General features: G+C 41.0%; 3 protein-coding genes across 5 annotated transcripts; 1 reads left to right on the plus strand and 2 right to left on the minus strand.

Annotated features, from left to right (window-relative positions):
- The first annotated feature begins 767 nt into the window (after positions 1 to 767).
- Positions 768 to 10,685, plus strand: LOC133965260 (cytochrome b5 reductase 4). The gene is made up of 16 exons (XM_062399721.1): positions 768 to 891; positions 1,944 to 2,068; positions 2,360 to 2,513; positions 2,891 to 2,991; positions 3,606 to 3,684; positions 4,521 to 4,602; positions 4,703 to 4,760; positions 5,141 to 5,234; positions 5,892 to 5,924; positions 6,013 to 6,135; positions 6,257 to 6,397; positions 7,317 to 7,463; positions 8,499 to 8,646; positions 8,908 to 8,994; positions 9,283 to 9,444; positions 10,215 to 10,685. Exons 1-16 carry the CDS (start codon positions 780 to 782, stop codon positions 10,267 to 10,269), a joined length of 1,701 nt encoding a protein of 566 aa, XP_062255705.1. The 5' UTR covers positions 768 to 779; the 3' UTR covers positions 10,270 to 10,685.
- Positions 10,686 to 13,478: 2,793 nt separating this feature from the next.
- On the minus strand, positions 13,479 to 34,690 carry cep162 (centrosomal protein 162). Of its 3 annotated transcripts, none has more exons than XM_062399841.1 (29): positions 34,599 to 34,690; positions 33,091 to 33,186; positions 32,734 to 32,869; positions 29,607 to 29,732; positions 29,228 to 29,411; positions 28,796 to 28,869; positions 28,657 to 28,718; positions 27,583 to 27,613; positions 27,163 to 27,237; positions 26,091 to 26,303; positions 25,694 to 25,775; positions 23,904 to 24,162; positions 23,376 to 23,589; positions 22,963 to 23,090; positions 22,155 to 22,289; positions 21,426 to 21,557; positions 20,929 to 21,041; positions 20,596 to 20,698; positions 20,374 to 20,500; positions 19,650 to 19,813; positions 18,720 to 18,824; positions 18,402 to 18,635; positions 17,275 to 17,472; positions 16,700 to 17,018; positions 15,832 to 15,964; positions 15,615 to 15,756; positions 15,437 to 15,535; positions 14,476 to 14,610; positions 13,479 to 14,002 (listed from the first exon to the last, which is right to left on the minus strand). In XM_062399841.1, the coding sequence occupies exons 2-29, from the start codon at positions 33,142 to 33,144 to the stop codon at positions 13,826 to 13,828; spliced, it is 3,954 nt and encodes a 1,317-aa protein (XP_062255825.1). In that variant the 5' UTR covers positions 33,145 to 33,186; positions 34,599 to 34,690; the 3' UTR covers positions 13,479 to 13,825. The 3 variants fall into 3 exon arrangements, with proteins under 3 accessions (XP_062255825.1, XP_062255824.1, XP_062255826.1); XM_062399840.1 differs by having other exon boundaries at positions 22,963 to 23,093; XM_062399842.1 differs by lacking the exon at positions 29,607 to 29,732 and having other exon boundaries at positions 22,963 to 23,093.
- A 17,709-nt stretch (positions 34,691 to 52,399) lies between these two features.
- Positions 52,400 to 53,433, minus strand: si:ch211-198c19.1 (uncharacterized protein LOC100151013 homolog). Its single transcript, XM_062398386.1, has 2 exons — positions 53,261 to 53,433; positions 52,400 to 53,159 (listed from the first exon to the last, which is right to left on the minus strand). The coding sequence occupies exon 2, from the start codon at positions 53,129 to 53,131 to the stop codon at positions 52,583 to 52,585; it is 549 nt and encodes a 182-aa protein (XP_062254370.1). The 5' UTR covers positions 53,132 to 53,159; positions 53,261 to 53,433; the 3' UTR covers positions 52,400 to 52,582.
- Positions 53,434 to 72,089: the final 18,656 nt, after the last annotated feature.

Here is a 72,089-nt window from a genome sequence, read left to right on the forward strand (position 1 = left end):
ATCTTCCATTGGTGCAACATCTCAAAAATGACATGCATCACATCCTGTGGAGTTTGTTGGATTAGGTCCCAGGCGGAGACATCCACTCGTCCGCCTCTTCTGCTCCAGAATCAGTACTGAGGAACACGTTCAAGACATTTGTGCTCCTTTTGTTTACGTAAGGAAACCGTCCGGTGTGCTTCTCTAGAGTTCCTCAAACGTACTACATTTCCTCACAGGTGCATTCACACTGTCTACACTCACTCAAGGCAAAACTAGCTCCTTCTTTTGCTGTGGTACAGTTGACACCAGTTGAAACTGGTGTGAAGGCTATTTCAGTTGACAGTCTTCATACATTATTTTAAGATGACCTGACTTGTTTGAACCTCATTATGATACTCCATCAGTATTGAGCAATTCACACTTTTATAAGTGATTTATTTGTTTGTAAAATTGTGCATGTCACCCTAACCCTAACCCATCTGTATGTGGATACTCACACCTGTGCTTTATACTAGCAGGCCAAACATATCTGCGGTGAATAGGATCAAATACTAGACCTGTTTGATTCTGTCTGTAACATGTTTCACTTCACCAGCATTAAAACATCAACGCTGCCAAATCCTGACTCAGTGCACACGTGGCTTTATTGTGAAGTCAGAGCTTGTCCTTGAATCCTCTTAGCAGATTAGCCTCTCAGAGGCAAACCCTTCAGTTGCCACGATGGAAGTGAGACAAACACTGTTTCACACTGTGACTAAACACAACATCCAGGCTGAGTGAGATGCCTTGTTTTCACAATGTCAGAGGAAACCCGAAGAGATTCAGAGGAGGAGGACGATTCTGACAGTGACAGTGAGTCAAGTGGAAACGGTTCATCTTTCACTGCTTCTCTCAGCAGCTTCATCTCAGGTGGGTCACTAACATCTCTCTGGTTTGTTTGAATTCAATTCTCAAGGGAAAGAACCACTATTAATGATGGCTTGGCTCACTTTAAGGAACTCAATAGATCCTCTTCATCGCAGCAGCCAGTGGTACCTTGGCATGATCACGAGAACCAATGAGGATCAGAAAAGGTTCCCTCGCTCTTTATAGCAGAAGTTTCTAATGCATTGAAAGTCAAATATCTGGGTGACAACAGGGGGGAGGATTTATGCGATGATGCCGATGTGCAGGGTCAAGCCAACATGTCAGCACTCAAATCCTCTATTTGTACAGATGGTGTTATAATAGCACTGTTTGGAACCCTCTGTTCTCCACTTTACACAGCACACTTACTGTATGGAGCAGCTACAGTCATGCAAAACTGATAAGCATCAGGTGGCATTCAGAATTTTGCACTTGAACTACTATGATCTGAGTATATTATAGAGGAGCATATAGGGACAGGTCGAGTTGAATGTAATGCAGCTATTATTACCGTTATCATGACGAATGTGCTTCTTTTAAATTGTTGAAATATCCAATTTATATTGAGGCTGCACGATGAGGTCATATTCATTTACCAAATGTTTTAAATGTAATTGTTTCTAATGCGTCAGTGGAGGATGACGGACAGGAAACGGTGCGGCGTCGCAGCTTGATGACATCGTGTGTTGACGATGAGGTCAGAATGTGCGACGGTTGTTGTAGTCCTCACAGAGGCGTAAAATCTAACGCTGGATTAAGCTCTTAATTCATCTCTGGGCGCTAAGGGACGAGCGGAGTTTGCGTTCATATGATGGCACTAACGCTTTAAATATGAACTTTTATCAAAATGTAATATGGCGATGTATAATTAGCTGTTATTCGTGAGGTCGCTCGTTAGCCTAGCTTAGATTAGCCTCCTAGCTAAGCAGCATTGCCCAACACAGTTTTGAAAGTTATGTATGACAACACAGAGGAAGTCTGTAGCGGTAACACCCAGCATTCACTGTGACTACAGGCTATCGTTCATGTGTTACTGTGGTGAACTGGTTAAATAGGGTTTCTCCGGCACTGGGACTGTCTCCGAAGCGTTTCCAACATGTTGAACATCCCGACCCAGGCGTTCCCTGCGCCGAGCTCCCAGCAGCGGGTGTCAGCCGCCGGTCAGTCCGGGAGGAGCAAGGTACCAACACCACCACAGCACACTGACATGTTCGTTATACACTGAGTTCACCTGCTTCACAGAACCTGACCGAGACAGATGTACTTCGATATGAAATGCACAATTCGAGGATAAATCTCGTTATTTTTCTGTGCTGGTATCATGACGTATTCTTGTGTAAATTTAAAATGAAAGTGGCATGCAAGCATTATTCTGTAGGATGAAGATGATGCTTTACAGTTGGTCTTAATGTCCCTTCACACATCTCCAGATGAGAATCAAACTAACATGACTCTGCCCTTACCTGACCAGGTGGCCTTGAAGCCCGGTCACAGTCTCATGGACTGGGTCCGGTTCGCCAAGAGTGGTAAAGATCTGACAGGGCTCAGAGGACGTCTGATCGAAGTGACCCAGGAGGAGCTTCAGAAACACAACACGAAGAATGACTGCTGGACATGCATTCGAGGTGAGCCCGCATGTTTGACCTGGATCAGTGCTGGTTCCCACTCTGGAGGACACTTAATGGCAGTCAAATGATCCTCGATTCCACTTTGACCTGAAGTAGTGTTTTAGAGTGGTGTGTTCCAGACAAGACGGCCCATTGGGAATGACAGCTAGACCAAACCACTGACTGCCCCCTCACAGACCTGCATCTCCCTCAGTGTGCAACTGGACTCTAAGATGAACTGATTTAAAGTGTTTTTTGGTTTCAATGTCATAGGATTTACAATTAAAAAGGTTTTATTGAATTCCTGAAAATTCCTCTCAGACATGTATGTTAATCATTATGATGTTGTTGTCAGAGGTATTAAACCCTGGGGTGGGGATTCCCTATGTCTTCAGGTATGGTGTACAACATCACCCCCTACATGGATTACCACCCTGGTGGAGAAGAGGAGCTTATGAAGGCAGCTGGGATCGATGGCACAGACCTCTTTGATCAGGTATGTAAGGGCAATCGATCAAATTTTCTTTGTATAGCCCATATTCTCAAATCACAATTTTCCTCTTAAGGCTTCACAAGGTGGGACATCACCTGCCCTTAACAAGAGTGAGGAGAATCTACCAAAACCTCAGAGAGTCAGTGATTGATCCCTCCTCCGGAAGGGACAGAAGTGTAGTAGATGACAAATGTAATAAAGAAAATTAATCACAAATTTTACTTTTCCAAGTTCAAGGTGCAGTCCTAAATTTCCAGGTACTGCAGTCACAATTAAAAATGACTTTAACCTTGATGATTGAAATAGTCCGAGAGTTTATTCAGCGCTGTAATTAATTGGTATTTTTTAAAAGTATTTGGAAATTATTTTCAACTGGTAAAAGATAGTATCATTAACTTACAGATGTTAGCCACATGCTTGGTCTTTATTGGTCACTGTGGCCAATGGATGTCTGCCAAAGCAGGAACTATAACATGTTCCTCAAACAGAGTGTAAACAAGACTCGACACATTTGGAGGACTGAGACATATTTAGTTTTGATGGCCTTGTGAGTGCTGCCAAGTTTGATGTATTTCTGAACCTTGTTTAATGTTGGTGTGGGCATGCTTGCTACACAGGTTCATCGTTGGGTGAACTATGAGTCCATGCTGAAAGAGTGCCTGGTGGGCAGGATGGCCACTAAAACTGCAATTAAAGGTACACACACACACACACACACTTTTTGACCTCATTTAAATTTGTTTAGGGTTAATATACTGTTAGCTCAGAAGCCATTTTCAGTCATGTCCTGCAGAGGAATGTAATATGTAGTGTGACAGTGAGTCTCAAGGCCGAATTATAGTACTGCAGCTGGCCACGCAGTTGCATCGATTGACTCGTTTTGATTGCGCGTGTTTCAAAGCAATTCCCTGCCAGAACACTAGGCGGTGTAACGTGTTTTGTCAAAGACGACCTTAGAGACTCCTTCTCTGTGGGTGTGGCAGTCTGTCATTGAATGTTTATTTACCTTCTCCAAGTCGTGCTCTCCACACACCGTGAACGATGGCAGCCTTGAGTCAAAAGTGAGTTGGTGGAGCTGGAGCTGATTAACATTGAACAGCAACTGATAATATTGCGAATGAGGAGACGAGAAGAACAACCACAAAATAGGAGACGGAGGTGGCATGTGGCAAGGGTTACAGGCAATTGCATAACATCTACAATAAGGCTCTTTACCACCATTTGTCCCATTTGCAATATGATGAAGCATACTCCAACCATGTGAACTCTCCCACTCTGATTACACTGCTAGCGTACTAGCTCGAACACACAGCGGCTTGTCGTAGTTGGACGACGTCGCCCAGTGTTTGATGTGTGGTCCATGCGTGGCTGCGTGAGGCTTGCGTAGCTTTGTCGTATAGTTAGAAAAATTGGCGGACGCATGCAAGCTGCAAGGGGCTCTTGCGTGTCTTGCCTGCCTGCGTAAAATCTGACTATAAATAGGCCTTAAGTTAAATCTTTGCTATAGTGTTGTTTTCTGTTTTTCTTCTCAGCCATCATCCCTCCTCCACCACTGACTGGCCTCGCCCCACCTACATCACTGGCCCCTCCCTCCGACAAAGACTCCCGACCTCGGTATAAAACATGGGAAATATGATTCACACATGTATGCAAAAAGACATGAGCACATTCATACTTAACCTTCATTATTGTCTCCTGTCTGTTGTTGATGTAGGTACGACTGGTTCCAAACTGACGCGACTGCTCATCTAGTCATTTATGCCAAAAGAAAGGTAACCCCTCCTACACACAACCATGAGGCATCAAGCTAGTAACTGATCCTATCAACTGCTTTCAGACCAGAACTCTGAATAATCTCCTGAAATTCTCCTGGAATGGCTGCATGTGAGTCAGTCAGTTGCACTTGAAATTCTCCAGAATATTTGCAGCCCAACCCTGCTGGTAAGCTCTGGATAATGTCCATGTGAGAACACATCAGGGGATCATCCCGACAGTTCACTGAAAGCAACTGAGTGTTTTGATACCAAAATAAAATAATACAAATATCTCTGGCTGAGAAGACATGCCTTACACGTAGAAGACACCAACAAAGATGGCAAATGAGAGACTTTTATAGGTGACATATTTATGCTTATTGTTTCTGTTCTGTCAGATCCCAAGCTCAGGCTGCACCACTGTTGACCTCAAAGCGGGTGTTCTACGACTGGAAGCACTGCTGGGCAAAATGTCCTACATGATACATTTACGTGAGTACAGATGTGGCTTTCTACATTTACTTTTGTTATCCTCAGTAAGAATTTAACTAAAACACTGAGGCTCAGCACATGTAGTTTGCTCCCTGGGTCTCTTCTATCTCTGCTGAAGCCCTTTGTAACAACTGATTGTGAAAAAATGGCTAAAGCGTTTGTTTGTTACTGCTAGTATAAGCTGCTGTTTTAGAAGGTGTTCATCCCGTAGAGTGGTTTATAACAAACAACTACATTTGTGTATTCCTATTATATAATTCCTGTCTATTAACAAAAGAACCAGTACTGTAAATGTGTACAATGAAGTAAATCACATTGAATACATCATGTCCAAGCTTTATCACGACCTATAGTTGGGACAAACATGATGTGCTATATTGAGGCACATGTGTTTAACAAACATGGATAACTGCTGCTCCATCAAGATACTAAACAAAACAGACTGACCGGAAAATGTAAAACTCCTGAGGACTGTAATGTAACTCATAGTTTTCAGTTGTTGTTTACCCTGTGTCACTGAGGTGTTGTTGCCTGTTGTGTTTTTGTTGATAGTATGCCATCGGACAAGGTACTGAGACCAGAGTGATTAAACATGGACACAGACATGATATTCCGATTTTGTTTTTAAAGTTACTGTTTGTTTTCCTCCTCGTTCAGGTCTCACTGATGAAGTTGAGGAAAATGTTTCTGGTAAGAAAACAGCTTGACTCTGGTTGATGAAAAGGTTTTTTTAAATCTTTGCTTAAGTACATTTTTCATGTATCATTTGTTTCAACAGTCCACAGTGCTTTCTCCGTGGGAAAGATCCAGGTCACGTTACGGAAACGGTCTCAAGGCAAATGGACAAGTCTCGGTCAACCACTTGAATTCCACAACTCCTTTCTATACAAAAAAGACAGAGGTGAGATTCCAAGTCAGAGAAATCAGAAGAATAAATATATTTTCTAAAGCTTTCATCAGATGGCAGCTGACATCAGGAACCCAATAAAAAAGTAAATTCTACATCACTGATCTTTTCTCAGCTCCCTTTTACCGGGATTGTGTGTTGGTGTCTAAGACTGAGGTGAACCACAACACCCATGTGTTCAGACTGCAACTCCCACGTGGGACTGTCATGCACGTGCCTGTTGGAAAACATGTCTACCTCAAAGGCCTCATTCAAGGTAAGAACTCAAGCAACAGGCTACAGACACTGAACAGGATACAATGATGGGACATCTGCATGTTAATCCAACTTTTCACTGAACCACCTGAAAAGACGACCGAACTGCATCATACAGAGGTTTTTCTGCTATGTAGTCAACCATCTTTTTGAGATATTGATCCACACATTCATCAGTCGATCAGTTCACTTGAATAATATAATACGTTTTTTCAGTGTTGTATAATGTATATTAGAGGTTCATGAAAACCTACAGTTGGTTTATGCACATTTTTCCCATTATAACAGGATTTTATTAAGTATTAAATAGGTTTTGAAACATGGTAACATATACAATGTCCTTTAGGTGGCACCAAACCTTTCTTAAGCAAGTCTTCACTGTCATAGAGAGCACTATAGATCATCATTACATAATATAGTATTGTATCAGTTTAAACTTGTCTCAAAACATGGTCCAATCTTCATCTATGCTACACCCATGAACAGATTTCAATGAACACACAACTCATTGTGTGGTTCTTGTCCTTCCTGAATACATAATACATAATTCAAACATTCAAAGTGTATGTTGGAAAAAGTACCTGAGCTCTGCGGCTAATGTCATCAACAAACGTTGGAGTTGATTTGGAGTCAAAAGTTCCCAAACTAAAGTCTGATCAGTGATTACATGTGTGTGAATTACTTTCACCGATAAACTTATCGTTTGAGTTTGATTGGCAAGATGCATTTGCAGATCTCAGAAATCCTCTGCTCGTGAGTTGTCAATTTGCATAAAGCTAGAAGGAGTTACAGAGTCTTCTCATAAAGTGTAGTTCGCGCACACACACACACTGTCTATACTCAGACTAGACAGGGCCAAATATATTTTATACAGTTGTATTTGATATAAAGTTTTATTTTCTCCTGTTGTCCATATCCAGAAAGCGAGGTGGTGAGGCCGTACACTCCAGTAGATGAGAACCTGGCAGCAGCCTCCCAGCGCTCCTCACAGGACTCAGATCTCTACCTCATGATCAAAGTTTACCCCGATGGAGTGTTCACTCAACACCTCAACAACATGCACACTGGTGAGTCACCAGCTCTCACATGACTTTTAGTAGCACTTTATTAGGAACACCTTTAGTTGCACTAAAAGCTATTGACCATTTGTATTTTTGGTATTAATGCAATAGAGGGTTTTAAATTAACTCCAGTAGTAAGAATTTAAATGACGTAAAAAACAATCAAAATATAGCCTCAAAAGAAACATTGAAAGTTTTACATGGTGTTGTTTAGGACTCACTGAAATAATATGATATATGCAATCAGACAATAATAATGTTACAAAAACATTACATTTACTCATTTGCTGTAGAACGATCTGAAAGTAAATATTATATAATGACATTCTATGTTACATGTATAATATCAAAACTGATTCCACATCCATTCTTTGTAGGTGTGATTATTAATGTTCCCTTACTGGTTATGAATGTGTAAGTTATAGTTTTGGATTCATACGTTTAATTGGACTGAGTTTTTGAGTTGCTCTTTGTTTTTGGCCACTGACAGTTCTTTAGTGTAAAGGTGGATTCAGAGTTTGCCATCACATCCTTTTTAATTAGTTTTGTTACAACTTTTTACAGCGGCTCTCTGTAGCAAAGTATTGTCTCTTACTACATGGTAAATTCAATTAGCAGGGCTAACCAGGTTAGCTTTTAAAGGAGATGATTCAGCTTAAACGTACAACCCTTTTGAATCATGCGTCTGGTGCAGTGACCTTTCTGTATCTCTTAAACTTTCTAAAGGGGATCTGGACTCCCCTTTGGAAAGTTTAACAGACTGTCTTCTGATATTATTCACAAAAAAAGGGAACTGATGCTCCCCAGAGGGTAACTCCCTGCTGGGTTTGTTTTAGATGTCATGAGGAAATGAACTTGTGGTTATGATGTCATATCTAAAGTGTAAGTTCTGTAACTCACAATGATTGTATCTTCATAGGCTTATGAAAAGAACTCCCTTATTCTCAAAGTAGACACAACATGTCTCCAGGTTTTTGACTTTGTGGGATCTACTGGATTATTTCTGGGTTTGTTACTCACCTGTGTGTTGTTACTCTGCAGGAGACCATGTATCCACTAGTGGTCCAGAGGGGACCTTCACTGCCCGCCCCCTCCGTGATGTCACACACCTCTACCTACTAGCAGCAGGCACAGGATTCACCCCGATGGCTCGACTCATCCAACTGGCCCAGGACGTCGACACCATCAGGTGGGAACTGCCAGGAGACTCTGGAGGCAAAACACACATTCATAATAACTGTGTTGGCTATATTATTATTACCATCTTAAATATTATTTCTTTGTTTTACAGTGGTAAAGCTACTTCTCATGTCTTGATTAAAAAAAGTATTTTACTAGTCATCCTACTATCGAATCCACAACACAGTGTAGAGAGAACGGCCGTCGTGTGTTCTGCTCAGCTGATCCAAGCGCTGCCTGATCAATTCATGAAATGTTTGTGTGTTCTCAGAAAAACCAAGCTTCTCTTTTTTAACCGGCGGGAGGAGGACATATTTTGGCGCAGTGACCTGGATGACCTGGCTGCTAACAATGAGAGGTACTGCAGTGTGATTGTGTTAAAAGTCTTCCAATGTTTTTCCCTGTTCCCACCTGACCTTGCAAATATCATTAATTAACATTCAAATTAATGAGGTGGTGGAGTGTGTAAGATAGTGGATGTGTGAGAAGCTCTGAGTTTTGAAAAATAAAATCACTTTCAATTCTGAGAGGAAAGCTGAAGAGAACTTGCAGAGTTGTGTAAAATGATCAATGTGACTCACTGAGGGACTTGGATGAGCTGCAGTGTGAATGGTTCACACGTGTCTATGTGTGTGTTGTGTGTTAGGTTTCAGGTGGAGTACGTCCTCTCTGATCCCTGTGAGAGCTGGTCTGGCAGGACAGGTCGAGTTGATGAGTCCATGCTTCAGGATTTCCTCAACAGGCCTGATGGATCCAAAAGCTACGTGTGTGTGTGTGGCCCCTCTGCCTTCACAGAACTCACCATGGGGTGCGTATGATAACGTTTACCACAGCTATATTAACTTTACTGCACTAAACAAGTGCTCTGACTAACTTCATCTCCAGGGATAGTCACGAGAGTCTAAATGGAGATCTGGGGTTTAATCCACATCAGGCAGACGGGTTCAGAAGCATCAGGCTGGAACCTAAAGAAAACATTACATTACATGTCATTTAGCTGACGCTTTTATCCAAAGCGACTTCCATTTTTAGAACACTCATCATTTTATGAGGGGCCATCTAGGGGTTCAGTATCTTGCCAAGGACACTTAGGCATGCAGATGGGATAGAGTGGGATTCGAACCGGCGACCTTCTAGTTGCAGAGCACCCGCTCTATCCCCTAGGCCACGCTCTCCCCATAACAAACTTGATGTTGTAACAACGTTAGCCAAACCTGATCGAGGAAACCTGCGTATTTCATTCAGCCACTCAAATTCGGTTTTAAGTAACTGTGATGCCAGCAAATGATCTGCTCTTCCAAGGTTTGTCGGTGTGGGTGTCATCTCCTCATGACTCTTGTTATAGGTGTTTCTTCTGAAGGAGATCAGGTTAAATGAGCATAGTTTGTATGGTATGTAAATCGTACCATACAAACTGATGTCCCTCCAGATATACAGAGAGGGATGAGAGATTTTCTTTGTGTTTCTCTCGCTGTCCCTGTGTCATTAGACATTAATGTCTCTGCTTGATGAACTCTACCTGTCTCAGGAGTTTGATAGCAGTTTGACCTCCGGTCCTCTTTGTTCTTCTTCTTCCAGGTTGTTGAAGCAGCAGGGCTTCAGTGAAGCGGAGCTCCACGCATTCTGCGGCTGATGCGCTCGACCCTGAAAAGACTGCGTGTGCCTGTGAGGGAGAACGAGAGCGATTTACTTTTAACTTATAAACCAGTGTTTGTGATAAATCTATGCACCAAGGATGCGATGATGATGACTGAAGTCAAACAGCACAGCCTGTAAAGAAAACCTGTGTGGAGCAGTTAGTAGATTTCATCACATCTGAGCTGAAACATTGTAAATATCAGAGTAGAAATAAAAGCTGAAAAGAGGAGGAATGAATGGGATCATGTAAATTGATGATGTACTGTATATGCAAAGACAATGAACATGAGCCTGTATGAGTTGCAGAGGATCTTCTGCACACACGGTTTACGTACATGCAGTTACAGTTACACCACTGCAGTGCAATAAACATGTGGGGACATTCTCACCACTCCCCCAAGTTTTGTTTCCAATTTGTAAAAACGTTTTTTATTGAGTCACATTTTGAACCATCTCAAATTCAGGTTAATCCAACTTTTAAAAATAGTTGATTTGTTACATTTTTTTCTAACGGTGCTACCCGGACGTTTATCTAATGTTACGAGATGGTCATCGACATCTCAGCTTATTAAGCAGTGAAAAGAAATATCAACACTTATTTTAGCATTCTATCCAGCGAGCCTCCTCCTGGCCATCGACTAAGCTGCAGTAAACTTTAGGGAATGTCCACACATTTTCGGGGGGGGGGGAGCGCAGATGTCTGAGTATCCAGTCTTTTCTCTGGCCAGCCCCCTGGTAAGAAGTCCAGATAATGTGATCCAGCTGCAGGAGATCCTCCACAGGATTCCCCGCAAGCTAGTGGGTGTGTTGATGACGTTTCTAAGGATTGACACAAAAAAATCAACACTGCATTAGTGGGAAGGGGCATCATGAGGATTCTATTACCTCACAACCTGCTGCTGGAGCTGAGCAGGTGGAATTCGTGCACCGAAAACATCCTATGATCTGGAGTGTGAATGAAGACAGGTTCTGAATACTTTTGTAAAAGAGAGGTTAGTTTCTTTTTAAAATAAATTACATTTGTAAATGTTTTCAATTTGTCCTAATGGGTTATTGTGTGTCGATGTACACTTTTATCCATTTAAAATGAAAATGTATAATAAAATGCAAAAATGAAAGGGGCGTGAATTTATTTGTCAGGCTGCTGCACATTGAAGTGCACCAGGTCACAATGTCAGTGACAGGTTGAGAGGTTTCTGATGTGACTAACGCTGACCTGTGTCCCTGCAGCAAACTGAAGACTCCTTCAGATCAGACACGTTGTCTCTTCCCTCTGAAACGCTCAGAGTGAGGAGCCATGAACACCTCAACAGCTTACCTCTGCAGATGGAAAGCCAGGGCGACATCCTGTCTTTTTATCTTAGTCAACTCTATGATGATGATCTCCTGCCACTGGGCTCCGGATATTAGGACCATATCTTTTTTTTTGTATCATCGGTTTAGGAAGCTTTAGTTTCTTACAGATGTTCATGCAGCTGTCAGTCAATCGCCTGTGTTGTCAGGGCATGAAACAAATATTGGGCCTGTTCACCAGCGCTCATGAATATAATGTGCTCTGATAATGTGCTTCAGTGGCTGGTCATGGCGCCAACAATTGCAGCCGTCTCCCAGCTGCTCATTGTCCAACCTTGGACAAAGGGACATCAGCTTTCTTGCTGTGTTCAGGTCAAAATATGTCCCACAGCCTGCATTAGGAATTTGTTGCACTGCTGAAAGTCAGAAAGCACAAGTTACCAGTGAGCACTTCATACTCTGCCGTGACAACACTGTCTGCACTCCGGTCTCCCTCGTGGTTTCTTTCTGTGTCCACTACTTTGTTGAGTAGCGGCTTTATTGTCCAGTCATCATCAGCATAGGATGATCAGAAGATCTGCCACAACTCTTCCATGTACTGCAGAATCAAACCTTCAGTGTCCTGTTGGCAGAAATGTGACTGTGCTACAAAATGTGCCTGTTAAGACAATTGTTTTCCTTCATATAACAATGTTACACAAAGGTTGTGTAACATAGGTATGGGAGTCTGTAAGCATTTAATCCCATCTAAGCATTTACTCCCCTTTTCCGCAGCAGGTTTCTGCTGTTATAGTCCAAACAGAATATATACAGATGTCATCAGTGGCAATTTTGTATGACGTCATGTCACCGTCACAAAAAATAGAGGGAGCTGATTATTATAAGCAGTAGGCCTATAAAGACCAGTAAGATATACTATGGGCTGCATTTTGAGTGCCAGCAGGGAGCAGAAATCCTATTTCAAATACATTTCACATGCTTTAGAGCTCAGCGCGACACAAAGATGTCTATAATACAGCATTAAAGTCAAATAATTTCAACAAAGTAAAACGATTAGACAGACACATAGCTTCACATCAACGTCAACATCAATACTCTGAATTAAGAGCTTTAGGAGACATAATGATCCTTTAGACAGCTGCTCTTAAAATGCAGATGTGACTTTAAATACTCATGTTTCAGTTGATTACAGTAAATCTCATCCTCATCAACTCTAATACTTTTCCCAGCGGGCTGAACCGGATCGTGTCGGGTCAATAACGCCTTACGGTCCCGTTAGCATCGCCTGCAGGCTAGCGGAGCTAAACTAACACACGAATCAAAGGATTTCAAAACAAGACTATAATGCTTGTGAGTTAGGTTTATTCACACACACACATTCATGCTACTCAGCATATAAAATGAAATAAAATATATTTTGCCACAAAGTACAGATGTATTGAGCTTTTTGCACCATAGTGCCATTTGGTGGGTCAGTGCCCCACCTGCCCCTAATGTAGAAACGCCACTGGATGTCATACATTGGTGATAAAGTTTGAACTTTTATTTTACACTGAAGGCTGTCATGTCATCTCGGGAAGTTTGAATGAGTCGTACTCTGTGTTTGTCATGTGTTTTTTATAATCTATGTATTCTGTATTAAAATGTAAGTGAAACGGATCCTTTGTTATAAATTGAATATTTGAAAACATTTGAGGTTTTCACTGGTGTTTTTCATCTAAATTCTACAAATTGTTGTTTTCTTTACCTTAGAATGGGCCCTTTATATTTACATCAGGAGCGGGTCCTCTAGATGGAGGCTGCCATGTTTTTTAAAGTAGCCTAGACTGGACTAGTTACAAAATATATCTATCCTTCTACACTGTGGGGACAGTGTTTCCTGTGTGGAGTGGGTGGCAGGACAAAGTGAATACAATTTAGTTAGACAAAGGTTTAAAAGAGCATTTATTTTTCACTACACCTTAAATAAATTATATTAACATACATCAAAAATACAATGTAGCTACAAACTATGAAGAGATAGAACAAGGGTGTATTAATATTCTTTACGTAACAACTTTAAAACATTGTGGGTATATTTCAGATTTTCATGTCATCATGAAATATTACTAATATTTAATCAGTTACTGATCTGGAGAAGAAAACACTGTTCACACTGAACAATATCAAATTGTTATTAAGTGATATTATGAGATGCTGGTTGTTGCTTTTGTTGTCCATCTTTGGCTTACGCAAGTCTGTGGGTTGCAATGGGGGGGTCAGGAGGGAGGGAACACCACTCCCTGTCTCTGGAGATGTTTCAGGAAGTCCAGGATGGAGTCCAGCTCCAGGCGGAAAGCCTTCAGCTCTCTGCTCTTGTCCTGGGCCAGATTCTTCCAGCGCTCCACCTCTGCCTGCTGCTGAGGCTCCAGTATCTGCCACAAGCCTCCGGTATCCTGCAGGTACATGGAGTGACCGTTAGAGATTAGCCAGTATCCGTTCAGTAAACCCATCAAACTCTTCAAATGAGTCTGCTAGCAGGGGAACAAAGCATTAACAACTCAGTGTATATGAAACATCTGATGCTGAACTAATTTCAAGGGATGTCTGTGTGTCACCAAGTACTCTGGGGGGAGAATGTTGTTAGAAGTAGGTTGAGAGTTTGGGTCGCCAGTTTAACTTCCAGTCTGGAGCGGTTTAATCCACAGAGCAGCATCAACACACGGTGCATCACTAGATTTCTCTTTTGATGACAGAACTAGATATAACACACTGAAGTGGTTGCCTCCAACAACCAGTACAGGTTCAGTCTTTGCCACTTAACCGACAACATGATTTTCTTTTTGTTGGAGCTACAAGAGTAAAAGTGGAAAGATCAGTGTTCCAGATGCTAATGTAGGTGAAGAGTGATGTCTTCCATCACGGGTACCTGCTGCAGCTCCGTCTCTCTCTGTTGGTGTCTGAGCTCCATGTTGAGGATCTTCTTCTCCAGGCCACAGAGCAGTTTCACCTCAGAGCTCTGAGCTTCTTTAGCTTCCTTCAGCTCCTGCAGCAGTTTGGTCAGCTGGACACATGGTGGACAAGAAGACTAACTGTTAAAGGGTTCAAAGAAAAAACTACTGAGGTACATTTATCTTGGTTACACTGACTCATGGTAATCTGGCACTGGAGCAGAGACAACTTATGATTAAACGATTAAAACTTAAAAAATACCAATGGAACACCTGAAGAGCAAAGATGGTCTTTAGAAGTTTGTACAAATCAAATAGTGGCAACTCACCACTTTAATGACATTTTATAATTTTCTTATATTTCAGCAGGTTCAGCAAAACATTATATACGACTGATATGATAATAGAATATTAATAATTACCCATTCAAAGAGCAATGAACTTCTGACATTAGAATTAAAATAAATAAATAAATAAAACAAAACAATAAATAACTCTCTGGCTCTGTTATCAAAAATGCACTTGAATAAATATTAAACATGACCAAAGCACAGTATTTTGAATTTAGTGCGTAATGATTGCTGAGGAGTGTTTATGCATTGGCTGGCTTTGTGTGTTATCTGATGGCAGTGCTTTTGGGCAGTGGTTTTGGTTCAAGATAACATTTTTTGAATCAATTGTTTGATTTTGCAAGACAAGTCAAAGGTTTTGTGAGAGTTGCTTGAATTTTGTGTGGTTGTTTAAAGTTTTGAGAAAAGGAGCGGGAGTTTCAGGAAATAGATTTTAGCATTTCAGAAAAACTGTAATAATTACCTAACCCTAACACCAGGATTAACCTAGCCTCACATAAACTGCCTCGGGGGCTTGATTCCTGTTATGTGACTGTGTAAACAGATGTAAGTCCCAACAACATGAGGAACACCTGGAGCACCCACTCACCTGCCTCTGCAGAGCGTTCTCTCTGGTCCTGGACACTGCCAGTGCATCTTTATTTCCCTGCAGCTCCTTCAGTTGTTCTTGAAGATGTTTCAGTTTTATCTGTAGGTAGATGTTAAAATCTTCAGAAACATTCAGGACCATCTGTTGTCATTAAACTGGTGTGTCAGTGGCCCTGTACCTCCTGAGCGTTGATTGTATTGGCCTGTTCAGCCACCTTGGAGGAGGAGTACTCCAGGGCATGGGCGGCCCGCAGCTTGTCTAGCACCTGGAGGTGTTCTACCTTCAGAGAGGACAGCTGCTCAGCACAGTGCTCCCGGAGCCTGGAAAGTCACATAACATCCTTTAGTTCAATCTGCAGGAGACGACTGTTGAAGGCTTCACACAAATACACTTACCTGCGCAGCTCCTCCTTGGCTTGAACAGCATCTGCCTTTAATTCCTTCTTCTCCTTTTCCGCCTGAAGCTCCAGCAGCTCCACACGCTGAGTCAGAGCCTGGTTCTCCTGCAGAACCTCTGAGATATGGCTTCCTGTCAAAAGGACCGGCAGTTCATTTTAAACATCCCCAATACTCTGGCGTATAAGAACATTGAAGGCTTTGGTCATTGTAATTATTCTTCTCGTTCAAACTTTCAGTAAAAGGATCCTCTGTGGACTCTGACCCCCACCTGTTCTATTGGGATCATTTCCGCAAGAGGGATCTCAGTATAGGTATAAGACAGACTTGAAAAGTGTGAGCTTGTACATGTAAGGCTGCTCTGAGCAGAGGCAGAGGTCCTAATGTCTGGGCCACAGTGGCTGCATGTGCAGCACCTTACGGTTGCTTGGCTGATCTGCTGCGTCTCACTGTTGTTCACACATATAAATATATATATACATTCAATATAGTTCGTTACATAATAATAAGTTATAGACATTGAAACTATGAGCACCAGTCACTCTTTTTAATTAATTATACATTTTTTGCAAACTGCAGAGGAGACTGCAGTTTGTTCTCTGAAGTTAAAATAATTATTTTATGTAGACTGATCTTAAACATGTCGAATTAAACTTCCATCAGTGTAAATAATGATGCACCAAAGATCGCAGTATACGTACATCTTCATTACTTATTAGGTGTGGGTCTGTCCTAAGCAGAGTAATGTTTCAGATTAAGTCAAAGAAAGAATTGCTTCATTCAGCCAATTTTGTTATTTGAATATCATTTCATACGTGACTTATTTTAGAATTCATGTAAGCATGCAGATGAAAGTCATCAATCACACCTGCAAAGGCTGTGGGCTGGTAGGTCTTCTCATTGTGAGCAGCTGGAAACGTTTCCTCTCCTCCACATGTGTCTTTTGCATTAACAGAGCTGAGGGCCTTGGTCGGGCCTGGCTGTCGTCTGTTCTCTGTGGAGCGGGTTCCTGCTCGTGGGCTCGGGACAGACAGCATGCTCCTCCTCTCCTTCTGCAGTCTCTCCACAGTGCGGGTAAGATCCTGAATGGTTTGTGTTTTGGTGGCAAGCTCGTGGCTCAACCGCTCTATCCGCACTCCAGCCGCTGCCTCGGCTTGGCGCTGGTATCGGCCTGGACTCGGCTGGGCCTGCAAGGTGGTGGGAGGGGGGTGTATACATCAGTTTGTGGAGGCAAGTAAGATTTAACTTTTTTCTCTTTTTTGTATATTTGACTATATGTTACTAAAGGAGGCATTTAATTCATGGTTAAGTAGATAATTTGAATATGGGTAATTACTTGTCCAGAAAAAAGAAAGCCAAAGTTTCAGGTTTAGATTAGATTATCACATTTCTCCATAAAGGTTTCTATTGCATTTCAGTGAACAGGGCAACCTCTGTGCTGACCCTGATTTTGAGCTGCTGCTGGAGAGACTGAATCTGGTCGTGGAGGGATTTCTCTTTCTCCTGGTGGCTTTCCTTCTCCTGCTGCAGCGCTTTCTCCAGACTTTGAACCTGTGACATCCACGGCTGGTTCACTTCTTCAACCTGCTGTTTCGTTTCCAGCTGCTGCTCCAGCTCGGAGATCTGCTGCTCGTAGCGGAGCTGAAAGGAGCAAACAAACTGATTTCATATTTTCTTGTCATCTATTTTAAGAGAAAGATTGTGTCTGTTTTTAGATCTTATCACTCAAACTACAAACGGTTCTGCGAGCTGCACTGTGATCCGGCCTCATTTTATCACCAAAAGAAATTCATGCGTCAATGATCCCATTTAGAATTACGAGGGCAGGTTTAAACTGCAGATTTATAATACACAATGGCAATCAGTTGAACCTCTCTTTACTGTGACAGACTGTCTGCCAATGTGAGAAATCAAAGCATCCGTCCATGGAAGATAGCTGAGTTTATTTTGTCCATGTTTTAAATTGATAAAATTGCCATTTTTCACCCTTCAGTCCACGCCAAATAATAAAGGATGCCAGATGTATTTGTTTAAGAATCAAAAACTAAATCATCGGACTAATAACAATATTTAGAAGCTTAATTCAGAGCTTTGTATAAATCTCTTTAGCAGCAGTTACATCGTTCAGTCATCTTGGGTAAGCATATACAAGCTTTGCACACTGGGATTTGTAGAGTTTATACTATTCACCCTTGGATACTCTCAGGCTCAGACAGACTTGATGACAAGTGTCTGTGACCAGACGTCTCCAGGGTTTTAACTCTGTGCCACTCAATGACGGTCAGAGACCTTTACTGGAATCATCCTGCCTCAGTCATGGCCAGTGTCTCTGTCCCTGCTGCTGACAAAACCTCCCATAACATCAGGCTGCTTTCACAAAGTAGTGATGGTATACGCCACGTGATGTGCAAACATAGTGCTCCTAGGTCTGAGCTTGATCAGACCAGATGCTATTTATGCTCACGCTCTTAGAGTTCATTTTGATTGTTGAATAAATGCTGATAAGTTATTACATCAGAGATCAGTTATCAGCATATGAACAGTGAAGTGTAGCATTGAGTCAGTTGTACCTTGACACTGTGGAACCGTTGTTCCATGGCCCTCAGGCCTCGTTTGGCCTCCTCATCATGACTCTCCAGCTGTGCTTCCAGACGCTGAATCCTGGCCTCCAGCAGAGCGACGATCCTGTTGGGCGACTGCTCAGCGTCCACATCCTCCTCAGCACCAGCTCTGGCTGCAGCGTATATGAGAGCAGGCAGGGAGTTTGGGTTCCTGTTTCTGAGTATCTGTTCCAGATCCTTCACCTGGTGAATTGAGACAGACTCTTGAGTAACGGAGAGAGACAGAGCGTAATACGTCTGATTAGTTGGTTTGCTTGTGGGAGGAACCTGTCGCTGCAGGTCCTGCATCTTCTTTGTCTCCACAGTTTTCTCTTTTGCCTTTCTCTGCTGCTCGCCGCTTCTTTTGCCCACATCTATCTTCAGCTTCTCCACCTGAAATGAAGACAACCTGTTATTTCACCATAAGCAATGTCCAGATGATTAACTGTTTCTGACTCTGTGCTCCACATCAGAACTGATACAAGGTTTCTGTCCCTTTTGCAGCTGCAGCATCACACAGTTGGTAATGCCCATACAATACATCTCAGACACACGAATCATATGTGTTCAGTGAGGACATGATCCTTAGTTTGCAACCAAGATTCAGTTACAGACATGAAGTTTGAAGACGAGATAAAATCATTCAAAATTAAGATTTGACAGGAAAGGGATCTAAAATTCCAGAGTACCACTTTAAGTGAATGTGTACTAGAAGCTGTAGTTGATGCATTAGTCAGAATCTTTTCTAGACAATTGATTCATATGTTTGCGTCGGGCTTGGTTGGCAGATCTATGCTCTTTGATTCATATCTAATCAATGTCCTAGTAATAGTCGTAGAAATAAAGGGAGGCTGTTCATTTTGTGATCAAACCGAGGTACATAAATAAATAGGTATGTATGTGTTAAAGGAACATAAGACTATATAGACTATAGTAAATGTGAGTAGTATACTAACATGGTAAATGGACTTTATATACAGAGGGTTTTTATACTCTTATTGACCTTGCAAAGCTCTTAATACTACAAGTCACGTTCACCCATTCCCACACACAATCACACAGGGCTTCTATACGAAGCACAGTCGTTCAGCAGCTTGTCCAAGGACAACTCGGAATGCAGACTTTCGGTGCCAGGGATCAACCCACGGCCTTCTATACGGTGGATCACCCTCCTCCTGTCACTATACACATAGCATATAACATATGACATCATGTAACCTGATCTGTGAGTTGTTGGATCTGAGCTGTAGCAGCCTTCAGTCTGTCAGCATCTCTGTCCAGAAGCTCCTGGTTCTCAGCAAGCCACTGCAGCTTCTTCTTCAGGCCAGACACTTCCTCTTTGTGCTTCTCCTCCAGTACACGCATCTCAAACGTCTTATCACCTGTACAACATATAGAATGGATATGTTGTCCAAAGATCACTTGTACATATACAGAATAAAGGTCTCCTGGTAGCTGTCTCAAATAATTCTGTCTCTAACCTTTGAGTGGTCTTTGGATTTTACGTGCATAGATGTTTTTTCCTTTAGTGTGCATGTAAACGTTCTGCTAAGTAACAAAGGCCAAAGTGAGTCTGTCTTCCACAGAAAGTTCTGCTTCTTCAGGGCCTGAAACCCCCCCTGTTGTATTCCTGCTGTTTTTCAGTAAAGTGTCTACGTCGTCATGTGACATTTAACGTGACCGCCTAATGGTTCTAATGACAGTGTTCTACAGCTGAACAGGAAACCTTTAGGCAAGGGGTGGGACACTTCCAACACAAACACCTAAGAAGCTGACCAATTACAAAAGAGACCAGCCAACCAAACAGAGCAGACCGAGTGCTTAAACAACAAATGATGTGTACTCTGAACATTACAGCAGGCAAACATGTTTGTAGAACGTTCAATCGATGTTATGAAAATGTAAATGTACAAAATATGGACACAACGTCTCCACCACTCACCTGAGGTGGAGATGACCTGGAATTTAGCCAAGTTTCTCTCTTTCTTCAGTAGCTGCAGTTCTTCCTCCAGAGCATTCATTTCTTGCTTCAGTCTGTGTATTTCCTCAGAGAGCTTCGCCTCATTCCTCTGGACACAGACAAGCAAGCACACATTTTAATAATAAGTGATGGAGCTGAAACAGATGTTCTGTCGAACAGTAGTTCAGTTATCGTGGTACTTACCTGGAATTTGTTTATTTGAGCTAACAAGTCTGTAATGCGTTGAGCGTGATCCATTGAACAGACATTTCCCACAGGCCTCGAGGTTTGAATCAGCTTCTCCGTGCTGCATATTGAAAATGCCACAGACAATATAAAAATATGGAACTATACATGTTTTGAAAAAATAATTGTCTTTCTGGAAACATGACATTCAAGAGATAAAAACACCGTAACTTTTGCCTTTGACCACCAAACTCGAGTCAGTTATTCTGTGAGTCCAAGTCAACGGTTGTGCCAAATTTAAAAGAATTTCCTTTGAGTTGAATGTTTCATGTTTCAAGTTTCAGCTCTCACCTTGCGGAAGTCAGTTCATTCCGAAGCCTGTGGTTTTCATTAAACATGGCCTCCTCGTTAGCTTTGCTCTGGGCCTGTTGAGCCTTCATCTGCAAGTAGAGTTTCTCATTCTCCTGCAAAAAAACGGTTTAATAGCACAAATATCAAAAACAAATGGAAAAATAAAGACATACAGAAAGAAAAAGATCTTTTCAAAATATAAACAGGACTAATCTAATATTTGAGAGCTTGTAGCACTATGGTCATTTAATAAAAAATGTTGTATTTTAAAAGGGAAGCTGTCAAAATAAAAGCCATTTGGTTTAATTTTATGTATCAGTAGCAGCACTATGTACATTATGTACATGAAATTGGAAATCACAAAGCAGAGGACTTGCTGTCAAATCGAAACCCCAAAGCTCCAATTCGGAACATTTCATATTCAACCTGATGCCAAAAAATGACATTAATGAGGAAATCTGCAAACTGTGTCTGATGAGGAGCTCTAGGAGACGAACCTGCTGGAAACCTTTAATGAGAATCTCCTGCTCTTTCATTTCTTTATCCATCTTTTGTAGCGTTCCCTCTGTTGCGGGATCTGTGGCATCGGCCCGTTTCGTCTTGTGATTGGCTTCTTCTGCACCTCGCAGCTGAGGAATACAAGAAACAAAAGTCCAGCCACTTCTTTTATATTTTGTATTCCTACAATACTGACCATCTGAAAATCTGAGGCCCCACATTCATCTACAAATACTACAACTACACAGTCCACATGAAGCCTATATTCAAATCATTAATGTAATATGAAAAATAAAGAGGCCTTCCTGCAGCTCAGCTCCTTTAGTTTTGACCTATAGGGTTAGTATAACATCCACAGAGAGAGGAGTTAGATTTACTCTTTGTTCTGCAGTAACAAAACAGCTGCAGAGCAAAAAGTAGCTCAGAGAAACTTTCTGATTCACATGTCATTAAATAAAACACCTGGCTCTACCAATGTATCATCAGGGTTTTATCTATAACCTTTTTTGTGTTCTTTTTTTCCTGGACCTACATTATTCTGAAAATTCTGGACATTGACTGTTGAACAGTTGGGGCGTCACTATAGCTATACCAGAAAATGAGGTGTGAACAGTCATCAGCCTCCGCTCTACATCCCACACAGTGCAGTAAACACAGACTGGGACATGTATCAAACATGGGTACAAGGTTTGGAATGAACATTTGTACATTTCTGTGCATTTCCACACCTTGCTTTGCAGGAGGAAGATCTCCTTTCTGAGTGCATGGAGCTCCTCTGCTCCTTCCTTCATCCTCTGCAGCTCCATCTCTCTCTGAGCCAGCTCGGCTCTCAGCTCCGTCACCAGAGTGCTGCTCTCATCCTTCTGCAAGTCAGGCATCAACACCGATAACAGATGAATGATTATCTGAGCTAACGCCATTAATGACAAATTGTCTGAGAAGAGAAGCTTCCCATCAGCTAACAATTGGGCTCTACAATAAATTGGTGATTTATCTGAATTTGTGCTATAAATGTGTCTACAAAGTTATTATCACGTCCCTAGAATTGGCACAAATCAAAAATTGGCCATAATAATTGTCATGTGTCACTAGTCTCACAAACTGTGATGTGCGACTCCAGATGTTCCCTGACACCATGTGTCGAGTACAGAGAAACACAAGCAAGGAAAGCAGGTGAATAAAGCTGCTTCATGTGATCTCAACAGAGGTATCAATACGTAACTTCCTGCCTCCGTCTGCTTCTCCACCCCTCGCCTGAACACTCTACAGATATCTGTGTTGTTGTGAACACGTCTGAGTAGATAATCTCCTGCTGCCTTGTGCATGTGTGAAAAGCAACCTCCACTTTTCCGGACATCACCCGGAGGTCATGTGTGAAAACTGCTTAACCAGCATATTGATGACAGCTTTGGAAGAGACTCAGGTCTAAATTTGTTGCTCATTGTATTTCAAATTTAAGCCTTCATAAAGTGATGTGCAAACAACTATGATCTTGATTCAGGGCTTTCAGAGTCTGGACGTTCAGTGTCGTCTTACATTGTTGTTTGGAAGATGATGTGTCGGCCTGGTCTCCTGGGGACTACTTGTGTTGATCTGCTGTTGGAGGACGCCCACTAAGGACTGAACAGATGCCACAAGCTCACTGCTCACTTTGAGAGCTGACTCTGCTAATCAAACAAATATAGAAGTTGGTCAGTAGCTTTACATTAGAACACACAGATATAAACATGACAAACTGATTCCACACCTACACACCATCCTTCATTATAAAGCAACAAAGGAATTACCTTTATTTATTATTAGAAAAACAATCACAAATTTCTGAGTCAACTGATAACAAAATAGGATAGAAAACAGATTCAGGATAGAGTAAAAAAAATAAAAACTCAACAGGAACACTTTGATAACTACACATATATTTTTGTGTGTGAGTGTCACAGACTACTAACCTTTGTCGTCGTCTCTTTCTGGGCTCTTCGTGAATGTAGCTGTTGATGGACGCTGTGGTAAATGGCTTTTGGCTGCAGCACCAGTTTTACTGATCCCTGACGACCTGGAGGTCCTTGCTGTTCTCTGCTCCGCCTTCCTGGCTCTCGCAGAAGCCAAGGTTGGTTTCTTCAGTGAAGACGTAGAAGGAAGAGAAATGGTCGAGCTGCGGGAGGCCTGGGGGAAAATAAACACAACTCATCAAGGGTTATAAGATGCTGTACTAAAAGACAACACTGCCCACCAGAAGAACTTGGTGGAGCTGTTTTCTGGTAAAACAAAGAAAAGTATCTCCAGTTTGTATGTTCTGAAGCTGCACTGCTAAAAACTGGGTTTTCAGTCAATGTCAATCTTAAGGTTAACTTTGTATTGTTTATGCATTAGACTGTTACTTTTATATATGAAATACACATTTGATGTGTTTAATGTATATAAATACAACCACAAATCTATGCACCGCTGTATGGAGAAAAGTTTGAGTTTTGCCTCACCGGTTGTTTCTTAACTTTGCCAGCCTGAGAGGATTTAGGAGGAGCCGTCTTGCTGTGATCCCCCATCAGCCTCTGCACTTCCTCTCGGATGCTCAACTTCAGGTCACGGCTGGGATGGTCTGGGGAGTTCAGTTCATTATCTTCCTTTATCATCGTAGCAGCTTTTCTTGGACCCTTCAGTTGTGACTCTGTATAAGACACGTCAGGGAAAGTCCTTTCCAAGGAGCAGGATGGTTTCTCTTGAACAGGCTGCAAAGCACTGTGATGAGAAAGAACATTGTTTTCGTTATTAAGCGCAAGTTTTTTAAACTAAATTCAGGTTGGGAGAATTTGTTCTTTTGAGCCAATGGATCAACAGTGAGTCAAAATAGTATACATCCTATGATACATAGACTTCAAACAAAGTATGAATTTGATGTATACAGGACAGTCTTGGTTAATTTTGAATCTTAAAGATTAAGCAGTGTCCATGCACCTAAGATATTCAGATTAGACTGATGATTTCAGATTCATGATTTTTCTTTTTTTTTTAAAGCTTTTTTTTAGGGCTCAAGCATTGACAGTGTGAGGGCCCTATTTCTTTTCGTAGATTCTTCTTGTTATTATTATCTTCGCATGCTAAATCACATTTTTGAGGGCCTGAACATGCCTAAAAACTGGAGAAACATTAAAAGCGTTGAAAATGTACGTATTCCGGAGCAATTTGAAAGGGGTGTGGCAAAATGGCTCAACAGTGCCACCTATTACGCAGCCCGAGTTTGCCTTCTTCTTCACGAAATTGGATACATATATGTATGATGACCAGACAAAACAAAAAGTCAAGAGGAGTAAAATGATTAACGGAATACGAAGTGTCGCCACCTGCTGGCGACAGGAAGTGTATGTTTTATACTTTAATATCCTGCTCCTGGCTGGTTTACAATGAAGATCTCAAATATGCTGAGAATATTCATAAGACCTTCAGCATACTTCATGGTCAGAATTGTGACTTTTCCTCAAACCGTTTAGCCACAGCGGTGCGGCGAAGGTTGACGCTTCATGATGTCGAATCAAGACTATTGAGCTGTTGCTGCAATCTATGGTCACTAGAGGGCCGTGTGAGACCATGGTTTGCTCAAGGGACAAAGCTTTCTCCTCAGAGCTGTAGAGAATTGTATGTATTTCACATTGTTAATGGGATGGAAACTCTACTTAACTTACAGATGTGTTTCAATTAATGTTGAGAGACAACTTAAGCTCATGTTAAGAGTAAAATGAGCCCTGAAAGAGTTTATTTTGTCTTGACAAAAGTGTGGTTCCCACTGAGAGGTGCTGTGCAATCAGCGTCAAAATTCTAACATAAGAGAATGATCTCAGTGATAGATGTTCTCAATTTAAAAGAATAAATGTCCTTGGTGTATGAAATTCCTCCATTTATGAAAATGTTTTATTCAAAAGCATTTAAATTCAGGAAGTCCCTCATATGAAAATGGGTAATTTCAATCTCTTATTTAATGAGTGAAATGATGTCTGGTCATGATAAGAACTGTCAAACTTTTTTGATGTTACGAGGTGGTGGCATTTATTTGAGATTCTTCATGGTCTTGGCCGCGTGATGGACACAGGAAGTGATGCGTTTATCCTTCCCACAGTGCACAAAATGCATGCACAAAGAGCTGTTACTCTCAAATACACGTTTGGAGATCTGAATAAGTGTTGATCCTTCTCCTCACACTCTGCTGAGGCTGAATCCGTCGAAAAACCTGTGCTCTCAGATTTCTGCTCTCCATCTTGGATTTTGCAGTGCTAACCTGACAGGTTGAAGGCTGAACCCTCTAGTATGATCCTCGTCTATTCGGATCGGCCTCATCAGTTCTTCTGCAGTAGGGAGATCTGAATATAAAAACACAAAGTAATTATTCTCCTCACATCAGTTTGTTCCTTAAAATGACCTTGACATATGCAAACACCTCAGTACAGTGTCATTTGAGAGGCTCTCTCATTGCCCATAAAACATTGAGTTTGCTGAACCTGTGTTGCCTACTCAAGAAACCAAAAGAAAATCTGAAATTTAAAAGTTCACCACTTTTAACTCACCGGACAATTTAGAAAACAACTATCTGAGCTGGCAACACTGTAACATGTTACTTTGTTATAAAATACAAAAAGAGTTCTTCAATTAATGATAACAGTAGGGCAGTGTCTGACCTGACTCATTGGTAGAAGCCGGCTGAAGAGACAGTCTGCCATGTTGAGGAGGGAAGGATGAAGACATAGATCTTTGGAGCCTCCCTTCTCCTTCCACAGATGAATGCAGGTAATCACGATTATGGTCGTCTGAACCCTCCACGACCTGGATCTGTCTGTACGCCTCATGCAGAGCCTCCATCTCTGAGCCTCCACTCTTCACATACGAGTGGCCTGCACAGAAAACAAATTCAGCTGTGTGATAAAGAAAGTGCTGCAAATAGACGCACTGTATGTATGTATGTATGTGTGTGGTCGGGTGAAAGGCAAAGCTGTACTGTAAAGCGCTTGAGTGGTCATCAAGACATGAGAAGTGCTATATAAATGCATTCAATTCGTTATTGCGAGAAAACAATTGCCCACACAACAGGTTATTGTGTGTTAATGAATATAGCTTATAGTCATAGTGGTTCTCTTGTGTGTTGTATCTACCGTTGCCACATAGTACAAATGTAACAGTTTGGATAGTGAAAGTGAAACGTGGTCAGGACACACGTTTGAGGTACACCCCAGGCGTCCACCTGCTAAACACCACCTCTGCCTCTCTTTGTGGGAAGCTGTGCTGGGGTCAAACATCCTGCTGTCAATGCAGCGAGTGAAGCCGACCACTGGGAATCAGCTTGTGATCAGAGCCTCAGGGGTGAACACAGCCACAGAGGGGGGACAGACCTGCGCCACTCTCCACATCTCAGGAGGCTTTCAGGGCAGACATGCTTCTTCCTTACCACTTGGGTATAGGTCAGGGGACTTTCTGCAGGTGGGGTCTCCAAGGGAGAAACTTTTTTGACCCTGAGCCTTTAGGAGACAGTATTGCTAGTCAGGCCCAGGGGCTTCTTGAGGCTTCAGCCTGGGGTGGTGGATGTGCTGCAGCCTGAGTGATGATTTGGCCAAGCTATTATTACCCAAAATAGGGGAAATGATAACTCGGTGCAGCTGAACTTCGAGACCGCATAACATTGTCTGGTGCTTATTTTATCCTATTATGCTACTGAATAACACTTTGCTATTACTTGACCCTATGTCTTTGTGTTACCTCTGTCCAGTGATCCTGCTGTGTCTGTCTTTCTGTCTTCTCGCCCAGTGTCGTCCAAAGAATCAAACAGACGCCCTGAGAGAAACTTCCAGTTAGGGAGATCCCATCTATGAAATACTTTACTATACAGTTCTCTATGGGTACAGATTTGTTTCTACAGTGAAGAAGTAATAAAACAAAATACTCTTTATTTACAGGCAATCTTTAATTTGAACTAATACTAATTGAGACATTTTAATGAGTTTACATACATATATACATTGTTGTAAGTGAGGTAGTATTATTCACATAATGTTTACTGTAGTGCAGTGTAATGTTATATTCTGTCTATGGTCATCAAACCATATTCCACTTTCGATTGAATGATGGATATTTGTCTTTTACAAAACCCAACAATGAATCATAATTTGTTTCTCTTACCTTTGCCAATAATTGGGGACATCTCAGGTTCCTGAAAAAAAATAACACACTAATAAACCACGTAGCATTATGGTACGTAAGATTGTTTTAAAATATACAAAGACAAAGCTCGGAGCATGATTTGATGAACCTCAGCCTGTCTGACACAGCCTGTCTCACACAGTGATTTGATGCATTAGTATTTGATGCATTAGTCTGAGTGTGTCTATTTTATTTGGCTTCTTGCTGAGTTGAACATGGTAAAGCTGCTAAGTAGTATTTTAGGTTAAGGCTGTAAACTGTGTGCCATGTTTTCAGAATACTTTTCCTTTATCTTCTTTTCCTAAGTCACACAAATCAATGTTTGTTATCTCCCTCTGCAATACAGTTAACAAGATAGAAGATACATTTTCAGATAACTCTCTGGCCTTTGCTTGCGGGTTGGCCTATAGAAGAACTGAGAAGATGCATATTGTAGTTGAGAATGTACTTAAGTTGTATCTTGAACAGAAAAGATAATAACCCGCACACACAATATAGATTTTTTGTCACAAGCTTCATATCTTGAAAAAAAACAAGTATTATTCTTTGCGCACAGGTTATTATCTTGGGTGACATCTTATGCCATCAGGGTTAAATAAGAAAGTATCTCTGTTGGTGTATGATTGAATACTATTCTTTACCAAAAGTCTGTAGTGAATAAAAAATTGTGTGGGGCTCAACATTGTTCTACCGACAAATAAGAAGAAGTTACAGAACAGAAATGTCAAACTATGTGAGCCTATTTAACAGGGTTATTATTACATAATAAGTACATTATTAGTATGTAATTAGAGTACATTGTGTACAGTATTACAAACTGTTTACACCAGAGGGCAGTAACAGGTTTATTTTTCAGCTAGGTGAAAATTAAAAAAAATAAAAGAAATCATATCAAGATAGTTTGTTTAAGCTAAAAAACATTACCAGCTGATAAATCAGATTCTCAAACTCAAAAAGCTATTTCCAAGCTTAGACATTGATGAGGATTCAGGTGACTAAGGTTCTAGCTTAAACTACCTTCTAATTTGTATCATTATAAATTTGATTACAAACCTTCTGCAGTGGATCTTTCTCATTCTCCTCATCCTCAAAATCCTCACTGTAGTGTGGAGAGCCTGCAGAAGCAGAAAGAGCAATTTTCTCATTTAGATGCACCGAGACAAGGATTGTTAAAAAAGTTCATGACTCTTACCTAGAGAGGGGGTCTCTGTGACTCTGGCCTTCCTTTGACCATCTTCATTCTGCTCCAATGCCTCCACAGCATTCCTGGAGGGAGAACAGCCATCATTATTACATCACAGTGAGAACCCTGAGCTTCAAGGACAGTAGCAGCAAAGAGTGCTGATTATAACCAAGGGCAGTTTGTTTTTAACATACATATATATTCAATACTTCCAGAGAATACTAGTACATCAGCTTCCAGAAAAAACATGTACTGTGCGCAGTGCAATACACAACATATAGAAACAACAGGCAAATGAAGTATGACAGAAAAAAACTTGAGCAGTCTGTATCAAAGTTTTTACTACAAGGCTGGTTGAAATTCAGACATTTGAGTTCCACATAACAGATCCTCCTGAGAATGTCTGAGTTCAGTGCAAGTCTGCAAAAGCCTCTTCCTTACCTGAGTTTAGAACCGATGGAAGAACTCATTGAGTCAAGCTCTCTGTTCAGTTTGGAGTAATCTATAGTGGATGATGGTCCTGCTTCTAGTTGGGCAAAAAAAATGGCTTTTTCTTCTTCTTCCTCCAGGGTGTCCAAGCCCATAGGGTTCATGTCCACAGCTGGTACCTCCATTGATTCTACACCTGCACACACATGTGGAAATCGACTGAAAACCTGACTTTCTTCACAACATTAAAAGGAGAAATATGAGATGCAGGATCTCACATAAAGAGTTCCCATTTGGAATTAAATAGAAAAATTGTTAACAACTTAGCTGTGGGATGCTGTCAGATATTACTGGTTGATGTGAAACATGTTTCTATGCCCTGTGGTCTCACCCTCTGTCTCTGTGTAATCTCTGCTGACAACAACAGCCTCTTCCTTCACACTTCCTTCATCCTCTTCTTGAATAGCATGAGACTTCCTCAAAGACTTCCTGAAAGACTTTCCAGACCCCGACAGTCCTGAACAAGAAAGCCAAGGAAATTTGTCAAAGGGGACATATTATGAAAATTCCACTTTTGTAGTGCTTCTACACATTAGTTTGGGTATCTGGCATGTCTACCATCCCAAAAACTCTGGAAAAATATCACTCCCGCGATTTGTTGTGGTTCCTCTATTTCAGAAACTATGTGCTAAAGTGCGTCCAATGGAATTTCCCCCGAAATAGACGTCATAGTCGAAAAATGCCCATTTAGTACATTCCCCCATAGCTCTATGCACTCCCCCACTACCACTCGACCCACCCCTAGATGGACCCTCCCACTTTATAGAAGCTCGGTCCACCGGTGTCCGCCATTTCATTCTTGCAAGCCTTGGAAACACTTGGATTAGCTAACTAGCAGCATGCATCGGTGGTCGGCTGCAAACATGTCTTCATGTGACTCCAGCTTCAGAAGACACAAGATTGAGATGGATTGAGTTCATATATGATGGCAACGTTCCTGCCATCACTTTGAATCGGACTGTTTTATCAACCTGGGCCAATATAACGCTGGATTCTCCAAAAGCTTGTTATTGGGAGAGCGTGGCCTATGGGATAGAGCGGGTGCTCTGCAACAAGAAGGTTGCCGGTTCGAATCCCACTCTATCCCATCTGCATGCCTAAGTGTCCTTGGCAAGATACTGAACCCCTAGATGGCCCCTCATAAAAAATGATGAGTGTTCTAAATAACTGTAAGTCGCTTTGGATAAAAGCGTCAGCTAAATGACATGTAATGTAATGTAATGTATTGAAAGAGGGGTCGGTGCCATCTTTCCATGGCAATACTGAAGACGAGGGAAATGTAAGTATTTTTTTTTTATAATTCTGGTATTTGCTTCTTTTAGACATTTTGTGTGGAGGCTAGTGCCGTTAGCATGTTGTGCCGTGTGTGTGATGGGGTGGGGGGCCAGTATGTAATGGTGGGGGATAGGGAGAGACTTTACAGGAGTTTTCATTAATCGAGGACGGCTGGCGAGTCCACGGTGAACGGTGATCACATGGCAGGTTCGTGAGTGTTGTGCTCTCCACGTTTTGGTGTTCAGGCAAGCACATCTGTTCACGGTGCTAGGCTTCATCACGTAGCATGCCAGACGGACCCACCAAAGATGCGCACACATGGAACGCAGCTTTCTATGAAAACACTGCGACCTCACTACAAAAGTACAGGTTGGTTTACCCTCAGTTACTTCTTCATGTCATTGATTGTGTCTCCGTGTTAAAGTTGTAACAGCATCTCATTTGTTGTGACTCCATGGATATTGTGTCTGTTTTATCATAGGCACACAGAAAACTGTGCTGCACTGATGTCGGTGTTGGGACCTCAGCTGTAAGAGACCTCACTTGGAGGAGGGAGAGGACAAGATGTAATATATAAGAAGGGCGAGTGCACAGCAAAGCCGGTGAAAGCAGATGCAATCTTCCATGATTCTTACAGGCTCTATTTAAAAGCCAAACAATGTACAAACAGTATGTGAAACATAAATAACATATCAATTAACTGCTGTCTTTAAATGGTCTTCACCATTTAAAGCCCAGAGGGCCTCAACACCAGCTCACAAAGCTTCTGTACGCCAAATACCTGTACATTGTATTTAGAGAATAAAAGTTGACACACAAATATAAAGTGTTCCTTTGTTTACAGTATAGCTACTGATGGCACAAATTGTATTTTTGTAATGAATGTATTTATTATACTTGGTATTTTTTGTATTTATTACCTCTGTCCCAGCCAGTACATTTAATAACTATGATAAAAAAGCTCTGTGGCATTCTTTCTGACAATAAAAGTTTATAGAAACAGTTGTGTGCTTTTAATGTTTGATATGTAACATGTCAACAATTGACACCCGTGTAAGATGAGCAGTTAGCAAAGTAATACAGAGGGAAGAGTAATTTATGTATTTTATTCCTCAGTCATAATTTTATTGCAGAAATGACTGATATCTCATGCATAAAAAAAAAAAAACTTACTGCTCTATTCCTTTTAGACGTAAAGGCCCATAATCTGCCCTATAGATGTTGAATGCATTCTGTAGTGAGAACACATTCAAACAGGCTAATTAATGGAGGTAAAAACGTTATGTCCAACACCTCCATGAGAGGGAGAGGGTGAGAAGGGGGAGGGATGAGAGGGGTGAAAGGGGGTGGGGCCCTCAAAACGGGTCGATCTGAGGAGGGCTGTTTTAGACAGAGTAAAAAGGTGCTGTTTTAAATTATCCTTGTGTTATTTTTACCAAAAAATGTTACAGACATTTCATTAAGACCCCAAGGAATCATATCAACTGTGGTGAGATGGGCATAATATGTCCCCTTTAATGAAAGTTTGGGTAAATTAATCCATGACTGAATACACAACCATCAAGGTTTAATAAACCTACTCAATTATTCAAAAAAAAAAAAACACAACTTAATCCTATAATCAGGACTTTGTTTGCGTTCATCTGATTGTTATTTAAATGTTGCTGAAGCCTGATTGGTGCAGAGAGGGACTTGACGACACCTTGTTCCAACAATTGAGTCCCGCCCACTTTTAAAACATCCCGACCAAGAGATAAAACTCTCAGGTGAACTTATGGACAATAGACAGATACAATTATTTAAGATACATGGTTAAAATAAGAATATCCACATAAAAATAAAACCTGTGTAAATATATATATATATCTATATATATATATCTATATATATAGATATATATATATTTACACAGGTTTTATTTTTATGTGGATATTCTATATATATATATATATAAAAAAAGGAATTATAATGCTGCTCCCTCTCTGTTTTCTCTCCCTCCATCTGTCTCTCTCAGGATACCCCAGTGAGTCAGTGACCTCTATTATTTTTTTTTCATCTCAGTCTACCTTTATCGGCGATTGATGTAGCCACAGCTATTGCACATCCTCATCATGAGAAGTGCCACAGGCTAAAATGTCCAGTGTGATAGATGTTTTATCACAGAGTCCTCTCCTCATTATTACCTCTCTCTGCTCCACCACCGCTGTCTTCATCATCTTGCCACCAAAGCGCTGCTGGTTTCGGGGCTGATTTCTGACTTCTTTTAGCACAAGGCTGCTTTTCAGAGCCACCCAGATCCACGGAGTCATCTGAAACAGACTGACAGAGAAATGCGTTTTAAACCATTAAATATTATTTGCTGCTTTTAAATGAAAGAAGTTAAAATATTCAGTGTTTAAACTTTTAGGAGAGTTGAAGTTTCTGTGGATCAACTGAGTGACCCTGATTTATTACATGCTGTGTGATTCATGCAATGCTTATAGGATGAAATGATAACCAATAATAAGAACAAGGGTGGCATGTAAAGCATGTTGATTTACCTCCTTTAAGAACAGCTCAAACTGTTCATCCAAATCCTCCTTGCTCAGAGACATGGTGATTCTGTCCCATTCATCAGCCAATGGGAGCCCAGACAACTGAAAAAAAAACAATGCGGAGAAAGATATTTGTACACCTCATATTTTCAGCATATCTGACTCACTAATGTCAATATATGACAGATGAAATACTTTAAGCATTTCAGAGAAACAGAAAACTGATAATTTTAGTAACTTTTTTCAATAGGAGTTTTCTACAGGCAAGACTTATTAACTCAAGTACAAAACAATTCAACATCTTTCTCTTATGACAGAACAAATAATCATACACAACAGCAAGGGATGGCAGGACCTTGATCCGGTGATACCAGAGGAGAAGGAAGACCTGTTTGATGAGGAATGATTCATATTCATCACTCAGATGCTCAATGTGAAGGTTTAATGATAACTGATATGTGTTTAGACCAGGTGATAATTAGTCTTTCAATATGTTATGTTGTGTTTTCTCTTTCAGATCCAGAGATGTATGTCTTTCTTGTTATTTTAACAATATAACTGTTATTGAGTTATGCCTAAAATCATGCTTGGAGATGTCACAGTGACCTTTCACCAGCATCAAATCAGTTTCATTGAGTCCAAACGTAGAGTTGTGCAAAATGTAGGAGATACCCTTGGGGAACTCCTGTTATAATATATTCACAACGTCAACAAACTGTATTGTGAAATCACAGTGACCTTGATGTTTGACCATTTGAGTCTAATTGAACATTTGGAGGGGTTCTATTGAGGCATTCAGGGTAGAGTAGGAGGTGTGAGTATACATACAACAAGAAATATAATGATTACAAAAGGGTATAAACATAACATAAGGTTTATGTTAGAAATTTAAAATATATGTTCATTAACAGCTCTAACTTAAGAGTAGGATGAAAGTTTTTGTCACAGAAAAAGCAATTTGACAAAAACACTCATGGTGGTGTTATTCTTTCACTCTCTGGATAATTGATTTCATTGTGAATTTAATGCCAAATATCATTATGTTACCCTTATTTCTCAAGAAGAGGGAATGACGATACAATAATAATTAGTATTGGGTAATATTAATATATGTGCATGCATTGCTTTACGGCACAAATAACTATGAAGTAGGAACCGTGCGTCAAAATAAAGGATGAAACAGTGTCACTTCCGGTCACAACTATCAAAATAAAGCCGTTCCTCATAACGGCACATAAATTCAAATCATGAACGTAGAAAAGGGAGCCGGGCACAACTTTAACTCTTTTCACTGGAGGGTTGCTGACGGAAACCTGTGACACACTGTTGAGCAAAGGTAACTTCTCCTGTTCGTGGAAGCACTGGAACAAAATGCTGCATGAGCCGGAGCTTTACAAAGCTAACAACTAGCGTTCATCTTCATCAGCTTGTTCGTTAGCTGACTCCAGCAGCAAGCCAACTTCTTAATATACCTACATGCGGAATATGTTTTTACTAATTTCTACAAAACTCACGTGAATCACTGGGAAGCTGCTGCTCTCCGACACCCGATGAAACCAACACTTCCGTGTTTGGATTAGGATTGTGTTCCCGCGACAGCAGCCGGGTGTAAACATTGAGCTGATTGGTTAGAAGCGATAGCGTTATTACAAATGAACACTCAAACAGCTATTCCACACATAGTCCCGCCTCTATCCTGTCTCTGATTGGTTAGCTTTAGGCATGAAGAGTGATCATTGGTTTGTAAAGTGAATATTTTGGGGGTAACCCAACCACAGACAAGGTGGGGGCGGGTCTTCTTTCAGTTACAGTGGAAAAAGTCTATAACGTTTTGACGTTTTACTCCTGATTTATCTGTCCTTATGTAGGCCTGCATTTTATAATTTAACCCTGAAAAAAAAGATGTCAAATTTGTTTTCACCATATTATGATCAATATCATGTGCAATATTCCATATTATTCACTGCCATTATCATTGCTGCCACTTTACTTTGTATTAGTTTACTGCCTCGTGTCACTTATTTTATTTTCATTGTTTTATTTCATTTCATTATTGTTACTTCTATTAGACATCAATTCTTCTGCATTTACTCAGTTTTTTTCCTTGAGGAAATAATAAAGTCTTATCTTATATCACCAGACAAACACATACATCTTCAATCTGGTTTCACTAAGTGAGGCACAATGAAACCAGTTCACAGATTTAAATACACAAAATTATTTAACTACAATATTGTATCTCAATTTTATTTGTACTATCCACATTATCTGACACACAACAGTAGAACAGTTTTTTAATATTCTCATTTGGTGATTGAAAAGAGGAAAAACAATTTGTTTGCCTACTTCCCTTCATATTAATTTGAGTGTCGGTTTATATACACTTTTATAGTTGATACAACATACTGCTGAAAAGAGAATTCCAATAATTGGTGATTAGTAAAGTGGTCGGTCATTTGGAATCCCTAATTTGACACCAAATCCCTGCACAATAGATACACACATGGACACACAATAATACATGAGCGCAGGCCATGAGCTATGATTAGTAAAAAAACAAGACAGGTAATCTTAATTAAAACTCAGAATATTAATTTAAGCATATTATTAACTTTTTATGGCCATTTTATACCACTTTATTGAAAAATACATTATTAATCTACACGGATTCATCATATAGACTATGTGTGGTCACAATGTTTGTTAATCATGCTCATGTGTGTATTTGTTGGTGCCTTTTTGCGACTCTCTGAATAGTAAAAAACTGTTCAAGAGGCTCACATCAATGATCCAAATGTAAACAAGGGGGTCGACCCACGTCTAAAACTCACAAAATGAGACTCGACTGTCACCTTCTAATTGATTTACAGGGACTAAATCACTTGGTAGCAACCAATATATGTTATTATTTTCTCTTTAAAATTCCTTGTAGCACCATAAAGTTCCAATAAAGCTATATTTCTTTCTGCTAAAGTGTTGAAATAAAACAGTTATTGATTAAATCATGGATTTTGCCAGAAAAAAACCCTCAAAGTTCTCATGTTATTTTGCAGTAGATCAGAAGCATCGACTGCAGTCAAACCCCTTAACAGTTGAGTCTGAAATAACTTGTCCACTTGGTGGCACTACTGAGCTGGAAATCAGCCTCTGTCTCTCCTGTGTGTGTGTGTGCCTGGAAGGGCAGCTCGTCACCAGAGATCAGTAGTAATCTAATAAACTCTTCCCTGCTTGCTTTTCTCTCTCTTTCAGAGGTCAGGACGGATCCATATAAACTCTGTTTTCACCTGCCTCTCTATACTGCTCTGTCCCTCACAACCTACACACACACACACACACACACACACACACATACACACACACACACACACACACAGACTCATTTGGACTCTTTTTTATTCCTTCCTCATTGATTTTTAGGAGCCTTAAACACATCACACAACAAACGTTATTCTCTCTTCTGCCACACCCACACAATGCTTGCTTAATCTTTGGAAACAGAGCTCATAAGCAATCATATTTTTACTGTTTTTTCTTATCAGGTCAATGTTTATTTTTTGAAATCCTTTTTTAAGCAAAAATCTTTGACATCAGAGCTATAACTGTGTTGTTGTCATCGTGCTCGATATTGTGTTATTGTGATCCAATAATTATTCCCTGTGAAATGTTCAAAAACACCTGAACTAGCAAAGTTAAACAAAGATAGAAACATTCCTGGATCTGCACCAAAGATTGGGTTCTTCTCTGCCAACATCATCACCTCGGCGGAGGTAACAAAAATATTCGGAATATTTCATAATAAATCAGGTAAAATAATAAAAACAATATAAACGTATAAAATCAAATCAACGACATTCATACCTGGGCACAGATGAGAAGATACATGTTGTGTTCCCTTTTAAGTATTTTATAATCCCAATATTTCATGTTTATTTGAGTCTTACAGCATTTTTCTTTTAAAGACCCTCTGACTTTTCATCTATAAGGTCAAAATGAAACCGAGATAAGGTTAGGGTTAGGGATAAGGTTAACATGAAATAAAAGAAAGTTACATGTAAACAGATCTGTGTTTTGCGATTTAAAGTTTACAGACTAACCCTTTCAATAGAGCCAAAGGAGGCCATTGATGTGTGGGAGGAACAGATCCAACTCACCGGTTCTACCTCTGGTTCCATATTGGTCCAACCCACCCAGTGGCTCACCACAGCTGTGCCTGAATTCAAGGGTTGCTGCATTCGAAGACTTGCTTGAAAGTGGTATGAATGTCCCATGAAGGCTCCTTCTAATGCACCCTGACCTTGTCAAGGCTTCCAAAAGGTGGATCCCTCTCGGCCAAACCTATCCCAGGATTCATTGTGCTTCAGAGATTTACCGTTTTTCCAAGAGGTAATGACACACCTGTCTTTTTACAATCAACCAGTAAGCATTGGTTCTATCTCTGTTAAACTCACTTTTTCTTTCCTGAACAAGAGTTCATGTTGTTGTATCTGTCTTTATGAAAGAGCCATCCCTTGCAGCAGGTTCAAAACCCCAAACCACTGAATGGTACAGAGGTTGATATTTTTTTAATCACTGAATGTCAAACACTAGTGATTGCTTCCAACCTTGTTGTAAAAATGATGTTACAATAGTTACCAGATTGACAAGTGTCTCTCTTTACCTTGAGTTGCCAGTTGCTGTTTGCCTGTTTGACTTTAAAAAAAATTCAACTTTGGTAGTTTTGAGATCTTCCAACACTCTCTTGCCTTTTCTGCACCTCCTCACTTTGTACTACTATTGATCTCCTTTCCAACCCTGCCACTGATGCTTTTGATGACTTCATCACAAGATGGGCCTCCTTGGGTGGTAACATCCATCTTATCCATTGCTTTCCACTGCAGAATAATGTGGCACTTTAGATACTTTTAGAGCAGGTTAACCAACCAATTACTTTGTTTCCGATGATCTCAGCAGCTAAAAGGACCAAAGTGATCCTGATTGGCCACTCTGGCTCTAAAGTGTCTTAAGATTGCATTCCAGGGTTGGATAGGACCACGAGTGTTGCATCTGCCCCTCTCGCTTCATGCTCGGCTGACTGATTGAGATGGGAATGTTGCTCAGCAAGCTTCTTACTGCACGTGCACGTCTGATGTAAATGAACCATCTCCCCTGTCTTAATGAAAGCTTTGTCCTATCATGCCATTTCTGACATTGGGATCAGTGCCTTGTCTGTGAAAACTGGACAGCTACCTTCATCCCTCTACCCACCAGCTCCATGTTCTGATTCATATTCATGTGTAGATGCTTCCTATAGAAAAGTGTTTTTATGAAGATGTACTTCCAGCTCAGATAATTGGAGTGACCTTCAATGGAGCGGTTTAAGTGCACATTCAACGTTTGACTTCCTGTTTTTATCTATGCAGATGATGGGAGTTTGAACTTTAAACTCAAAGATGACGAAGGCTACATCTTGACACGTCAGATGGAAATGTACAGTACACATACGCTACATTTTGCGCAAATCATGTGGTCTGTGCATGAGATGCAGGGTGAAACTGACACATCAAAAACCATGAGCAGTTTGAACATAAAAAGGAGAAATGGAGCAAATGGACCTCTGAAGATTGTGAAGAGGTTGAATTCATTAAGAATAAAGACACGTTGACCTCTGAAGGAAAATCTTACAGGGACGAGTCTCTATTAAAGGCAATGTCACATTATGCAATTTTACATAACACTACACGGTCGGAATACAAAACAAGCAAAGATGAGATGCATTGTGGTTTGCAGTGAGTCATTTTGGGGACCTTAAACAGAATCTGCCAGGGCCCCCATCCCCCAACCACACTCAATAGTACACTGCGTATTTGTACACAGTATGTGTAAATGTATATGTGTATTGAGTTTGCACACATAGATTTCAGCAAGATTTCAAGCAATGATTGTCATGATGTCTGATGGGACTACCATTTACAGGAAAACTGCAGCTTTATTTCATTTTTATTGTATTTATTCCTTTGCTCTGGTAATTGGTTTATTGGTCACACACACTGTAGTCACCAATAGCATCACTGAGATAATTACATTAGGCAGCAAGCATGTCAGACAATTAGACCCTTTATAAACAGGTCATCAGTCAATCCAGAATATTTCCCACTATCTTCCGTCATCATGCAGAAATGCAAACTCAATAGATTTGAAGATCTGTGTTTCCGTCTTTATGGCACCACCAGCTAAACAATATGAAGGTATGTTAAAGATTCCACATAGTGCAACTATGATTCCACATAGTGCAACTATGAGGATTGACAGTTATATATATATATATATATATATATATATATATTCTGTAACTGTGGTGTGTGAAGAGAAGTGATCCTGAGCAGTTTCATTCCTGTCACAAAAAGTGATTATTGATAAAAGGTACCGATCTTTGGGGTGAAGGATGGAATTAAGGCAAACAAAACAATCGAGAGATAAATGGCTGTAAAAGTGTGTCACACTGTAGAACTACCAATCTTTCAAGACCTCATCAAGTTCATTCCAGTGATTGATCCGTTCTCTCTTCACTATTTGCTTTGATGGGAGAAGTGTGTTGAACCCTCTCCATCACTTTCTTCTTCAGCAAACCTCATAATGTCTGAAAAAGGTACTGGTGTGAGAGCTATATCCTCACTTTCCTCTCAGGAGACAGATCTCCGCTGTGCTGTCTGCTTCTCCTCTGGGCGGAATGTTTGAAATGACAGCTCACCCGATGGCCACTGGCGACGATGGCATACCCTCAGATATCCGTGTGTGCTGTCTCAGCTCTTGTTGTCGTGTTGAGAAATCTGTCACTCACACTTTTTGTGTAGTGCCCACACAGATAAAGCTATGCCAAATAGGTCAGATTTTTTCAAATTCAATTTAATCCTCACCAATCTGTGCTGTATGTGAAGATCCCCATCTTGCTTGGGTGTACTATCCAAGAAATTACTATTTGGAATTTTATCAGACGGAGATAAAAAATTCTCTCTCATTATCTCTGTGTAATTTATATTGATGCTTGCCAATGCCATCCGGGAGATGGGTTAGCTTTATTTCCCAAGGGGAGAGTAGTGTGATTTCAAGTGGTGGAGAAGTGGCACAATTCACCCAATGTTTTAAGAAAAGCATTGGTCATGTGACCATACATTTAGTAGAAAAGCCTTTAATTTGTTTTTCTTTTTTCCATGTCCAAAATGCACTCTCCTTTTTTTTGTTTTCATCTCCTCAGATATCTGTCTCTTTGGCAGGTAAATGCTGCATACTGTTCACCAGCTCTGTGTTCTGCTGTCTGGTGCTGGGCAGGTAGTGGAACTTACTTTGTCCTTTGACTGCCCAACATTCACAGCTCTGGTCCGGTCTCAGCCTGGTGTTGATGCTGAGGTATCAGGTGCAGACATTGCTCAGCTATGGCTGGGTTTTTCTGTTCTTGCTGAGTCAGCTGGTCATGTCACTGCTCCTCTATCATATCTGACAGTATTGTCAGGGTAGGTGAACTCTTCCATTTATGTTAGGCTAGCTCCCTCTACTTGGATCAGTGATGGGTATAAAAGGTTTAGCATCATCAAAATGATAATGAATACATTCTTGCTCTACTGGTTGATCTTCAGTCCTACTTGCTGTGGAGATGTGCTGAGACAAGAGAGTTTATCCTCCATATGCGGATGTGCTGGAGACCAAGATAAAGGAACGATTTTTATTGAGCATATCTGCAGTTTTAGCTGACAGTGTTATTCAATTTTCTCCTCTTCGGCATCTGCTCCTGGCAACTACAGTATATTTTCATGGTTATGTTGAGGCAACTCTTGAAGCTCTTGCAGTCGTACTTGAAGCATGACATTTGTCAATGTTTGTCCAAAACAGGACCATGTCACAATTATATGTGATTTAAATGTTTCAATGGACATTGATATATATTGCATGTGGACAGAAAATAATGGATACTGAGTGAAGAGGTTGAGGTGAAGAGGCCTCTTATAGGCTGCTCTGGGAGTAGGTGGTCGGGTCTCAAGTTGAGGGTTCTGTCTGAGGCATGATACATTCAAGAGGTATGAACCAAACTGAATATGATGTTACAGTGCAGGAGAGAAGGAGACTGAAGGGATGAGGGTGGGGATGAGGTAGAGGGGTGAATGGAAGAAGGGTGGGGAAACACTGGGTTGGAGACAGGATATATGTAGGATTTACAAGGGTGGTTAAGATGTAGACCTAACCGACCAAAATGTCCATATTGTATCAGACAAGGCAAACGAGTAGTACAAAAGTGTGTTTTGCCAGAATAAAGGGTTTGATGAAGATTCAGGTAAACAAGGTGTGTCTTCAAGTAGGTCAGGTAAGATGGAGAGCAAAGTGCACATGGTCAAAAGCAAGAAAAAGATCAAAGCAATCAGCTGGTGGTCAAAACGAGAACATGAGTTCCAAAGGGTGAAACAGGAAGTTTTCAAAGTGACGGGTAGGAACCTAGGCTAAAGGGCAGGTATCCTGGGTAATGTCAAGTAGGCTCTGTTCAAATAAATGATGATTGAATTCCATCCATCCATATGCAGTATATCCTCTTGAGGGTTGCACAGAGAGCTGGAGCCAATCCCAGGTGACATTAGGCGAGAGGCGGTGTACACCCTGGACAGGTCTCCAGTGTATCACAGGGCTAACATACAGAGACAAACCATCATTCACTCTCACATTCACACCTATAGTCGATTTAGAGTCTCTAGTTAACTCTGTATATGTGAATATCTTACTATGCCTCACCTGAGGCCTCAATAAAATGACTGATCTGATCCCACATCCCCTCCAGGCCATTCCGTCCCAGAGGAACACAATTCTTAACTCAAGTGACAAACCCAGTGCTGCCGACACAGAGGATTTTCAGTCTGTCTTTCCATGTACTTGCTCTGAGGATGTACATATGTGTGCTGTCTGTGTCATATTAACTCCCTAAGTCAATATGGAAGGTGTATAGATTGATGTTTGAGAATACTATTCCCCCACTTAGCTCTGTATTTATATTAAAAATTAAATCCAATTTAAATATAAAATTACCTCATGAATTATTAAGTGAAAGTGTAAATATTTAATGCGAGCCCTTTACCATAGGCCTGGTATTCATTACCATGCAGTGTTGGATTTTAATGGGCAATTTCCCCGGAGACTGTGTGTGGGTTACGTCTTTGCCCCGCAGCTACAGCAGGGGGCGCTGTGGCTCTGTGGCTCTTTGGTGGTCTTTTCCAAAAATAAAAACATTAAGAAAACAGGAGGAGGCAAACTGAGGAGGATGTTTCGAGAAAAGAAAAGATGCGGGTTTTGTACAGCAATTATTGCGGATTTTTATTCCGTCTAGTCAATTCATGAGTCAAATTGTCTTGAGGTAATTATATAGCTGTATGTTTAGAGGATACACAAGGGGAGGAACTGTATAATTGAGCATGCATGTGTGAGCATGTGGGAGGCAGCTGCTCAGCATGTTTTCATGTTGTCCATTTAATGCATGCTGTGATAAACTTAAATACTGAGAGGAGGAATGAAAAAAGGCATCATTGATTCATCCTTTGCACGTTAAACAAACAATTAATAATAATATTAATCGCAACAATAACAATAAACAATTGCATTCTTACCAAAGCCAATAGGGGTCAGGATTACACTACCGGACAAATGTTTTGAAGGACTCAAATAACAGTTTCTATTTGTTTCTGTCAATGACACACAGCATCACAGTCATATCACAGAGGGGTTCCCATTAAAAACCTTCCACAAGAGTAGGACTTTATGTGATGCTTCTCAATCTCATGTTATTGACTGGTACCAAAAAAAAAGAAACTGAAAATTGACCAGTTCTTTTAAATTTCATATACCAGAAATCGAGGTTTCGAGAGGGTGAAGGGATAAGAAGGAGAAAGAGGCGAGATGAAACCAGAGGAGACAGAGAAAGGTTTCGAGTTAAAGAAATTAGTTTTATAGAGTGCTGGGGAGGAGGTGGTTGTAGGGTTAGAGATGCATGGGCACGCATCTCCTCTGAGGCAAGGCAGGGGGAACATTAATCATTGGGAGACATCTGTTCATTCCACCGCTTTACAATTCTGTCAAAGAGTTAGGACCCCCCCCTACACACACACACACACACACAGAGCCATCTACTCAGAGAAAACCTGTCGTCCGTTAAGCATGGACAGGCAGAGAGAAACTTCAGAGCCACTTTCTGCTAAGAGCCGCCTTCAGTTTGATTTCCACTGAAGGACGTTTAAGATGAACAGAGCGTGTGGAGGGGGGGGGGGGGGAGCTCAGTGTGTAAATCTGTGCTATTATCTGCATATGGACGGTTTTATGGTGCGAGAGATTTGCATGTCACGAGCATGTCAGGCTCACGGCTGTAAATGTCGCACATGTCATAAGCTGACACACCCGCACTCACAATCATTTGCATGTGCCATTTTTTCATTGACTAAAAACATATTTTTTGGAGGATTATAAGCATAACTGTAATTGATGCACGTCCACCCCAGACCTTACCCCAACATGAACATAACGTCAATTCATTTGGAAAACCAGTTGGCCTAAGGATTATTTCAGTTATGGCGAAAACACACTGCACAAATAGCTGTTCACCCGTTTAATCAAAGGTCAGTGAAGCTTGTCTCAGCACTGGGACAGGACTGGACAATCAGTTGTCCTTCTCAACGTCACTAAGATTGACAAGTCCCAGAGCACTGGTCAGCTGTTTCTTAAAATTTGATAATTATTGAACGTATGACTAACATTGAACAACACCTCATTTTCCTGTGCCCTGGCCAATACACATGCATGTGTGAGACCACATTAAGCAGATCATACAAACGGTTTTCAAGATGTCTGAGCCAAACACAGACAGACAGACAGACAGACAGACAGACAGACAGACAGACAGACAGACTTAAAGTCTCAAAGCTAGAGCAGCAACTACACAATATACTGGTCATATGAGAAAAGCGGACAAGAGCCGTTGTCAGATGTGACCTGCAGATCCGGAGAATTGTGTCCGGACTTTATCCACAGTTTCCCTTTCACACATGCAGAACACAGCGGGAGGTTCTCTGCACAGACACATTCACGTGTACAACAAATTCTCTCCATTATTCAGGCGAGAGACGGAGCAGCAGGCAGAGGCAGGAATTAGCGGGGATCACGTGATTTTGTTTACAGCACATTCACACTGTCATCTGCTCTTATCACCTCTTTACTTCCTTGTCGGTGTCTTCTATGTGTTTGACACATTTCTTTATTTTAATTTTTTTTAATTTTTGCATCTGTCACATGTTAGAAAGGCCATCAACCCCCCACTCGCTTCCGGAGTTCAGTGCATGTCTATAAGCAGTCTACCTTTTGGTTGCCTGTAGCTCCTGTCTTTACAACGATAAGATAATTAGTCCCTAAGTGCATAATACTGCTATCCTTGAACGTTTAAAATTAGGGCCAAGGGAAAAACACACTTTATTTTTTGATTTAACATTGACAGAAACATTGTGTCCTTTATGAATAGTAATGTTCAAAAAAACGATTGAAGGGCAACTTCTACATTAGAAGCCCAGTTTCTGAATGTGTGCGATTGCTCTGCTATCTCTGTTGGACAGGGGCCTATTATCCTCTTGTTGCAAGTTTTGTTTCCCCAAGACAACATAATTACACAAATTGTTTTCCTGTTGTGTTTTTAACTGTGCAGTTGCTCAAGGTGTGTTTGCTGCAACCAATGTTTTGCACACGTCGTGACCTGCATCAGTCTATATCATTCAAATGCCTTTCACCAGAGATGGAATCTCAAGCTTTAAAACCTCAACTGCTAATGTGCCGCGTAGTTCAGAGTTTTAAGTTAAAACTCTGAACTATCTATCTATCTATCTAACTATCTATAATATATGATAACATATTAACAGTCAGAAATCTCTGAAGGGTTCTGAGGCACATTCGGGTCCTGTGAGAAAATCAGGCAGTGATGTTCCACATACTTTCTGCACAGGGAGAGGATCCTATGAATCTCTCTTACCTACTCAGATTGGTCCTCCTTGTGCATTGGTCCTTTCAGGAGGCCTGTAATATCTTCAGTGGGAGTATCAAATCAAATGAATTCAACCTGTGAGCGAACAGCGATCGGAGCGGTGTCCTCTCATTGGCAACAGAGGGGAGCCGAAGATGGATGAGGCCCTTCTGTGGGTTTTGAGGACTGCAGGGCGTGAGGGTGCTTTGTCATCATAATATTGAGAGTGAGTTTTGTGAGGGTTTGTGCCTTTTGGCCATGAAGGTGTGTGCTGCCTTGTTTCACAACTCATTAGAGTCCACACTTTGATTGACTACCTGCTATTCAAGCTGATATTGGGGTTGGTACACATTTTCTAAAGCTCAGCGGAACCTTCATATCCAGAATTTTTAAATGTTTGTTGGTACTTTTTGACCTTGACAGTAGGTAATAAGATCTAAGAAGAAATAACTAAACAACACATTCACCTATCTATCTATCTATCTATCTATCTATCTATCTATCTATCTATCTATCTATCTATCTATCTATCTATCTATCTATCTATCTATCAATCTATCTATCTATCTATCTATAGAAATGAAAAGTTCCACTGATCAGTGTCTCACTGTCATGACTGATGCTGTCTGCCTTGACAGGATGTAACCTCAAAGTTCATGTCCTTATTTGGCAATGCTCCTCGTGTTGACCATGACTTCTGAAATTGATTTCTCTATCCGTCTACCAGAATACATGTGACCACAAACATTGTGTATGTCCTTTTACGGTAACGTTCACTCCAACAGCCACGGCAGACAAACACAGCTGACGATTTCCTGTCTGTTGATCATGCTATGTTTCATGAAACACCATTATGTATAAGAACCTGTTTTTTTGACTTCTTCTTCTTCTACTTTGACAAACCGTGCAGAATGTGTGACCTCTGCAATGCTTAATATTAAAAACTCAAAGGCAACTCCGGTCTGAGAAACTCCACCACTTTCCACCACACTATATATCTGTCTGTCTGTCTATCTATATTCCCATCCATACATCTATCCATCCATATGTATTATATAATATATATTATATCACACTGAGGCATTGAGAGAGGCCAAACAGTCCTGTGATGAAACTAAATTTAAATTCACTAGATCTGGATTTTTAATTGGAGCTGCACCATATTAAACTAAAAATATCAGCCCCCTAAACATGTCAACCATGAATTATCCTGAGGAATCATGTAAAAAAAAACTACATGATTATCTACTTTTTTTTTGTACATACACATTTCCCTGTAGCTACAATGACAGATATTCACAAACATTTCAGGTAGGCTCAGTGTTATCTCCATAAATAATCATTGTCTGACTGCTCATGATTGCATCCCATTGGATTTTGTTATCCCAGTGGATAAATACAATGTTATCACTAAAAGATTATGGCTGAAAATCCTCTGCAGTAAGAGAATTTTACATTAAATAGTAAAGACCAAACATAATAATGGAATTTTCCTAAAACACACACTGAACCAACCACGTCTCTCGTTACTGAGCAAAAGCGTCATATTCTAACATTTGCCGTACTATTCAAACACACTTTGTTGAAAGCATGCTAATTGTTAAGCAGGCTAATCAAAAATTCAACAAAACTGTGCTTCAAATATTCAAATTCAAAGAGACTTTCTTAACAGGACCATAGTGAATTACAATATTGTCAAAGCAAACTGCACTTGGCAGAATCAACAGAGGAAAACGTACTTTCTCAGCAATCAACTTTAGTAATGGGTAATGGGTGTCGAAGAGAAGAGATCAGCTTGGGACCAATTATGTACGTCTCTTTTGCTTTATAATGTGCAGACGCGTAGATCTGGACGATGTGCTTGTTGTTGGTGTTGTATCGGACCAGAACTCTGTCCATGTTGCTATTAGGGTCATAGCGGTTGTAGTACTTCTTGACTTCAGACGGCAGGTCTTCAATATCCCTCAGGTTCCCGACAGTGTGGTACCCGTACTGCTGTTCATCCCCTATCACTGGAAGCAGGCGTCTGGGTCCACGGTTATCAAACTTATGGAACCCATACACACCCTTTGTGGGATCACACAGAGCCACCATGTTGTTGTCCAGGCATTTCTGAACGTACCACTGCAGCAGCTTGAGGCCGTGGCGAGGCGGTGGTTGGCCAAAACCGCTGTCCTGCAGCTCTTGGTCTGAGTCCAGGGTTTTGAGAGACGAGGTCAGAATGAGCGACAACAGCAACGTGAAATAAAACAAGTGCTGCATCTCGTTTCCGTGGCCACGTCGAGGTTATCTATGAAAAAAGACACATGGTGATATCTCGCTGTAAAAAAAGCCTCTCTATGTCATGACAATCTAAGTACAGTGAACACAGAGCAGCCTTTCACGACTTACCTGCTAGTTGGTATGTCAGGAACAAATTTGAGTGTAACAGCCTCGTGCTTTCGGCGGCAGATGAAAGAACGGCTCGGCCCTGTGGGTGACTTCTATCTGTCTTGTCTGTGTAGGATGAAAGAAGCCTACTCGTCACTTTGACCAGAGGTAAAGCTCTTTTCACTCTCTATTTGGGATGAAAGAGGAAGCAGTGTGTTTGCTGCACAGCTGGGCTCTGCACCGGGTTTGGTTTCACTTTAGACAAGTTAAGCCTAAGTTTGAAATATCCACGCGTGTAATTTTGACAGAAGCAAAGTGGATGCATCAAAGTTGCCGTGTGAAGATACTGTAGATTCGAACATCGGATTAATTTGGTGTGATATTGTGAAATCATCAAGACACGGCACATGACAAGAAACAGACCGATATCAAGGTTTAGTATGAAAATATTGTAAAGCTCATGTAAAACAAACGTTTTTTACTTCTGCTTTCACGCTCACATGTGAATAACACCTGCAGCTCTGTGGTGTCTGAGTGTAGTTGTAGCTGAAAAACATGAAATAAAGGCGTCTGAACATTTTCTGACAGTGGTGATGTTAAGTTCTTATGCTGCCCACCGGGGGGCGTCAAAAATAACAAACTGTCTGTATTTCTATAGCACTTTTCTAGTCTTGATGTATATTGGGTTCAGTATCTGGACACGTGGGTTCTGTATAATAAGCAGCAATTACAACATTGAGTTATTAACACTTTTACAATTGTGGTGAATAGTCGCCTATTTAAAGCTAGGGTTGGTAATCCTTGAAAGGTTAGCAACAGCAGGTTACACTTTGAAAAAAAGCAACCAATACATCCTGATTCCCATCGGCCCGCTTGTCAAAGCTCCGCCCACAAAACACATGAACTTGCACTGACTGACAACTTCTAGAACAGTGGTTCTCAACCTTTTTTCAGCGATGTCCCCCCCTTTCAATTTTTTTTCAGCCAGGTACCCCTTAACCAGCGCAAAGCACTTTTGATTGAAAAAAAGATGTATAACACAGTCTTGTGCCGTTAGTGTCGGATTTATAAAATTTTGTATCTAGACACTTTCAAATTACACTTTTCAAATTACAACTGCTTCTGGTGGAAACCATGTTGAACATCGAGTCTGAATCAGAAGTTGTAAAGTTGTGAGTCACAAAAACAACACAATGGGCCTAAGATGATCAGCTGCTATGTAGAGCCACTGCAAATTACAACAATTTGGAAATAAAAAGATATAAAAATAACTAAAGACTTATTAAACAAGAAGTAATTATCTCAATCATAAATAAAGATTTGTGAACATAAAAATAATGATCCAATTAAATTGCCCTATTTGTTTTTGGATTTACATTTTAGTGAGAAACATGTGCTTCACTGAGGATTTTCGGCAGTCTTGGTGGAAGGGAAGCAACTGCTCTAGTGATGGGAAGTTTTTTTTGGGGGGGGGGGCTTGTGAGCGCCGCGGAGCATGTCGGGGCGACATTATCACAAGAAATCAAATAAATGCCCGTCAGTTTGGATGATTTGAAATGGTAATTTACTGTATTATCACACTAGCATTTAATCAGGGCCGGCCCTAGCACATTTGGCGCTCTAGGCAGGCTTCACTCCTGCCCCCCACAAAAAATAATTTTTCAAAACGATTTTCCACGAAAACTTAATATAAAATTATTTCTTTCTTCGTCGAAGTTGCTTGGACATACACACTCAAACCATAAGCCTCAATGTGCTAGCATGTTCTGACAACACCAAGGAGGTACGTACCTACATTTTTGCCTTATTTTACCCTTATGTTAGATAAAAAAAATTCATGTCAAAATATTGGTTGGAGATATATGTTATGGGTCCCAAAATTGATATCACAGCAACAAAGTATATCTGTAGAATACAGCATGAATGCAGCAGCAGTAACGACACGGAGCATTCAGTTCCTCATCCAGACTGCATCTTATTCAAATTAAACACAATTTCTAGTACAAGCATTTCTCTGAGTGTAACTGCATTTTAAAGTGCATAAAACATACATTAAATTATTATGGTGTCTCTTTCCTCCAAACATCTTAATATACATTATCACTCATAAAGAAATATAAACATTTACAATATAGACCTATTGAACATTAGCTTATAACTGGTCTTTATAAGGCACAATAACAATACATGAATTACAGAGTCTGTGTGTGTCGGAGCTGAACTACACACTGTAAAGTAAACAATATACTATCGCGACCCGCCTGCAAGACGACGTGCAGGTAAAACAAACACCAATACACGCGAATGTAGCCCCGCCCACCTAGTGCGCGAGTGTCTGTCCTCACTGCCCAGCGGAGTTTCTAAGTTTTAACAGTCTAAGTAGAAAATCAAAACAACATCAACACGTCTCAATGACACTCGTGGTGATCAAGCGAGGCTTTAGGAGCTAACGTAGGAGACTCTCACCCACTACTAACCTGTAGAGTACAGGATGAATGCAGCAGCAATTAACGGAGCATTCTGTTCCTCATCCAGACTGCATCTGGCATGTGGGCGGAACCCCCAAAGAGACAGGATGGGGTGAAACTGCTCCCGTGCCAAACGTTCCTCTTGAGTGCTGCTGTCATTTACTGATTTCTCTAATGACACTACCTGAAAAAATATATTTTTTAGATTTTTCTTTTGCTCGGCGCAGTTTTTGGCGCCCCCCTCTGAGTGGCGCCCTAGGCAACCGCCTATGTTGCCTGTAGGAAAGACCGGCCCTGCATTTAATTATCACTGCAAACAATTACGCTGCACTGAACTGTAAGTAAAGTGAAAAAAGTTAAAATAACGAAACCTGTAATTATTACTTGTGAACGAATATCATTCATGTCTTAGTAAACCTAGACACGCAAAAGTGAACGAGGTAAACAAATCCTTTTTGTTTCCTCTTCTTAGCCTATGTGGGTCACGTGGAAAATGATCCAAAGACTCGTACCCGGCAGATGAACGAACCGTTCACCTCCCGACCGTTTCTTCAGATCAATGTTTCGTTCTTCTGCCAACAGACTCTTCGGATCAATGATTGGTTCATCTGCCGGATACGAGTCTTTGGATCCTTTTTCACGTGACCTGCATCAGCCTATGCAACAGTCCCAATGCGCGGCCACGAGAAAATTAACGAATCTCTCTTTGAGAGGAATCGTTACTCCCGAGTCCTTGTAAGGATTCGTTCAAAATGAACAAATCGTTCACGAACGACACATCACTACTTTGCAAACCAGTCTGTGTTCTGGAACAAGGTGGCAAGGGGGGGTCTGTGCTCAATCAGAAAGGTGTGTACTTCAGATCGTAATTCCAATAACCGGTTGAGTATTCTCCCTCGAGAGAGCCATCGCACTTCTATGTGCAGCAGCAGTTGTGTGTGTTCAGCTCCCATGTTTTCACAGAAGCGGGGAAACAGGTTTGCATTACTTGGCCTTGACTTTATGAAGTTGATCAGTTTGATGCTGTCGTTCATAAAGTCATGTAACACATGGCTCATTTTCTTGGACGCCAATGCTTCCCTGTATATGACACAGTGAGTCCACACTCACGTCTGGGTTTTCTTTTTTAATGCGCGCTATGAGTCCTCTCGTGCAGCCCGTCATTGATGCTGCTGCGTCCGTGAAGATGCTGCTGCAGGATTTCCAGCTCAGGATGTAACCTCAAAGCTCATGTCCTTACATCCTTATTTGGCAATGCTCCTCGTGTTGACCATGACGTCTGAAATCGATGTGACCACAAACAGTGTGTATATCCTTTTTCGGTAACGTTCCTTTCAACAGCCACGGTAGACAAACACAGCTGACCATTTCCTGTCTGTTTTTCATGCGATGTTTCCTGAAACACCACTATGTATAAGAACCTGCTTTCTGGACTTTGGGCATTCCACTTTGACAAACCGTGCTGAATGTATGACCTCTGCAGAGCTTAATATTAAAAACTCAAGGCAACTCCGGTCTGAGAAACTCTTTACTTCACATCTCAAGATAATTTCCACCACACTATCTATATATCTGTTTGTTTGTCTATCTATATTCCCATCCATACATCTATCCATCCATATATATTATATAATATATATTATATCAACCGATTAACGACTGTATAAAGTATGTTTAACAGAAGCTACTCTGAGGCACTGGGAGAGGCAAAACAGTACCCTGATGAAACTAAATTTAGATTCACTAGATCTGGATTTTTAATTGGAGCTGCACAAAATGTGTTCTTCACTGACCCAAACTACATCCTTCAACCAAGTTTAATGGAATTGTAGCTTCAGATAAACATTAATTTAATAAGTATGAGCTGGAAGAATGATTAAAGCAGGCAAAGCCTGTTTCACTGTTCTCATTTTTACATGACCACTTTTTTTAGAAAAAACTGTGAAACTATTGTTAGCTTTGCCGAAGCTTTTCTAACTCTGTCAAAGTTATTTAACACAGAAAGGGAAGCCAAAGTTAGAATTATCATCCACACTCTTCATAAGTGTACAAACACATTTCCCTGTAGCCTACAATGACAAATATTCACCAACATTTCAGGTGCACTCACTCTCAGTGTTACTGCCATAAAGGTGTTGGTTCATTGTCATCTTTGTCTGACTGCTCATTTCTCTCAACTCATTGGATTTTGTTATCCCAGTGGATAAATACAATGTTATCCCTAAAAGATTATGTATGAAAATACTCTGCAGTAAGAGAATTTGATATTAAACAGCAAAGACCACACATAAGGATGTAATTTTGGTCACACATAAACACACATAAACACACACACACACACACACACACAAAAACAATCATGTCTCTCGTTACTGTAACATTTTCCATACTATTCAAACACACTTTGTTGAAAGCATGCCAAGTGTTATGCAGGCTTAACAAAAAATTCCACAAAACTGTGCTTCAAACATTCAGATTCAAAGAGACTTTATTATGATGATCATAGAATAACAATATTGTCAAAGCAAACTGCACTTGGCAGAATAAACAGGGGAAAACGTTCTTTCTCAGCAATTAACAGAACTTAGTTAAACCACAAATACAACATATATCATTCAAGATTGTTTGAAATGTTTGAAGAATCCCAGAGCTATTAGAGTGATCTCATATTGGATTTGCAGGTGACTACTTCATTGATGGTAGATGGGTCTCGAAGATAAGCAAACAGATTGGGCCCAATTATGTAGGTCTCTTTTGCATCGTAATGTGCAGACGCGTAGATCTCGTCGATGTGCTTGTTGTTGGTGTTGTATCGGACCAGAACTCTGTCCATGTTGCTTTTAGGGTCACTGCGGTTGTAGTACTTCCTGACTTCATACGGCAGGTCCTCAGCATGATGAGAATGAAGGTTACCGACAGTGTGGTACCCGTACTGCTGTTTATCCCTAATCACTGGAAGCAGGCGCCTGGGTCCTCGGTTATCAAACTCATGGAACCCATACACTCCCTTTGTGGGATCACACAGAGCCACCATGTTGTTGTCCAGGCATTTCTGAACGTACCACACCAGCAGCTTGAGGCCGTGGCGAGGCGGTGGTTGGCCAAAACCGCTGTCCTGCAGCTCTTGGTCTGAGTCCAGGGTTTTGAGAGACGAGGTCAGAATGAGCGACAACAGCAACGTGAAGTAAAACAAGTGCTGCATCTCGTTTCCGTGGCCACGTCGAGGTTATCTATGAAAAAAGACACATGGTGACATCTCGCTGTAAAAAAAGCCTCTCTATGTCATGACAATCTAAGTACAGTGAACACAGAGCAGCCTTTCACGACTTACCTGCTAGTTGGTATGTCAGGAACAAATTTGAGTGTAACAGCCTCGTGCTTTCGGCGGCAGATTAAAGAACGGCTCGGCCCTGTGGGTGACTTCTATCTGTCTTGTCTGTGTAGGATGAAAGAAGCCTACTCGTCATTTTGACCAGAGGTAAAGCTCTTTTCACTCTCTATTTGGGATGAAAGAGGAAGCAGTGTGTTTGCTGCACAGCTGTAAAGTTCACGTTAAACAAACGTTTTTCACTTCTGCTTTCACGCTCACATGTGAATAACACCTGCAGCTCTGTGGTGTCTGAGTGTAGTTGTAGCTGAACAAGATGAAAATAAGCCGTGTGAACGTTTTCTCACGGTTAGTGGTGATGTCATGTTCTTATACTGCCCTCTGGGGGGCCGCACAAATAATAAATGGTCTGTATTTGTGAAGCACTTATCTAGTCTTCATGTATATTGGGTTCAGCATCTGGTCACGTGGGTTCTGTATAATAAGCAGCAATTACAACATTGACTTATTATCACTTTATACAGTTGTGGTGAATAGTGCCTAATTAAAGCTAGGGTTGGTAATCCTGGAAAGGTTAGAAACAGCAGGTTACACTTATACAACCAATACATCCTGATCCCCATCGTTCCTCTTGTCAATGCTCCGCCCGTAAAACACATGAACTTGCACAGACCGCGATTACAGTCGGTGAGGGCCACAGACACCAGCTTCTCTTCTTGAAGTGAATCTCATTTCAACATATAAGATAAGAGGTGTTTCAGGAATAACTTACCAACCCTACCTTTAAACATCCAGCAAACATGGATCATTCATTTGGAGCTGGCCAGTCCAATGATTGTCCTCACTTGACCCTGGTCTCCACCAACTTCTGAGAAAAGTATTTGAATCTTTAGTTGCTAAATTCTTCATGATCTTCAAACGCTCATCTCCAACTGCAGTGCAGAGTGGGTTTCGAAAAGCTTTGCCTGCTTCTGGTGGAAACCATGTTGAACATCGAGTCTGAATCAGAAGTTGTAAAGTTGTGAGTCACAAAAACAACACAATGGGCCTAAGATGATCAGCTGCTATGTAGAGCCACTGCAAAAATGTCATCGCAATGAAACCCCGATCGCTACTTGAGATAGTTCACTCTGATATCTTGCACTGCTCTGTAGTTCCTGTAATTTCCGTTCTCGTATTTTAAATAGATATAAAAAGGTAAATGGCAGTATGGAGCTTTTCCAGTCTTATCGACCAATCAAAGCACTTTATACCTTCACCCATTTAAACACACATTCATAGTACCTTTCTACATGAAGTACTTTGAAGTAAATAAGGGGTTCAGTATTTTTCCCAAAACACTTCTGATTGTGGATTGGAGGAGCAGGGGATCGAACAAGTGACATTCTAGAGAGTAGATGACCCGCACTGTAGCTCCTGAACCACAGCCACGCAACATTTTCTGCTTTGGTTTATTGTATTCTTCAATTGAACTTGTAGAAATGCTTTTTGTGTCCTGTTATATTCTCTTTTTGGCTGCAACAGTGAATCCAACCCTAGGAATGCAAATGTCAGTGACAGACTGACAGCATGATTAAGTTTTCTTGTGGGCCGTGACTCTTTCAAAATGAATGATCCTTTTTCCCTTTTTCTTTTAAGGTAAATTTAATATGAGTATCGATGGCCTGCGGGAGCTGGAGGGGGGGAGCAACACCCTCCACTCCAGCCAGTGTTGACAACATATTTCCAAGATGTCATGTCCCTGTAATGCTTTGTAGATTTTCTGTGTAAGTCACGACGGGTTGCTGAAGAGTGAAAGAACAGAGTAACAGTGTGTTAGAAAGCTAAATTAGACGGGGGGGGGGGGGAGGGGGGGACACCCTCGACTTTTTTTCACAGCTTCACAATTTCCCTGTTTTCTTGCCCTTGCCCAATATTCTCAGCGGGTGATCTAGTGAGTATGATGTTATTACAGTGAGAAATGACGGCCCGAGCTTTGGAAAAAATTGACTCTTAAAAGTTGTCAAATTCAAGGAGTTGTTGCCAAGCCATTACATGTCCTTGTGTGTTTTCCTCTTTTGTTCTCAGTGAGGCCACAGACTAAGATACCCCTCTTACCCTCTGCATGAGTGTTCATATTGTGTGTGTAGTGTCCCCATGACGGCAAGGTCCCAATTTGGCTCAGTCCTCTTGTGTGAACACCTTCCTGAGGCCTAAGTAAGGACCATGAAATTACTTTGGCCTTGTTGCGCTTGATTTCAACAGCCTGAGCTAAGCTTTAGTCCAGGTACTGAAATCCTTCGCTAATTTCAAAAACACATCTTGTGGCATAGGGACAAGTTTTTACTCACTATTATAAAATATTGATTACTTTTTTAATTGTAAATGGACTGCTTGTATTGGGCTTTTGTAGTTCAGCCAGAGTTTTATACTACATGCTACACACACACACACACACACACATGGCATAAAGATATTTGTGATATAATAGCACTGCTCAGCAACAGTAGCAGCACATACAGTTTTCATGTATATACCGATAATCCTCCTGGTAACTATATGTCACCAGACAAAGGTGACCTCTCTCTTTATGTGCATCCATTTACTTTGCTTTATTCCATCAATAAAATATCCAAGCTTTTTCACACCATTATCACATTTTTTACAGATAATAATAAATGCGGAGCTAAAAACTGAGTCCAGCTCACTGCCTGGAGACTTTGATGGCTATCTGATGTTATTTCACCTGCACCTGAACAAGCCAAGAAATGACTTTATGTTTTTGTGTATTTGCTTCTGTGCAAGTCAGTGATCCTGAAGTCAGTGGAGCTGAAAATGGTACATTAGTAAATTGAGTTGCCATTGCAGCCAACAGTCACCCGTCAGAGAATAATGACTTTTCGTTTACTGCTGATGCTGTAAATACATCATTCAACAATTTTCGCTTGTTACTCAACAATATTTGATGCTCTAGCCAGCATTTTGAGATCCATACATTTCGGGACTAATTTTGACTGGTATTACAAACTTAAAGAAATTGCAAACCAGCAAAAACATTGTTAGAGAATAGGATAGAAGATACAACGTGAGATCGAAGCAAATGTGATTTCTATCCATAGTCATAGTCATCATTTTATATTTATTGCTGAAATTTGTTTCTGTTTGTGTATTTACGCCAGGCAACATGTAAATGAAAAGGTTTTAACCATTTTGATTATAGTCCCAACCATGGTCTCCTATGAAGGATGATTCTTTAAAGGTAACCTTGTGTTATAATGTTAGATGTCCCCACACTCACAATTTTTTTTTGTCTTAAATGCTAACTTAAATGCTTAAATGTTTATTGTAAAGGGTCAAATTTAATGAGAGATGATGTGAATAAACCAAATAAACTGATATGATTTGATCAAGCAAAGTGATATACTTATTTTATTATTATAATATTATAATATTTTACACACATTTTGTATATATTTTATATTGACACATTTTAACAAAAAGTAATCACATTATAATGTATCATATCTTTTGGTCACTTAGTTCTTTAGTTTACCTCTTTCTCAGTCATTGTCCTGTGGACTAATTGTCAATGGCAACATTCTGTTTTGCTACTGTTTTCCAAATTTTTCATGTACTTTCCACACTCTTTATGAAGAGAGGAGTGAGAGCCTTGTTTACACATGCGACCAGCTGATTGCGCTGAGTCAACCAGTGCTGCTGCCTGGCGAGAGATCTGAAATCCCAAAGGAGCTGCAGAGGAGACGCCGGGGATGCAGAGCTCGAACTATGTGCAGACTGAAGAAGAGGAACTATTTACCTTCAGTTCGCGGTGTTACTGAGCTGAACTATTATTTGGGTGCACAGGGACAATATAAAGAGCAGAAAGAAGAAGGGAGGAGGGCTTGCATTGCATGTGAGTGAAAGATGGTGAAATTCCGGACATATTAATGCAAAGGTTGCTTAGTAGCCCGGTCATTGAACTGCTAGCATTGGGAATGCGGCCATATTATTTGCAGAGGGAGTTCACGACCACTATCGCTGAGACAGTGCAAAGTCTGCTACAGGAGGAAGCTGGAGGACAGACGCTAACAGAGTAATGTGAGGGATGTGTGGACCGGAATGAGAGAAATAACTGGGTTCAAGGCGAGAGACAGACAGCCAGGGGGCAGCATGGAGAGGGCAAATTAGCTAAATTTGTTCTTCAACAGGTTCATGTTGAACAACCCTCATATGTACCCCCCACCACACTTCCAGACTTCCACACAGCCTCACTGCCCAAAATGCGTCTGCCCTCCCCCACTCTACTCATCTTCACACTGTACACCTCAGACTTTTGGTACAACTCAGTCATGTCACTTGCAGAAGTTGGGTGTATAAGGGATGGGGGGTGAGTTGAGTACAGAGTGCTGGTGGACAGTCTTGTGGAGTGGGCTGGTAAAAAGCATCTGCTTCTGAATGTGGCCCTGTCCAGAGAGAGATGGTAGTCGACTTCAGAAGGAAGTGGAGGGTTTTACAGCCAACGCGTATTCTGGGAGAGGATGTTGGCACAGTGGAGTTATACAAGTACCTGGGCGTCCACATTGACAACCGATTGCAAAACCAACACTGATGCTGTGTTCAAGAAAGGGAAGAGCAGACTCTATTTCCTTAGGAAGCTGAGATCTTCCATGTTTGCAGCAAGATGTTATACATTTTCTATCAGTCTGTTGTAGCCAGTGAAATATACTTTGCTGTGGTCTGCTCTTTTGAAATGGCCAACAGCAATAGGATTGTACACCTTCTCACCTCTATCAAAAGATGCTGTATAGCTTCTGTCCACATCCAAACTCTCTGATTACTCCTGCAATAACTGTGAGGAGTAATCAATATTTTTTTTATATTCATATATATTTCTTTTAATCATGTTCTCAACTTTATCTTTGCAAACAACTACTGCAAATTTGCACGCTTTTCTATTATTGTGTCCTTTTTATTTAGTCTTTTGTTCTTCGCTCTATATGCAATGCCCTTGAGATGCTGCTGTAACACAATCATTTCCCAATTTGGGATCAATAAAGCACATATATCTATCTATCTATATAATATTGACATATACTATAGTATATAGTTTAGTTTGAGTACGTTTTTGTTAAGTACTTTATGTGATCTACTCCTGCTCTCCCACTGTTTTCCTTTCCTCCTCTTTTCTTCCTCTCACCCTCTCAGCTCCACTCATTAATCTCTCGACTGAAGGAAGGAAATATAAAACTAAAAAGGACAAGGCTTTTCTGATCATAAACCTAATAAGTAAAAAAAGAGTAAATGCATATTTAATTATCTTACATCTGCTCCTGACGCCTCGGCTCTATTTTTCTCATCACTCCTTTCTTGTCAACACATATTCGTCTCTTATCGCTCTTCACCTTCACCCGCTTCCTTCACAAGTTTTCACATCTCATTTCGCATTCTCTGCTTCATTCTTTTCCTCACTTCCTCATCATCCTGACTTTTGTGCGACCCCATCTGGGTTGATTCTGGTTTATAAAGCATGAAGTATATATTAAAACCGAACATATATTGACATTTCATTGCAGCTCATTAGAGTTAACGTTAACTTTCTTTTTTGGATTCATGGTCAATAACATGCAGTTTTCTCAGCCGGTTCCTCTTCCTTGTCATCACTGGAAACAGACACCTGATCCGGTTTAATGTTGTTCTCTTCTTGAGCAGGTTTCTCCTGATCCCTCTCCTCCTCATAAGGTTTCTGACTTAAACAGAGCTGTGATGCAGTACAGCAGTGCCTCTTCATTGTGCTGTCTACGTTAAAATGTGAAAGGCCCCAAGGAAGCTGTATTTTTAAGCTTGGGTTGTCTGTTGTTATCTTGCCCACCCAGTAGGGAAAGACATATCAATGGTCTGATAAAAAACATTTTGCGTGTTTTTCACTTCTGTCAGGGTGAGGTCATATTTGACGAGGAGACAACAGATGCTGTACATGTTAACAAAACGCCCCAAGATTCAATGACAGAACTAAGGTCATACATTTTAAAAACTGAGCAAGGAACCATTCATGTTATGTCCAGGTAAAATACCATGTGGGAAAACGTAAGGCGTGCCCCCTAGCTCCACATTCAGCGGTAACTTGAAATTCACATGTGCAGTAAGTGTCCCTCAACCAATGAGTTTATAGGTCCCAAGAGTCAATAGACCAAAAGCAGAGTGTGCATTGGAGCGCGTGTATACCGTGTGACTGACAGCTAACACGATCCAATGTGTGCAGGTGGCAGATGTATGTAGGCATGCAGTGCCTTCAAGATCTCCGTCAGGCTCCACTTCAGTCCAAAATATGGTTACTTCTGTTTTCAAAGAACCCAAATGGTGCAGGACAATTTTTCAAACTCGAGAATCCAAAACGGCAGTTCACAACCCAACAGGGGCCATCACGGTGTGTTGTGTGCTGCCAATCACTCTTCAGGAGGCCTGAGCTAATTCCTCCTGTTTCAGTCAAAGGCTCAACTGAGGGGCTGCATAACGAGTAGTATGAGAAACATAAGTACTATTTTGGAGCTGGTAATATAGTAAAGATGCTCTGGTGGAGTCCCAGAATAAAAATAAAGAACTGTTAATTAGCATCAGCATGTCCAATTGAAATTTTCAACCAAAATACCAGAGTGAGAGGAAGACATAATACCTCACTAATGGGATGATGCTTTTTAAAGGGTGGATATTTGGTATCATGGATACATGTGGTCAATACAAAAAAAAAGGTAACTGGAGTGATGTGTATGTGAGTGTGTTTGCATGAGAGAGAACTCCATTGTTATTGTCACACATGGCAGACAAAAGTATATCTGTGCTTTCTGTGCTTCCTTGATGGGGCCTTGACACTCACTGAGTCAGAGTGGCAGTGAAACCTTTGCTTTAAGCCAGTCTGATACCTCTATTGAGGAGCTGCCTGCAGGCCCGCTCTATACCTCATCCCTTTACTGCAGCGTCAGCCTGCTCCCACACTGCCATCTCGAAAATGAGCACACATACTCCACATACACTACATTTTCCCCACGCAAAATTGACCCCCATTATATCTGCAGCACTCCTACGCCCCCGATAATGAAGCCAAAGTGTTTAATATCCCTGTACATGATGGCTTACATTTTAAATGACTTCCTGCTGTAATCCATCTATGGAGCGGTGTAAGTTAATGTGTTTATGTAGTTCAGGCCTCAGGCTAAATTTAAGACTTTTTAAAATCCTGCAGCAACTTGGAAGTTCATGTACAACAAACTGCTAAATCAATAGTAAATAAAACTAGATGCTGAAACCACCTATTGTGTGACTGAAAATGGTCAATGTAAGTTGTAGTAGTAGGAGCCTGATCCGGAATAGGATGCCTTAATAATTGTATGAAGTATAAAGCTGTTTTACCAAAGCATATAGGATGTTTAATATTTAATTGACTTGGTCCGAATTACTAGAATTACACTGCATTCTCACAAAGATATTTTCTGTTATCACTGATCAGGCTAAATTAGGGTGGACATAGCTTTATAGGAAGATATAATGTATTTTTCAGTCAATATGATACATAGAGAAATGTCTTGGACAACTACATAAATATGAGAGCATATTGGACAGACAACATCCTAATGACCAGTTGTTTGTCATTTAATGTATGAAACATAATTTTTTATATATGGCACTAATATAAACATATCAGACTAAGGGATACATCTAAATCTGGGCTTGTGATGTAAATCAAGCTGTTTTCTCTGACACTCCATGTTTGGCCCTGCAGTACATCAACACAAAGTGTCTTAAAGCCTCTAGACTGCAGATAGTGAGTTAATGCTATAAGAGACAATATACAATGTATACATAGTATAAAAAGCTCAGTTTAATTTATTTCCTGATACATACATTACTTTGTAGCACACTCTATATTTCCAAATCACTGAGCTGACAACTAGGCATGACTTAAAGACACTTCAGAGCCTCAAGTTTTTTGTCCTGAAAAGAGCTGACAAGCACAAAAACAAAACACCTGCCCAACGCTAACTCTCAAACTTGTCGGGCTGCATGTGAAGAAAGATTAAAATGAGCCAATACACTGAAGCAACACAATGATAATTATAAAGGTAGCCAAGTCAAGTTTACTATCCAAAACACAAGTCACTGCAGAGTTGATAAAAAACGAAATTTGAGTGAATTGGAATATATTATATATTTTTTATTTTACACAGATCAATGTCTATAAATAGTAACTATCACGTAAATGCAAATATTAACTCGATACAAAGTATATGGAAGATTAATTTGGCGTCAGGAATATCAGCTCAAAGGTCACCTACTGGACATCCTCCGCTGCTTTCAGCCACATCAGCAGGATCCAGTTGGTCAAATAGCTGGTTCAGTTGATATCATGTGACCCAAGTATTGAATTTCAGTCACATAAACGTGGCAATATTGAGGTGACATCTGTGGGGAGCACTTCATCAATGAAACATCAACGGGAACATAAAACCAAAACAATGTCCACAAAGAAGAGGTCAAAGGTCATTAACCGTCGAGTCTTTCTCCATCTTCAACCTCTCTAAGTGCTTTACACCACGGGTCTCACACACATTCATACAGCTCATCATATAAGATAACAACTCAACCAAATCCATCTGCTTAGATGGATACATAATTTAGCATTTTGTACATATTTAACAACTGTATAAACCATGTAATTTAAAAAAGTGGTTAATCTTTGTAATGGTTACACACTCACACACTCAGTATTTCCTGTTTCATGTTTTATGTCACTTCCTGTTTTACTTTGAAACTCACATTTGTCTCTGTTCTCTTCAGGTAACTTCACTCCTTCACTACCGGATTACCTGTCCCTCCCTAATATGTTTCACCTGTGTGTAGTTAACCTGATTTCTCTTTAGTATATATTGTCAGCGTCTTCCACTGTCATGTGCCAGTTCGTCTTGTACGTGGAGTTCCAGCGACATCCCCACATCTTGTGCTTTTGACCATGTTTTTGTGTTTAGCGACCTTGCCTTAGCCTCACGGCTTTTAGATACCTCTGCCTTGTCTTTTGCCTTCTGTGTACCGAACCCTGAATGGAATAAACAACCACTGTTTTTGGAAACTGGTCATCGTTTTAAGAGTTGTGCTTTTGTGGTCCTCAGCCTTTACAATCTTTGTCCTAATTAGTCAAACTATTAAGTAACAGCTGTGAAGATTGGATAACACAGGGTAAGAGCGATTTGCGTCTGTGTGTGCTTGTGTGCATGGACGGATACCATATTAGAATAAGCAGTGAGTAGACAAACAGGCGTAGACATGAGGTAAGCTGCCATTTTTTATACAAGTTTGAGCGACAACAATTTATTGTTCTGATGTCCAATGATTTATTGACCATATGCTGCAACTTTGAGTCTCAGAGCTTCCGCAGCAGACAGTTAAAGATGACACAAGGATGCTTTCAATAACAACTATATAAATCTGTGAGGAGTTCTTGTGTCACTTTGGCTTTTTCAAGCTGTCTGAGAGAAAACAATCTCTGCTGGGCTCTTTTGGTGACGTGGCCTGAATTTATAATCAATCTGAGTGTGTGCCAATGAAGTGAAGTAGGTCTTTGATGATGGTGGCTGCACCTGAGATGTGTGTGAGAGTTACAGGTGGAGCTCTGTGACTGATGTCATGATGAGCTCCTGGGTGATCTGCTCACAGAATCTGTGTATTTGTTACTTTATATAACTGATATTAATTATTGTACATTTGTACATGTGAAGCACAATGCTCAACTAAAATCTTCCAAGATAGATTAGATTAGAAAACTTTATTTATCCCAACATGGGCAATTTCGTTCACAGTTTCCAGTCTCACATAATAGATTACTTAATAAATACAATAAATAGCAATAGGAGGTAGACAAATACATATATCAAAGGCAGTCCAACACACACATTTAACTCACAATTCATTGCAGCCCGTCAGTAACAACCACCCTGCCCCCGGAAACACCCAGCAACACTGGTGTGCTCTCCACCTACTCCTAGATAGTGTTCAGAAGTTAAAGCTCAGTAGGTTAAAAATAAAGATACAGGGAAATACAAGCTGCTTTCAGGCAGGCACTGAATTCCGGAGATCTTCTTGACATTCTCTGAGTATATGTGAAGTGAGAGCTTCTGGACTATCTCTGGCCAGTCCCCTAGTGTGCAGAATGTCCAGAAGAGCTGATGTGAGAACACAGCAGGAGATTCTCTGCAGGATTCACTGCAAGTGAGCGATGTGTTGATGAAAACAAAAATAATACAAATATCTCTGAATGAGGTTTGATACACTTAGAAGACACCAATTACGATGTCAAGACAGTTTTTGGTGATAAGGGCCCAGGCGTGTGTAGATGTAAACAAAAATGTGTGATATCAGCAGCGGAATTAATACACAACATCTGGCCTCTGAAGAACAGCTCACCTTGGGCAAACTCTGTACTCCAAGATTGAAATAAGCTTAACTGCTCTTGTTGTTGTTAGCCATCAGTGCCTTGATTGGAGTGTGGCTGTTCACAAGAGCGTTGATTTTGAGTTTAAGGCTACAAGCTTCTGTTTTGGGATGAGCACCAAACCTTAACAAGTGAGAAAGAGGTCTTCTGTCCTCAGGGTTGTGGCTTCTTTCTACAGGAGAAGGATTAGTATGAAGCGCGTCCAGTCTCCTGGGCACTGTACACGCCAGGAGAGCGTTAACTGAGCCTGATACTTGTGTGTTTTGTAGCCAACAGGTTGTAGCCACTGCTTTGTCGGCTAACCAGAACAACACATCATTCTTCCGTCTGTTTTACCGCGCTGCTGACCAACTGAGTGCCTTCTCTTCCACCGGCTCAAAAAACGTTGAGGTCTATGGGCTTTTATTTTCTTTCGAAGCAGACAACGGTAAAGAGCGAATGGCTCATATGCCCCGACTTAGTTTCCCTTTGGATTTGGATGGTGGCAGAGAGATTACTGTGGCTGACTCTGTCTGACGTTCCGGACAGGATAGATCGTTCTATTTGGATGAGCCAGAGTCGGCAGAGGGTTTGTTTGGACAAACACTCAATGCCATTCAAGTGGAGTTTGAGTTGAGGGAAAAACAGATTGAGGCTCTCAGCAGCATCTTTCCTCAGTGTGAGGTTGCACCACCACCAGCCAAGAGGCCAGCACCAGCAGCGAGTTTGAGCTCAGAGGATTCAAACCTGCAGCCACCCAGTAGGACTCCCCACCACTCTGCCTGGAGCAAGGGATTCAGTGCCAAAATTGTCTCATGATCATAAAAATAATCTTGAAAAAACTAACTATAACTCTGGTATCTCTAAATATCTGGACAACCTTATAAACCAGAGACATTGTGCATCTCCGGGTGGTTTAGATACTGGCCTCATCCTCACGTTAGGTCTGAGTTCAAGATTTAACTAGAATATTATTCTTCGGTGACCTTGTGGTAATTGAGCTGAGAATAAAATGATTGTCAAATAGAAACCATAATGATGTGCTGTATTTAGGTGAAATATCTCACACACATGCCTGTACAAACAGAATACTTTCTGTTTACAACATAGTGCTGTTTTCAGTCTGTGCACGTGGTAAAACAAATACAAAATACATGGCTCTTACTTGGTCGTACAAAAACAAATAGCAGAGCCTCGAAGTCTGAAATCTTCTGAATAAAACAACTGTGGAGGAAACAGCAAGGGACTGATATTACTCCTACCCCAGAGAAAACTTGAAGAGAAAAAGATTTTGACACAAGATCAGGGGGAAAGTAAGGTGACAACACTTATTTTCATTATGTTGTGCAATGGCTTATTTGATTAACAAGACTGAAAACATGACTGGACATTCAGGAGTTTTGTGCCAAAATGAAGTTGCTAAAAGCTAGTGTTACTCACCAAAAGACAACTGACTTACTGGCAACTGTTAAAGGTCTTGCCTCCGCAAGCAAAGGTGACAACTCCAGTCATGTTAACATGCCATGAGTTGCCCAAATTGTGAACGTTGTGTTCTAAGTCATCTTCACTCACTGTGAGCAATGTAATGGGTCGTGGCATGCATCTGTGCTGTTGACTACTTCACTGACTAAACGGCTGATGAATGAATAAAAGGAGGCTACTGGTAATGTGGGCTTTCTTTACTATTCATACTAAGATTCAGTAGTTACACAAGGTAAATGTTCTAAATTAACCATTTTTGATTTGATACAAGTGAAACCAGATTCAAACTCATTGTTTAGTACCTAAGTAGACTGACAAGTGGTGGTGTCTTTAACATTTTACCAACCTTTTGTGGACGTCTTTCCACTGGTCACACCCAAACCATTAAAAAAACTTGTAGATTGACATTGTTAATCAGAATCAGTCAATCAGAATCCTTTAATAGTCCCACAGTGGGGAAATTTGAGTTTTACAACAGCAGCGCAAGCACAATGCAACAAGAACAAAAGAAAAAAAAAACCCAACATATTAAGAAACAAAAACAACAATGAGCAAAAAAGTATAATAGTAAATAAGTAAATAGTAAATAGTAGAACAACTAAATAATAATTAAATAATTAAATAAATTGCACAAATTTCACATTGTTTTGTGTGTTCAATGAGATCACAGCTGGTTGCACAGTCTGACAGCAGCAGGAAGGAAGGACCTGCGGTACCTCTCCCTCACACACCGGGGATGAATCAGCCGGTGGCTGAAGGAGCTGTTTAGAGCTGCCAGGGTGTCCCGCATGGGGTGGGAGGAGTTGGCCATCAGGGAGGATAGCTTAGCAACCATCCTCCTGTCTCCTACCACCTCCACCGTATCCAGTGGACACACCAGCACGCTGCTGGCCTTCCTGATGAGTTTGTTTATTCTCTTCCTGTCGGCTGTCGAGATGCTTCTGCCCCAGCAGGCCACTCCAAAGAAGATGGCTGATGCCACCACCGAGTCGAAGAAGGTCCTCAGGAGTGCTCCCTGCACACCAAAAGACCTCAGACTCCTCAGCAGATAGAGTCTGCTCTGACCCTTCTTATAGATTGCCTGTGTGTGATCAGTCCAGTCCAGTTTATTGTTCAGGTGAACACCCAGGTATTTATAAGTTCTCACAATGTCAATGTCCATTCCCTGGATGTTCACTGGTGTCGGAGGAGAGTGTTTACTCCGGCGGAAGTCCACCACCAGCTCCTTGGTCTTTCCAGAGTTAATCTGGAGGCAGTTCCGCTGGCACCATGTTATGAAGTCCTGGTTCAGTTCTCTGTACTCCCTGTCATCACCGGCGGAAATGAGGCCGACGATTGCAGAGTCGTCAGAGAACTTTTGCAGGTAGCAGTTAGTGGACTTGTAAAAGAAGTTCGAGGTGTAGATGGTGAAGAGGAATGGAGCTAGAACGGTTCCTTGTGGGGCCCCCGTGCTGCAGGACACCAGGTCAGACTCACACCCCTGTATCTGCACATACTGTGGACGGTTGGTGAGGTAGTCCAGGATCCCTGCGGTGAGGTGGTGGTCTACTCCGGTCTGCTCCAGCTTGTCCCTCAGAAGTAGAGGCCGGATGCTGTTGGAGGCACTGGAAAAGTCAAAGAACATGATCCTCACAGTGCTTCCAGCCTTTTCCAGGTGAGAAAGGCATCTGTGTAGCAGGTAGATGACAGCGTCATCCACCCCGATGCCAGACTGGTAGGCGAACTGGAGCGGGTCCAAAGATGAGCTCACCAGGGGGCAAAGGTGTACAAGGACCAGCCTCTCTAGTGTCTTCATCAGGTGGGATGTTAACGCCACCCGTCTGTAGCTGCTGAAGTCCTTGGGTCGCGGGGTCTTTGGGACTGGTACCACGCACAAAGTTTTCCACAGCTGTGGTACTCTCCCCACCCTCAAGCTCAGGTTGAAGATGTGCTCCACTATCCCACACAGCTGGACTGCGCTGGACCTGAGGAGCCTTGAGCTGATCCCGTCTGGACCCGTGGCCTTCCTCACCTTCATCCTGCTCAGTTCTTTCCTCACCTGGGCAGTTGTACAATAGGGTGGCAGGGTGGTGCTGTGTTTAACACTATCCCCTCCAAGCAAGAAGTTTTAGGTTTGAAACTGATTGCAAAGAAGGGTCTTTCTGTGTGGAGTTTACATGTTCTTCCTGTGTCTGTGTGGGTTTTCTCTCAAGGTAGATAGTTCTGACTTACTCCCACAGGCCAGAGACATCAAGGCTGGTAGGAGGGTTTCCATTGCTTTCAGGTGTGAATGGTGGTCTCTGTATCTTAAATTTGTGATAGACGGATGACCTGTCTAGGTTGTTCACCCCAACCTCTCACCCGATGTCAGGTGGGATTGTCCCCAAGCATGTCACTGTCAAGGACCTGATAACACTTAATCATCGCTATAAACGTTTATGGTTTTCTATGCGGATGCATGTACCCTGCATGGAAGTGGTCCATGCGCATTAAATTGTTTGCAGGGTTGCCTGTGGTGACACATGCAGGCCAACATCAAGTCTGATTGCTGATGTCAATCCTATTTCACGCAATATAACTACACACACACATCACCAGCGGGTGCTGCCCTCCGTCTGTCTGGATGATTAGCTGTGCATTAACTAGGTAATTTATGTATGAGGGCACTTATTATGACCTGAGCCTCTTACCACAGATTGCCATGCCACATCTCATTTACTGTGAGCGGCTGGTGGAGTCCCTTCAGAGCAGCAAGTCCACAGGCTGAAAAAGCAGGGCTCAAACACAACGATTGCATCTCTCCAACAAATAAAGCCATAATGAAGAGCGTTGGCGGGAAAAAAGGGAACACAGTGGAAACAATAAGTGACATTTACTCCTGCAACCTCTCTCAATCTGTGCGAGTATATGAGGGCATAATGAAAAATACAGTTTCAATTTAAGATCCATTTCTCATTCCGTCTTGGGCGTTTTGTCAGACGTGAGGAATTAAGTTACAACCAAGAAAACATTATGTAGGACAGAAGAGGTTTTAAGTTACGCAAATGTCTCTAAGAGTAGTTCTAGACCGACACAGACACAAGAATAACTAAAATGTCTCAAGGTTGTGATAAACCTCAAGGGTAGATACAAAGAGCCACACAAATCAAAGCACAAGCAGTCTAAATACAAGAAGAATAATACACAGCAATGATTTCTTTGTTCATTCATTTACAACAGTAACAGTATCATACATTCATAAGGTCATCAAGACTGTAAACTCAACTTTGTTGGACTCCCCGACAAACACTTCCAGTCAGATTAAACTTGTTCTGAGACTTGGGACGTCTGACATTTTTTGGGGGGGGAACCATTCAATTTAGTGAAATCCTTTTGATTGTGTCACATGTGTCAGAGAACTGAACTGCTCTCTGGGTTCTAAAGTAGGCCCTCACATTGATGGTGATGCTACTGAACTAAGCATTAACTGATATCATTTGGTTTTGCCATCTTTAATGCATTATGTGTAATAAAGAAAGGAGTTGCTCGTGGAAAAAAATAGGTCAGAACTTTCACCACCTTAGCTCTGTGAAGCATTTCAGCTTCATTCATCTCTTAGCTTTGGTTTTACGGCTGTAACTTTACTGTGTATTCCGGTAAAATCCAGAATTTATTTTAAATATTTATTACACAGCCCTATATAGACTAAGCCCTGCTCCATATTACTGTACCCGGATAACTCAAGTGTATATATATATCTATATGACTCCAAAGCTGTAGTATCAAGATCTTCCACGACAGGAAACATAATAATAATGTGTCCAAAAATATATGTTAAATAAAAAAAATTAACTATAGTTCATAATAAATAACATGTCAGCGTGATATTGGGTGGAGAAACATAACCAAGTACCACACAGAGACTTACAGACTTCAATAAAAAGGGAAATTCTTAAATTATCTTGTATGACCAGTAACTAATTGTGGCTAACACAGTTTTTGTCAGCTTGTGCATATTCTGACTCTTCTTTGCACGTGTTCCTTAAACACTAAATTAGAGCATACAACATGACATATCCCATTCAATTCACTCAGTCGGTTCACCTAAATATTGTGACTTTAAAACCACTAGATGATAAGAATCTTGGGAAAATTAAGATACATTTCGAAAACTTATCAAGACATTGCTGTAGAAAATCCTTATGAATCCAAGTTAGTACCATACATATACTTTTTCAGCTTTAAATGTAGCTCAATAAAATGAGGTTGTTAGCTCCAACCTGTGAGTGTTTCATTCAAACCAATAAGGGCTGCCTTCTCTACAGCTGTGGCCTCCAAAATGAAATGTGGAACTAAAACTACAAAGATCTATTATTACAAGAATAATATTATGCACTTTTTATTTTCCTAATCATGTAGAAAATCTTGAAACTACAAAATGTGTATATATTTGTATGAGTGTGTGTGTGTGTGAGTGTGTGTTATGAGATCTCAGTAAGTGATAGGGAAGTGTCTGACTGGAGGGCTGCCAGCTCGGCTGATTCTGTTGCTAAAACCAATGTGAAGAAAATGAGCGCAGGAGCTGATTGGACTGAGCGGGTCCCGGCCATAAAAGGAGAAATGAAGACTAATGGGCGTATGATTGGCCGGGGAGATGGGACACAAATGAGAGGCTGCTGGAGGGGGAGACGGCCGGGACAATGACTAATGACAACTCTGTCCCACCATTAGGACATCCACTAGCTGAGAGGATCATTGGCCTTGGGTATGGACAGCAGGCTCATCGACCACACTCCCATTCAGTAAGGCAATAAAACACACACACAGCAGATGGACCCAGCATGAAGGAGGAACCAAACACATGCACACCACACTCTCTCTTTCAATAATCTCTTTTATACACCAATCAACTGCAGCATCAAAGCTGACGGATCACTGTGTTAATGGCATTTCTCAAAGATATTGTTTTTGACTTCAATATGACTTCCTCAGAACATTAGATAACGTAATATGATGGCAAATCAATTTCAATCAAAATATCTTTTTTTTTAGACGACATTGCACAAGTTAACAGTTTTTTTTTTCAGTTTTTAACCTAAACAAAATAAAGAAATTTACAATATATCCAGACATGACAGTGTTGTGAAGTGGGTAACTATTCTTGGTCTCAACTGTGAGATGTGAGCTTGATGAAGTTTGGACGTTCATTGCTCATATCCACCCACCAGACCTTCATCCTGCCCTCTCCTCCCACATTCTTGCTAATGTGTATATACACACAAACATACCCTGCAGCAGTATGCACAGATATGTCAAAAATAAATATCAAACATTTATGTTTAGGTCAGATGTCATGTTGACTTGTTTTATATCTGACAAAGTAAATTGGATTAGGGGGATTAGAATCAATAATTCACTGGTTGCATCGGACCTTCCTTTGCAACAGCTACTTTCTTTTATTTAGTGTAAACTTTTTACCATATGTATTGATAATGTTCTAGAGATACAGACCCTCTTGTCATGAGTCTTATGAGTGGCTGGTTAGGTGGTGTAATAAGACTTGAAAAGCACTCAGCTTTTAAATAGCAGTGCAGGGTTGTTCCTGCACCACCAGATTTACATCCATGAGGGGCCCCTGGATCATATGATGAATATATCATGGTTGATTCCAGGTGAAACATATATGACCAGCATGTGGCTACCCCTTCTGAGCAAATCGATGGACTGCACTACCACCTGCAGGATGTGTGTACTCGGGTCCTCGACCAATCAGTTCTTTGTGTCCAAAATGCTATATAAGTGTGTGCTATATAAGGTAATGGTCCTAGTGCTTTGTGTGTATGTCTGTCTTTCCCTTCCTATTGTCTCTGCTTCTCTCCCTGTTTTCTCTGCAGCTGAGATGGGAGTGATTCCTCCTCCTCATTACAGCTCGTCCAACCAGCAGTGAGGGGGATCTACAAAATGAGCACACCTGAGAGTCTCGTTTTCTTTGTTCTCTCTGACCTCAGCCTGTGTGCAGCACCACTGAGCATATTGTTGTATTGTTATTAGAACAAACTTGTTTAAAGTGCAATGGTGGTGGGAAGAAGGGAAGCCTATATACAGCATAGTCAGTTTGGTTGTTGCCACCCTTGTATTTATTTCAGTGAAGCTCTTTTCAGAAAATCAGCATAGGCCTTTTGTTTAAGCGGTAGCAAATAGTCAGGACTAGTTTTGTTATATTTATTTAACTTCTTGGGCAATTTACTTTGTTCCTCCTCCCCCTGCATTCTGTGAAAGTTATGTTTGCACTTGACTTTATAATTAATATAAGACTCCATATTTGTCAGATCTGCTCTGACTTCATCAGTTTATCGCTTGTTGTGTGTTACCCTCCTCCTTTTAATCTTAGTTCCACCCAGGGGACCTAACAATAAGGCCTATGTAATCTTTTTCCTGCAAGACTGACTTTATTGAATCCATACACTGGAATGCAATATCTAGTTTAACCCTTTCTGTGTTTTGTGCTTGTGTATGCATTTATTGCGTATTTCAATTACCAGCACAAAGACCTTTTGAATTTGAGATATTATTTTGCAAAGCTTTCTTTCCAAATTCTGCTCAAAGCTGTTTGTCTGTGCAGGTTTATTCTGTTGCTGTTAGTGTGAGTCCTTCTCCTCCTGCTAAAGCTGCACGAGTGCGCTCTCCAAACTTATTTCCAACAGAACCTAATTAGAAGTCACATCTTGAAGAGATTGTGGTCAATATGTGGTCAGCCATCCTGACTCGGTGCTGCACTATCTTCGCTTCATGTGCTCTCATGAATTAATCCTACCTGATGCACTGGCAGAGCAGATGGAGTCAATGGTGAATAAATGCCCTTGGAGAGCTGTGCTACCTGGTTAGCTGTCATGTGCAAAGCAAGCAATGAGTTGAGAACAAATATAGGTACACAAATATTCATGTTGCATTATTTAT

This window comes from Platichthys flesus, chromosome 11, assembly GCF_949316205.1.
Source record: "Platichthys flesus chromosome 11, fPlaFle2.1, whole genome shotgun sequence".
Taxonomy (NCBI): Eukaryota; Metazoa; Chordata; class Actinopteri; order Pleuronectiformes; family Pleuronectidae; genus Platichthys; species Platichthys flesus.

Coding starts and splice junctions, on each gene's coding strand:
- LOC133965260 (XM_062399721.1), top strand. CDS start 780: ATGTCAGAGGAAACCCGAAGAGATTCAGAGGAGGAGGACGATTCTGAC. Junction 6,136..6,256: donor TCTATACAAAAAAGACAGAG/GTGAGATTCCAA, acceptor ATCTTTTCTCAG/CTCCCTTTTACCGGGATTGT. Junction 8,647..8,907: donor CAGGACGTCGACACCATCAG/GTGGGAACTGCC, acceptor GTGTGTTCTCAG/AAAAACCAAGCTTCTCTTTT.
- cep162 (XM_062399840.1), bottom strand. CDS start 33,144: ATGTCTCTGAGCAAGGAGGATTTGGATGAACAGTTTGAGCTGTTCTTA. Junction 29,733..32,733: donor CGGTGGTGGAGCAGAGAGAG/GTAATAATGAGG, acceptor TTTCTTGTTCAG/GACTGTCGGGGTCTGGAAAG. Junction 21,558..22,154: donor TCTTCCTCCTGCAAAGCAAG/GTGTGGAAATGC, acceptor TGTATTCCTCAG/CTGCGAGGTGCAGAAGAAGC.
- si:ch211-198c19.1 (XM_062398386.1), bottom strand. CDS start 53,131: ATGCAGCACTTGTTTTACTTCACGTTGCTGTTGTCGCTCATTCTGACC.